The sequence below is a fragment of the Siphateles boraxobius genome, unplaced genomic scaffold, assembly GCF_051911475.1.
Source record: "Siphateles boraxobius isolate OS27281-9 unplaced genomic scaffold, OSU_SipBor_1 18, whole genome shotgun sequence".
Classification (NCBI taxonomy): Eukaryota; Metazoa; Chordata; class Actinopteri; order Cypriniformes; family Leuciscidae; genus Siphateles; species Siphateles boraxobius.
In genome coordinates, this window is record NW_027508788.1 from 1,768,134 (window position 1) to 1,822,500 (window position 54,367).

The following is a 54,367-nucleotide window of genomic DNA, read 5'->3' on the forward strand; positions in this document are numbered from 1 at the left end:
GAATCTGAATGATCTGGAGAGATTCTGTATGGAGGAACGGTCTCTGATCTCTTGTCAGGTGTTCTCCAAACTCATCCGGCATTATAGGAGAAGACTCAGAGCTGTTATCTAGGAAAAAGGATTCTAACCAGCACTGTGTATATATATATATATATATATACACATATACACAAACAATAATAAACAAATAATAATTAATATTATCATCAATAATAATAATAATTTTCGACTATAATTTAAGGCATCATAACGCCATAAAATTAAAAACAAAATAAAACTCAGACTTAAATAAAAAAAAATACACTACATGTAAAACACCACATCTTAAAACAAATTAATAAAAATTCAATTAACTTTTCTTTCTTGGACTTCTGGTGGATGAACTTGCCAAGGAAACTTTTTGGTATTTTTTTTATTATTTTAAAACAAAAACATTCTACAAAACAACTTTGCAACAGCAAACATTTGACATTCATAAACGAGCAAACAATTGTCTAAGGGGAAAAAAGGAGATACAAAACTTCTACTCGTAGAGAGATATTGTGGAAAATAAAGCGTAGAATGAGCGAGCACTGAGGCATGCATCTGTGTTAGAGGCGTCAAGGCACAAACAATGTGGCTTTAATATAAAACTAAAAACATGTATAAAAACCTCAGAAAACACAGAAAAAAAGATGGCACCGAACTTCTCGAACTCCTGCACCTACATCTGAAGAGACACTCAATGTTAAATTCAATGCAAAAAGGAAAAAGATGTCAGAAAAAAAAACTGTTAAGATGTGAAAAAAGGTCCCTTGAAATTGATGCAGGTTTTTTCTCTTGCTATTCAACTCTAAGTCAATAGGTGGCAGTGCCTGCACTGTACGACAGCTCTACAATTTCAGAATTAAACGGGGAATCTCAATGGGATGGGGAGCCATTTTGTCCTGTCCTGATTGGATTTCAGCTTTCCATACTAAGTCAAACAAATTTGGTGATGCTGATCTGAGACCTGTGTTCTGAAAATATATCCATCCTATTTCATACACGATACATCAACATAGCTATACAGCCGAGTCAGACGTCACAGTTCATTTACTGCTGTGTAAATGAATCTAGAAGCCCTGTTTATTTAGATAACATCTATTCCGGGTTTTTTTTTTGCAATTTTTTCCTTCAGTTTGGTTTTTAGGCAGAACTTCATTACGCTGCACTTTTAGGGCTTCCATAAATATATATCTATTAGTTTTGTTTAATAGAATTCTTGACAACTATGTACATACTAGATAAAACACTATAGTAGTTTCTGGATGAGCATCAATTTCCTTCATCTTTTAGCTATTTTAAAAAACACGTACCTGTGCATTACCGCATATATATATATATATATATATATATATATATATATATATATATATATATATATATATATATATATAAACAAGAACAGCGAGCAAAAGTTTGAAATGCCTCCTTATCCTTGACATTAATGCAACCTGCGGAAGCAGTTACAAGCGCCCTAGAGATACTGACCATGGTACTCTTTCAAGCTTTTTCTTTATCTTTTATCATACACATCAACAAAATATGTCCACAATGAAGGGCACTTTTTCTGATTCAAACAACGATGATGAGTCTATAGTAAGCGACATGCTCAGGGTAAACGTAGAAATGTCTTAACTATAGAAAAAACTACGGGGATATGGAACAAAATCCGCTTGTGAAAGGACCGGAAAGGATTTGTCACGGCACAAAAATGTTTCAGGAACACTTACTGTAGGTGAATATTGGTAACAGGTATAAATAATACGTAATTACACAATACAAATAAATACATCACTTATTTAAATATAACAACGGAACAGGCAAGAAAGGTCGAGAAGGTGAATAACATCTCAGCCTTGCACCCAACAGATGGACAAAGGTCATTGGAGGAGGGGGGCAGAAATCACCTTTCACAGACTTGTATAATTCGAGGGCAGCCTAGCATACAAGATATTCTGTAGCAACCAAAGTAAAATGAATGTTCTAAACTTCAAATGTAACCCTAAACTGCTGACATAACGGTACATCTGAAATACAAAACACATAGCTCATCTTAAGGCATATTTGTTCATTTGTTGAGTTGAGTTCATCGACAAGTTTTGTAGCCAAGAACAGAAGTGATTCAGAAATACGACAACATGTAGTGTGAAGCTTGTGAATAATCTTCTACATACACTTGTTTTAGTTTGAACATTTGGCATCACCAAAGGTTTAATGACATCTATACGCAGGCTTTGGACCAACCTGTAGTTTGAAAGCCTGAGGCCAATGCATCAAGTAACACTAGAATGCACGGTTGAGGGAACAGCACCCTCTACTGCTAGCCAGTGTAAATCCTTAAAAAAGGGTCCAGTGTTGGCTTCTAAACCCACCGTGGGCGCTACTGAGAGGCGATTCACCAATGTCTCCGTAACGGGACATCGAGTTCATGTAATGAGACCAACAGACCCATTGGAGCGAATTCAAAAGGAATCTACACCTCTCAATTATTTTGTTCTTTTACTCGACAACTGTCTTGTAGTCTTGAAAAGGCATCATTCATATTTGTAGTAGCCACGTTCAACAGCCTTGGAGGCAATGTATTCTGCCGAATACCGCTGGTCCAGGTCCAGGAGAGCCTGTAGTAACGTGTTAATGTTTGCCCGCAGGCCCTCTTTCTGCATCCACACCCGCAGTAGTTCGTAGACTTTGTCCATGGTATGCTGTGTTTCGGCCACCTTGATGGCGTTGTCGCTCACGCCGATGCTCCGGAAGAACTTGTTGTGGTACCGCACGTCCAGGGTGTCAAACAGGTCGAAACTCTTGCTCAGAGACTCGTCCTCACCTATTAAATCAAAGCATCGAGACTTCAGAACTTGTCTAATGGCTAATTTCTGGAATATGAACCAATTATAAATGATAAATAGTGTATGTTGTGTACTTATAATTGTGGTAAGGAATAATTAAATACTTAACCTTACAAAATATTTCTTCGAAGAAGAAGAAGAAGAAGAAGAAGAAGAAGAAGAAGAAGAAGAAGAAGAAGAAGAAGAAGAAGAAGAAGAAGAAGAAGAAGAAGAAGAAGAAGAAGAAGAAGAAGAAGAAGAAGAAGAAGAAGAAGAAGAAGAAGAAGAAGAAGAAGAAGAAGAAGAAGAAGAAGAAGAAGAAGAAGAAGAAGAAGAAGAAGAAGAAGAAGAAGAAGAAGAAGAAGAAGAAGAAGAAGAAGAAGAAGAAGAAGAAGAAGAAGAAGAAGAAGAAGAAGAAGAAGAAGAAGAAGAAGAAGAAGAAGAAGAAGAAGAAGAAGAAGAAGAAGAAGAAGAAGAAGAAGAAGAAGAAGAAGAAGAAGAAGAAGAAGAAGAAGAAGAAGAAGAAGAAGAAGAAGAAGAAGAAGAAGAAGAAGAAGAAGAAGAAGAAGAAGAAGAAGAAGAAGAAGAAGAAGAAGAAGAAGAAGAAAATTCAGCCTTTTTGAGCATAAAGGACTTTTTTTTTTTTAAATCATACAGCCCCAAAACTTTTGAATGAAAGTTAATCTTATTTGGAAATGTATCACTTATTGTGCATCTTATTTTTCTTTCAGTTCCATTAATGGTTCTTGAACATTTGCATTCTTCAGAATAATATATATATATATATATATATATATATATATATATATATATATATATATATATATATATATTTTTTTTTTTTTTTTTTTTTTAAATAAATCGGCAAAACATATTCCTATTGTGCCGTCTTAACTCACAAACAAATCAAGAGAACTCAGTCACTAAATCATTCATGTATGAATTATCATCTGACCCACTCATGGAACCAATGAAGTCACATATACTCAATATAAACCAATAAAAATTCTCAAATCAACAGTATTCTCCATATACTGTAACTGAGGGAGAATATCTTACCAAGTACAGGAACAAGTTTTCTGGGAGGACCATCATCCTATAAAAAAATAAAATAAAAAAAAGGTTTGGCAATGTTGTGAATTTAGTTAACAGGACTGACCATTCAGCAGTCCTTGCAAACAAGGATCTTTTCACACATTTGAAGGCACCATCTTGTCGTTTCATGGTATTTAGCTGTGTAAAATCTGTGTGATTGATCTGAAAAGATCCCATTGTATCTAACCTTCGCCCATGACTCTATATGTATCTCCGTCTGCCTCGGGGCTGGGGGACTCGATCGAGGCAATTCCTCCATGTAGACTGCAGGAGGTAAAGCAGACAGACTGGTTTGGGAAGAGCTGGTTGTGTTCGGCAAGCTGTCGCCCAATCCCCGGTCTTCATCCTCCACAGGTATGCTCTTGCTTCCCGTTTCCTGTGTTTCTTGCGTTAACAAGGGGCGGGACTCTGGGCGTTGCTCCTCCTCCCTCTCTAATCCAGCATTACGACTGTTCTCTTGTTCCTCTTCTGATCTTGGGCACTCGTCCTGAGTGAAGGCAACAACAACTGATTAAAACTGTGGGTTTAAGTAACCCATTAAAAATAAATTAAATTATTTAAAAAAAAAAGGTTGTAAATGATTAAGATGAAGATGCATTTTAATGTTTCTGTAAAATATATTTATTTATAAAATAATTTGTTTTAATTTGTTTTACATTTAAAGCATCAGAATAATATTAACCAAAACTAATTCATTTAATTATTTGAAATAATGCATAAAAAGTCAAAAGATACTTACAATAGGAATCTTAACTTCTTTCAAATCACCAGCAGCGTCTAAAATAAAGTTGACAGCAAATATGTCCATAAAAAGTACATTTGATTTTCCACTTTGCAGATCTATTCATAATACTATGAATGTTGTAAAATGTATTATTTAAATATCTTATGAATAAGAAATTTCAAACTATTTTTTCTTGGTATTCGGTGGCATATGATCAGATTCTCCCTCCTAAAATGGAATTGGCCATCATTGGCTATTCGGACACGGTTTCCTCTTTGCCTTATTATTTGCAGCTGACATTAATGCTGGGCATGGTTGTGGCCAGCAGAATTATATTAAAGGATATTAAAACCTTAGATCTTAAACCTTAAAAATACAGTTTAATGAAGCAAAGTCTCATCAATTTCCCAAGATTTGGGAAACATTAACATGATAGCAGGGCTTAAAGATTTAACACATCTGTTATACTATGACTTTTGGGCTGATTTCTATCCCCCTCTTTACATGATTTATCTTCCTCCGCTGTACTTTATCTAGGCACTTATGTCATAAGTAATGTCATTCTAATGTCGTCTGGCCCTTTTTCTGGGGCCGATATTGACAACAATATTGAAACTTCTCATACAGATATAAAACTCTCACTGCTATGCATGTACTCTCTCTAAAATGTATTGCATAACTTATTGCTAATTACCTTATCAAATCCCTTATCAACCTGATAAATGATGATAAACATGAAACTGCTCTTTTAATTCTTTCAAATAAATAATAGAACATTTCACAAATTAGTCTTGAACTTTAATCAATTATTGTTTTATGTTTAATTGTTCTATAGTCTACAGTATTTAAAGCAATTACATCATAGTAACTGTAATTACAGAACAATTAAGAGTAATCCCTTCCCTTTACCATTTTCAATGGAAAAGTTATTAAATTACAGTAACAACACTATTCACACTTTTATTAATCACTTAGTAATGCATTACACCCAACACTGGTTATTCAATACAAGGACTAAAAAAGGTTTTCAAACATACCACTTTGATGACGTTGACGTTTCTTCCATAAAAATATTCCAAGCAGGATCAATATGATCAGTAGAACCACAATTGGTATGACAACCGCTAAAAAATAAGATTAAATAAAAATGTTACTTCTGTTCATGACCATGATGCAGTGTAACTAATATCAAGGTTGAATCACTTATTTTCTCAAGGTAATTTTGGAACTTGTCTGTACGCATGTGCTGATCTTACCTATAGGATTAGTGTTATTTGATGCAGATGGCTTGTCTGTTGGACCTTCTGTCGGATAAGAGGTGCGCTTCCTGCATTTTGTATTGGATGTCGCAGTGCAACGGCTCACTTCTTCCTCATCCGCTTTGCACCTGCAAAACCACAGTCAAAAATTATGCCTTTTAGAAAAGGTGTGAAGCCAAAGGCTTAAAATAAGAGTCGTAAAATGACTGTCATTATGAATAGCACAGTGGAAGCCTCAGGGGATAAAGGTGGAGAGCGTGAATCAGTGGGAAAGGGATCTGACTCATTGGATGTGGTGATCTAAAGCAGGGGCTGAAGGGTTAAAAGAATAGAGGGTGAGAGTGTCTGATCTGTCTGCTTTCATCAGGGTGTTGTGCACCAGAACAGAGGACAAATGGGAAGAGCACATTCCAAAGAAGGAGAGGAACTCACCTGGTGCATTTCTTGCACACTTCACACGGCTCGTCTGGCAGGCAGAAGAAACCAGGTTTGCATTCACACTTGGTGTTGCTTGTGCTGGTGCAATCTGCAACCATGATCTGATCTGTAAAGGATTGGAGAGAAACAAATAGGTAAGGGAGGGAAGGGTGAAGAAATCAGAAACGAGTGGGAGAGAAACAATAGACTTAAAATTCTTGAAGGGGGACCAGAATTGGATCCATGGTATATCTGGATTAAATCTGTATTTTAGATCAAAAGTGAATAATCAATGATACAAGTCATTTTTGCTTTGGCAAACAGTTCAAATGCATGGAACAAATATGCCTATGAATGGTGACCTGAATTAATGTTGGATCAACCCAAATTCAATTCAGATTGAAGAGAATGATTCAGTGTCTTCAGTATCTGTTACAACTTGTATCTGAAATAGAAAAGTCTTAACACACGTCTGAAGGGGGAACCGAATGATTGGATCTATCCAGATTCAATCCACATATGAAGAGAATTATCTGGAGCTAGATTCTTACATATAATTGTACTGAACTAGCACCTGTTGAAATGCACCTTCGAAATGCACCTTCGAAGAGTAAAATCAATTATTTAATTACATGTCGAATAAATCCAGATCCTGATCCATATTCGATCCAAATTTAGATCAAATGTATACATGCTAAAACTAATCTCTGCTTCAGAAGACAGTTGAAATGCACCTCTAAAAGACAATTAAAAATTTGCATAAATACAGATTTCGATACAGATTTCGATAAAAAACAACATCAACTAATCTGATCCTCAGAGAACAACAAAAAATGTCTCTGTGAAGGGTGAAATTAATCATTGGCTCAATGTTGGATCAATACAGATCCAGTTTCAGGTTCAATACACTTTCAATTTTTTACAATTAATTAGGGCTGCACAATTAATCGAATTTCTAATTGCGATTACGATTACGGATGCCACGATTACGTAATCGTTCAAGGCCGCGATTACAAAAGAAAATCCACTCTGCGTGTGTGTGTTTAGAGCATAATTATGTTATGAGAGGCGAATCACGACTACTCGAAACCCACGAAATCACGAAAACCCAGCACAATATGAAATACCAGGCAGCGACGTAAGTATACGCTGAAATAAAAAGTCTTTCACCTCAGAAAAACGGACTTTACTGTCCTGTCAGCCATTATACTGTGCTCGTAGCGCGCACTCTTCAATTGCACGCGCAAATGCCGCGGCGTGCGCTGTGTATGGCTTCACTGTATAAAGTGCAAAAGAAACTACGAGCATGCAACATCGTTACAATGTAAATTAGTAAGTCACGAAATAAAAGTAAAATACCCATAAATCACGTGTTAGCTGAGAAGGATTTACATGCAGGTATGATTTTCATTCTATTCACCAGGAGCTGTTTCATTAACAGTTCTTGTTAGTATTGTGTATTCACCATGGTAACTGTCGTTTCCATAACCCAAAAATGGCACTTTATTTTCACTTTGTGTTATTTTTTTATATTATTAAATGACTGTGGTGGCTCATATCAACATTGTATTAACAAAAACTAGTTTGGGACTGCTATCTAATTGCTTTACCATAGTCCTAATGTTTTTCTAGTCTTTACTATGAGTCATACAATTTATGTGTTTAAGTAAAGGGGTACAGTACTTGTGTGTGTTAACAATTTTTGTGTAAACATGTATTATATTATGCCTATATATATTCGATGTAAATTGTAATAATCGTAATTAATAATCGCAATTACAATTTCAAGGGAATAATCGGCAATTATGATTTGTCATAATCGTGCAGCTCTACAACTAATATATGCATGGAAAGTCTTAATGAACACACCCTTGTGACTCAGCAGGCAGCAGGACTAACCTGGGAGTGATTAATTGAGCAAAATAGATTCCGAACAAGACAGCACATGATACAGGCACACCCTGCATCATCCTAAAACACACGCATACACACAATCCCGGACAACAGACACAAAGGGGTGCATGCACTAGAGGATAGTTCAGTCATTCACACACACACAAATGTCTAGTGAAAGAACACAGGAGTGGGGCCACACCCAGGACGTGTAACATTAGGAGATCAGATTCCCAGGAGTGAGGTGTCCAGCACAGGAAACACTAGACTCAACTCTATTCATGGGGCCTGCTTATGTCCCCGTCCTCATGCAAATCCTATGGGAGGCTTATTGTCTAAACAGGCGAGCGAGATTTTGTTTATATGAATATGTAGTGTTTACAACAGAGTTTGAATCTGAACAAGCAGTAGGGTCTTGTGGGAAAGAGTGTTTAGGTAAATCAAATGGTTTAATAAACGGTGAACGTGGCTGTCCAATCAAAATAAACAGCGGTTTAATGGATGGCTTTGACTTCAGAGGAACCAGAGACAGACTAAATAGCTTTGCAGAAGAGTGGGCTGTCACAGCGTAGCGTTCTGCGATGGATTCAACGTGCTTTAGATGTTCCGTCTCGCTTGCAATCACAGTATGCCGCATATTTTTCCATCTTGTACAAAGGCGAGTCGAAATTTCCAAAAGCAAAGAATTCTGACGCCAGTTTCGTTATATCATTTAGTTAGCTTTTGTAATATCTGTATTCCGACTGCAGTTCCAGAAGTTAATTGTTTGTCCAGTAGTCACCGGCGATCGGTTGTGTAAGTGCCTTCCCAGCATGCTGAGGACCATGTGTGTTCCATTATTCACTCGAGATGTATAAATGTTACATTCCTGAGAGCTCTGCTTCTCTGGAGAGTCAGTGCAGACTACATATGGCTGTCTACTGGAAAACTGAACAATCAATTACAATAGCAGAAGGTTGAGATTTCTGCATCTCAAAGTGCCAGTCACAGACCGGACTCAAACACTTTCTTTAAAAAAACCCTAAGAGGAAGATCTGAGCTGGTCTTTTACAAAATGGCTGGTTTGGAGAGGAAAGTGTAGATTGGAGAACGTTACCTCTGTGGCACTGGCTACACTGCAGACACTGCTCCATGCCAGTGGGATGCTCGGCATACGTGCCCTTCTCACACGGGGAGCAAATGCCCTTCTCCTGGTCTCTGCTACACTTCTCTTTCACATAAGTGCCTGTGTTACAGAAAACATTGTATGACAGACATTAAATATCAACATATATCATTTCGAGGTAAAAGTAGAATGGGAACCAGTGCGTATTCAGAACCGAATCCATTTAAAATGGTTTTATTATTAAAGCCAGATAATGCAACATTTAGGCAAAGATGTTTTGTGCAATTTTGAGCCCTGTGTAAACTACATGCCACCTTTTTGTCATATTAAAATGTAATTTAAAATAATGCATAACTTAAAATGACATAAGTCCCATTTATTTCAAAAATGTTTTTCTTGTATATGCTGAAACCAATCATCTAGTATTAAAATATTGATCCACATTTCTCATGAAAAAAGTACCTGACAATAAGTAACTTTTTTAATAGTATTTTGGTATTAATATTTTTTATTTGTTGTTTTACATGATTTTAACCATGGTAAATGAGAACCCATTCTGTGATTATCATACTACACAAAAAATGAACATTAATAAATCATTACAAAAATGAACCACATGTTCTAACTGTTATTCCCAATACTATATTTTGCGTTTAATTCCCTTTACAGCAGGTTTGGTGATCAAGCTTCTCTTGTTTAAGTGTGCTTCATGACGTGTCATTCTGGATATTTAAACACTAACTCCAGGCCTACAAACACCTCATTTTAGCACTAACCTTACAATGGTTTCTCACAGTGCTGTCTCGCGAGAGTATCACAAATGTGAATCCTGAGTTTTAAGCTCTAAAATAACAATGCTGTTTCTGTTCAAATCTTCATCAGAGAATAACACTCTTAATAGCATCACTGACGGATGTTTGTCAGCACCTCATCGACAAAGCCTAGAAAGCCATTTTAAACAGTTTGAAAAAAGCCTATGCTGTAAATTACTTTAAAAACGTTGCTTTGAGCGAGTTGACTCTGTGTTTACAATACTTGCCTTTACAAGGGAAGTTCTCACGGTTCAATAGGATCTTGTCTGCTACTTACCAGCTTCACAGTTCTTGCAGCAGAAGCTGTTGTGCGGGTACTCCTGGTTCTCCCTGCAGCTCATCTGTCTGGCTGTGCGGTTCTGCAGGTCTCCGGCAAACCCGAGCTCTGCTGCCCCATGACCCAAAAAAGTCAAAGCAAAGATAACAGGGACCTGGAGGAAAAAAAAAGAGATTTTTCAATATGCATTCATGATGACTTACAATTCATTTACCCGGTGGGTACTTTGGTTTTACTTCCAAAGATTTTGGTTTTACTTCCTTAAATCAATTATGAAATTATGCTGAAATAAATTAATAGTGATTAGGCTAATATCTTTTTCATACTGAATGATTTATGGAAACACACTGATGCTTTCAATTCCTAAAAAATAAATGCATAATTAAAAATAAATAAATAAACTATAGACAAATCAATTATAAATGAATAACAAGTAAATAAGTTAAAATTAAATTAAATTCGCACTTGTAAAAACTTCAGACAACAGATGTCTTTACTCATTTTCTCCTTAACATTATATAACAAATAAATTACTTTTTAAAATATCCAATCTGAATTTCATTTATAAATCAATTGCTGTTGCCGTTGGTGTTGATGAATTGGTATTTAAGCCTTCCTGATGAGGCTGTTCGGGCACACAAGACAAAAAAGCCTGGGAAGGACTGCAGATAAGAGGTTTCTTCTGGAGAAATACCAGTTTTGTCTTTTCACACGACTGGAGTGTCATGCTCTCTCTCACACATTTAGAATTCTTTCTCAGCTCCAGAGGCAAACAGAGAGGTATTCTGACTGAGTTCTCATAGCTGACCTTGTGTGAGCAATCTAGCATTTAATTCAAACCATCTGATGTGAACATCTGCAGAGCAAAGCAAATTAACAGAGCAGGAGAGAGTCTTTTCCTGGACCAGAACAAAACAACCAACCCTGACAAAACACACATGCACAGAACACTAAATGTGCTGTGGGATACAAAAAAATGCCAGGAAATGTCTAAAAAACTCTCAACTGTTGAGTCGTTAGCAAGTTCTGATAAGATCACAGACAGCAATGAAAAGCAATGCTAAATGCATATCATAAAATGCAACTCTTATCATGCATATTTAGGAGAGCAAAATAAACAGGCATGTCAACTTATTCAATAAATTTTGGACATCAAAGACACTCAAATAAAGTTAAGAGTAACTCATCTATTACTTGGAAATGACTCTTATGATTAATTTGTTTAGTAAACCTTAAAAAAAAAATCAAACATAAGAGCTACTGCTTTGAATCAATCTGATGATTGAATCAAATTCTCTGACTTCATCAATAGTTGTTTTTCAATCACTTTTGGTTCAACATGCTACTACATTTATTTATTTATTTTTTTGAACTAACCCTAACCCACAACAAGCTTACTGTTCATAATATGACAATGTAAAGTTAGATGCACATTTACAACAGAAATGAATAAATATTTTTTAGAACATGCTCCCCTGTACCAAAACTAAATGGTAATATTAAACTCTTAAAGGTACAGTAGCAAAAACAGCCACAGAAAAAAATCTGTGGAAAATGGTAATTTAAGTCTAAATTATGAATAGTTTGGTGCAAGAAACCTTGAATAACGATACGAATGGAGTTTAGAGGAGGCTTTTTTAACATTATGGCGGCACTATAAACAAATGTTCCCAGTGCTAGTATTTGACCAGTCAGTTTGGTATCTCTGTCTTTTTGTCTCAGAGGATAATGGGAAATGTAGGCCGTTAGATGGAGCCGATGGTGTCGAGTTGCTGGTGAGGTGTATGGCGGTGGTGTTGTGTGTCTGGGAGAATGTGGGTCATTTGAAGTGGTGGCTCTAAAGTGTGTTGTTTAGCCGTAAATGAGGCTCTCTCATTGTGACATGCTGAAAAGAGGGAGAAGAAAGAAGGGGTGCCTCAGGGACCGAGTAAAGTGCTCGTCTGAAGTAGAAGACCCCAGCTCCACATGCACAGTCCATACAGAGCTGCTGTTGACTCCTTCACACACATCTCTGTCTGCTCACAACGACCCCAAATATCTCTGCTTTTCTCTCATTTAACAGAGAGAGAAAATGCAAAGCAACCACCCTATCAAACTCCTTTTTCCACTTAAACACACACACACAGAGTACAAACCTTGCCTTTACTCTTCTCTATCTCCCACACACATTGGTTTTCATTGAACATGTCTGTTAGACACTCATTCACCATATGGATGTGCTCTTACACACACCTCTTTTATCTCGAACACTTAAAGGGTTAGTTCACCCAAAAATGAAAATTATGTCATTAATGACTCACACTCATGTCGCTCCAAGCCCGTAAGACCTCCGTTCATCTTCGGAACATAGTTTAAGATATTTTAGATTTAGTCCGAGAGCATTCTGTCCCTCCATTGAAAATGTATGAACGGTATACTGTCCTTGTCCAGAAAGGAAATAAAGACATGATCAAAGTAGTCCATGTGACTTCAGGGGGTTAGTTAGAATGTTTTGAAGCATCGGAAATACATTTTGGTCCAAAAATAACAAAAACTAGGACTTTATTCAGCATTGTATTCTCTTCCGGTTCTGTTGGGGATCCGCGTTCAAGAATCCGCAGTGACGCTGATGACGTAAGACGCTGCTGACGTGTATTTGGTGCGTCCGTGTATTCGGGTTCAAATAAATATGGCTGGGCAAAAAAATGCAAGTCTTCCTCTGTGTGGAAATCCTTAGACATGTTTGTGAAGATTGTTTTGTTTCCACCGTGCGTCTCCCTCAGACTGTAAACGAAGCTCGGGTGCACCAGATACACGCCAGCAGCGTCTTACGTCAGCGGACTCATGAACGCGGATCCACAACAGAACCGGAAGAGAATACAATGCTGAATAAAGTCCTAGTTTTTGTTATTTTTGGAACAAAATGTATTTTCGATGCTTCAAAACATTCTAACTAACCCACTGATGTCAAATGGACTACTTTGATGATGTCTTTATTTCCTTTCTGGACAAGGACAGTATACCGTTAATACATTTTCAATGGAGGGACAGAAAGCTCTCGGACTAAATCTAAAATATCTTAAACTGTGTTCCGAAGATGAACGGAGGTCTTACGGGCTTGGAGCGACATGAGGGTGAGTCATTAATGACATCATTTTCATTTTTGGGTGAACTAACCCTTTAACTGAAACCTCACAGCTCCATCTAGAGCGTAGGGTTGAGGTTTTCTCAGTGGTCCAATATATAACATTACATGTCATGTAAAAGTGCTCATTTATATCCAAGTAAATAAACCTGTGAAATAAAAACTTGATGAACAATCAAATGGGGTGTAATCTTGTAAGACAATGGTTTTGCTACAGGATGCTGATTGGACATTTACACAAAAAGTAAACAAATTAAAACAATTACCAATATAATGAGCACTGTTGTCCCTTAGGGAAGGCCAGTTTCGAATTCTGAATGACTGTTGATTTATGGGCGATCACATGTTATTATGACTTGTGAATATGTGACTTCATATCATCATCTGAATGATGTGGGTGGTGTTGTATACACTGACTGAATACTGTAAAGCCTATGAAAAATTCTAAATGAAATGAAACAGAACAGTAGATTATGCAACTATAATAGTAGCATGCTGCATCGCTGTCTCAAATGTTGATGCTGCACGTTTAAGTAACATTAAAACATTATATTTGTATTTTCTTAAAATTTCTCAAAGCCGTTTTGACAAAAAACATTCATTTAAGTCAAACTGAATAATGAGTAAAAGGAGGTTTTAAAAATGCAGCATTATGACATCATAATGAAAATGGAATACACTACTGTGCAAAAATTGGAGAGAAGTCTCTAACGCTCACCAAGGACGCAATTATTTGATGAAAAATACAGTGAAAACCATTATATTGCGATTGAAATAGCCTATTATTGCAATTTAAAGTAACTGTTTTCTATGTTAATAGGCCTAGGCCTATATTATTGTCCGGTTTCACAGACAAGGTTTAAGCCTATTCCCAGACTAAAATACATGTTTGAGCTGTCTTAACTGAAAGCAACTTGCACTGACATATTTTAAAATATGTCTGTGCCATTCTTTTGTCTCAAAATGCATTACCAGTAAAAGTGTTTTTCTAAGGCAAGTTTATAAAAGCTACTTAACTGTTCTAATCTAACTAAGGCGTAATCCTGGCTTAATCGAAGACCTTTCTGTGAAACCAGGCCTATAACATGTAATTTATTCCTGAAAAGCTTAATTTCCAAGAAGTCTTCAGTGTAACGTGATCCTTCAGAAATCATTCTAATATGCGAATTTGGTGCTCAAGAAATATTTCTTATTATTATCAGTTTTGACAACAGTTGTGCTGCTTAATATTTTTGTGGAAACCGAAATACTTTTTTTTTTTCAGGATTATTTGATGAATGGACAGTTCAAGAGCTTATTTGTAATTTCTTTCCAAAAACTCTGATAGTGTATCAAGTAGAATGCATTGCATTGTGGGGCACAGAATCCCATGCAGTGTGTGCTTTGATTACATACTCCATATTTTTGCAAATCTTCTGTGTTGTATGCCTGCAAAAAACTGCAATTACAAAAATAGTACAAGTAATATGCTATTCTGTAGCCTTTGATTCCATGTGCCCTTTAATGTTTAGTCAACAAGTTTAGTAACTACAAGGCTGGCAACAATCTGCAACAGCAAAACTTCAGATGTTGACAGTGTAATATTATGTACTAATAGTTGTAGAATAGCAACAGGGTTGCCAAAACAGAAGAGCAATCAGAGAAGACATACCACAGAGGTTCACAGCACACTCACTAATGCTACTTGTAAACTAGTATCAAATAGAGTCGAACAGCTGCGTTAAGATGCCGCAGAGGACCGGGGGTATTAGACAATATGGCAATAGGGGCAATAGTGTCCGACGCAACCACAAAAATTAGGTTCTCGTCAACTACTGCATTGTCAAACCGCAGATTGAAATGCTAACCCATCTTTAATAGTCGAAATATCACCCCACAGTAAATCAACTCAAAAACAGATTGAAGACCCTATTCACAGATGCAATGTTTGGAACTCAGAGGAGTGTACAATGGTCCTCTTGTTGGAAGACGGACTGAGTCTATCAGCCTTGAGGGGAACCGAAATGCCATCGAGTGTCCACACAGACAGTAAAACCTCAAGACAATGAAATGAGTGCGGGTGAACCGAACGCATGTGTGACAGTTTCTCGAGCGAGAGTGTGTGTGTAAAAGGGGGGGGGTCTGAGACTAACTTTGGCTCCAGAGGAGCTCTATGGATGTCAGCCATGCCTTGTTGTTCTAAGGGAGTTTCCTGGATTGAGCAGCGCTGTTGAGCCACACTCTCTCCGCGCTCACGTCAGACTTTCCACAGACGTTCACATGCACACACACGCACAATCGCACCATTTAGACGCAGCCATCGGGAGGTGGGGTCAGAGAGCGATGGCTATGGAGTGCTGGAGGAATTTGAAGAGAAAGGGAGAAGGAGGACAGATACAATAGACGGAGTGTGAGAGGTCCAGAAATGGCGCAAAAACGTAGGGCAGGCGCATGGGAGTTTGGGAAGGCACGGCGGAGAGGAACGGAGAGTGAAAGAAGAGGGATTCCTTACTCTGAATGGATACACTGAAACCATTCAGACGAGTGGAACATTAAAAGTCCCACTAATGAGTTACAGTACTCGCTCTCTCACACCCAAACACACACATACACCGCAAAGACTGAATTTTTCCAGACGGGATGGAAGTATGTAGTAAAGCACACATATCAGTTTCTGCAGCCTGAAAAATTAGTAGCTGCATTAATGTCCAACACCTGTTCTGGCCCCCTTGGCACATGCAAACCCATCTGGGTCAAAGTTCACTGATCTGCCAATGACATGAACCCACCAATGACAGCAGAGCCTGTCTGACAGACATCTATGCCAGCGCTCGTTAAAAAGCAGTCAAACTTTTTCCTGCCTGCGTTTGTGTGTGCGAATGCCATGGAAACTCCATGTCTCCATGGCGACACGTCTGATCCTGGGACAGGTGCGCTTTTTTTTTCTTTGGAGAGGCACAAATATGGGCGGATTGGGGGGGAAGTTACATCATTTCCTGTGTCTGCACATTCCAGATCTGGTGAATCACTGGATTCCAGAGTGGCACTAGAACATTAAGTTTTCAGTTATATTCCTGACAGCTCATAGAGAAACTATTAACAAACAAAGAACATCCGTTTTAGACGTCATGATATGACTTTTTTTTTTTTTGATACGTCTGCAATTACAGCCACACCTTTTGAAGCTTTTAGCAAACAAAAAAGTTACTAACTGATTACTTATACCTCAGAACAATCTTATTTTCAAACACGAATCGACAATTGGATTTTTTTTCTGCTGACCTGTGATTATTTTTACTGGCCCCAACACCAACTACAAATGTAAATGTTTATGAATTTTAATATAAATGTTATAATATAATTTATAATTTAATATTAATATAAAACAGGTAAATGTTTTTTACATTTTTAATATAAAACATATATATTTTATACTTTATTTTATTTACAATTTTAAACTTCTAAGTTTAATATACCTCCTCCCTCCCACCCCCTTTTTGTAAACTTTTTAACTTTGGGTTTTCAGGAAACTCCAAGACAGAAATTAGAAAATGATGGTGTGCATGGCAAAACATAACTAATGCATACATGATAAAAATAAAAATAAAAGATATAGATATATGCATACATAAAGTCATGTTTATTTCACTGGCTTTTGTGATGCAAACATCCAGAGTACATTATCAAGACAATAACAATTTAGTAGAATAATTACTTGAAAAGACAGATCTTGTGCTAATAATTGTAACTCTAACATTGTTTAGAAAACTAATCTCATCTGAAAAATGCTTTTGTGGAACGGTGGTCTGGCTTTTATTATCTAGGGCTGCTAAAAGTGAACTATTGTCTCCATTATCAGTGCTTCAAGACTATCCCGATAAACCGCTGGTGAACTGTGACAAAAGCGTAGTGGAGGGACGCGGGTCAGCCGGTAGGCATGACCGGTTAGAACTAAGATAAGACCAGAACAAACTCGACGCAAACCGGCTTCCTGCTTTCCCAGGCAATTCATTTATACTGGAGGAAACAGCAGTGAAATCTGGTTCAGACTTCAAGGTCTGCGCTCTGCTAAAATCAAACTTGTGCATTGCAGTTATCTCACAGAACATCCTCAACAAAAATGACAAGGAAACACTCACACGCACACACATTCACAGCATCCAGACAGCCTGCGGTAGGGTTTGGCTAGTAATGGTGGTCAGGACGTAGACCAGCGTGGTAACCTTAACGTCCTGGATGAGAGTCCTCCAAACCCACAATCACGTTGCACTGGCAGCTCACCAGCGTGGCGTGTTTGGACCAGAGGGGACGCCCTTTTCCTTCTGTCGGAGTGAAAAATTGTTGATTATGGATGGAATGACTTGTGAAAATGATGTGAAAACAACTTGTAGTTTGACAAAAAAAGCAATATACCAAGAAAGATGCCAGCATTTTCAAGTAGGGGCGTAACAATAGTCGGTGCAGTTTGATACACGATACGATATTTTCACATTACATTACATTAAACAAAGCCAAAATAGAGTTAAAGGGATGGTTCACCCAAAAATACAACTTTGGGTAAACTCTCCCTTTAAAATTGTGTTTTTTTAAATGATTATTTCAAATGCAAATGATAAACAGCAACAGAATGGGCTTGAATTTGGTGACACCAGCCAGTAGCATAACATAGACACCAAGTTAAGACCCATCTACCTTTTTATGTAACTGACTCTAAAATGTTATGACCAGTCTTGAAGAAAAAAAAAAAATGACCAGCCCAACTCGTAAGACTAGTCTAAGAAGTTTACACAACTAGCCACTGAATATAAATATTCATGATTCTGAATAAATACAGAAATATGCTTGCACTCTGTCCTGACTACATAAGCCAACATTTAAAAAATAATAATATAGTATATATAGGCTATTATTAAATAAATTATTTTATTTTTCATTCACTAATAATAATTAATAATCATGGAAGCTAAAATGTAAAGTAGTTTGGGTGAACTAAATCCAAAAAATATCTCTATCCACAACCAATTGTTGCATTGTTGTGTTGCGATATATTGTTATACTATGCATGCTTACACCACTATTTTCAAGTGATTGAGCTGGAATAAGAGACAAACCAGAAGTCCTAACCATAATTAAAAGAAAAACAAAGAGAGGGTTGACCCTAAAACATGGTGGCTACCCAAAAGCTATTCTAAATGTCATTTATGATTATTGAATGAACGGCAGAGAAAGAATGAATGAGTTTTGTTTAACTGGCTGACCACCAAAGTAAACGTAACCGAGACTGGTGGTCACACGAGAGCTCATGAATGAACTGGTTAATGCCAGTGGCAGCATACAACAAACAACCACAGCACACAACAGTTCAAAGAAACCTTTAGCCTGAATGAAAGCGCTAAGTGTGCTGGCTTCCTTTGCTACACTAAAACAATCGAGTTTACAATGCTTGCTGCCAGCTCTAAACTATTAGGCGAGAACATGAAATCTACATTGTTTAAATGTGCCCGTTTCCATATGTCGACGGGCAGCTGTACGTCTATCTCTTTCATGCGGGCACACACACACACTCTCTTGGCTAGTTGACAATGGGGTCTCACAGGTTTTATTGTTTAGAATTACAGTACGATAAGGCAGTCAGTCATTCACGTTTGCCGCGTGTGTGTACGTGTTCAATTACAGCTACATCCGCACTACATGCTGTACAGTACGTTTCATTATGTATGATGATTGGAACTGGCAGATTGAAAGGAGTATTTCCCCGTATACAGATGATTTCTATCAGAGCTATCAGTTAAGGGAAGACACACCGTTCTTCATTATTTCCAGAGGACTGGAACAGGAACCTTATGGAATCATGTGCCTTACATTACCCACACTGATTTCAGTGTTTTACGCATTATACTGACAGGATGCACATGATAAACATGCTGTACAAGGATACAGACTCAACGAAAATGATTGATAGGGAAAACAATATTAATATATATTTTTATGAAAGGGGGGGGGGGGGGGGCTTATGAAAGTAACTCAGAGGATTCATTGCCTCAGGTTTCCACCTTTGTAATAGATTTACGGGAATGAGATCACAAACATATAGCTCTGCAACATATGCAAAAGTGCTTTCAAAACAAGGCATACTCCAGTGAGATCACTGCTGCCCTTTTGATGCAACACAGCAGTCACACACATACTGAAACTAGTGAACTCTACCTAAACCACAGATTATGTGCAGGCACACACACACACACACACACACACACTAGTATCTTTGGTATGAGCGTGTGAAAATCTGTAAATGGCTCCTCTCGGGGAACACAGGAAACAGTCAGACAATGTGGAGGCTTCATTTGGAGTTCAGCTCCATGCTGAGCGACAGAAAAACACGCACACCGTCTTTGATAGGAGCAAACTCTACGCAGTTTTGGTGACAACAAGCTGCACAAAGATTTACCAACCATCTGATCCTTTAAATAACACAATATATACATCTAAAACCTTTAACGTCAAATTTCGCCAGTTATATCACAATCCCAAACCACACATCGATCGTTTTCGACCTGCAGATTCTGAAACCTGCAGCCCAACGAGTGCTATTCTCAGTCCCATGGAGATGGGGGGGGGGGGTCAACCGAGCCCTCCGCCCGAGATTTCAGGCGGGCGGCCTGCTGTCCTCAGTGTGCGTGGGAGGATATTAATAGCACGAGAAAGCCACGACAGCACAGCCTTCCACATTTCAGATTTCCTGTGACTTTTCTGTCTTCTGTTAAAAAAAAGAGTGCAGTGAATAGTGACCAGACAGGACTGTCCTAATCTCTTTCCTTTAGAAAAAGGAAGAGAGGGTGAGAGACAGACAGACAAAGACGATGTGAATATGAAAAAAAAAAAAAAAAGAAGAAGTAAATTTACAGTACATTTCCTGTGTAAAACCACATCTGCGGTTCTGCACAATATAGGCCTACACGAGGTGTAACATGTTGTGTGATAAGGAGATAAGTTTTGGGGAATTTTAAGCCCCTGTCCACACGGAGACGCATTTAGCTGTATACGTACACATTTTTTATCGGATCAGTGTTTCGTCCAGACGGATCCGGCGTTTTGGGAGACTGAAACCGCTATTTTTTTAAACCGGGTCCCATGGTGGATAAACTGAAAACGACACCCTTGTGTTTTCGTGTGTACAGCTAATCCGTATATTTTGTGAAACGATGATGTCATCACCCCACGTGTCGACTAGTCAGACACGCTAAATCAGTAACAACAACTGCGACTACTTGCTTGAGTTCATGCTTCAGAAGCTACGTATGGAGCCTCTTATTTCTTTATTTATTATTTAGGCCTACTTTAATGTAGGCTATTTTTATTTTAATTCTTTATTTTAGGCTACTTCTTTATTTATTTATATTTCTTTCTTATGCTATGATGCTTGCATTTTGTCTGATTAAGACATTTCGTATTTTGTAGGGATGGGCATTTCAAGCAAAAATAATATTCGACGATCACTGGGAATTATTTTATTATTATTCAAAAAAACGCACCTCTGCCCCCTCATGCTCACCAGTAACACGGCGTTCGCTCCGACATTAAATTTATCTGTACTGTAGGCCTACATGTTGTAGCCATTAAAGAAAAGTTAGTTTCATATTTATGTTTAAATATTATGTTTTTTTTTTCCCCATTTCATATACATGAATATCAGTCACATGACCTCTTACATAATCCGCTCTTTTTCCAGTTGACTGCCACCATCTTGAGTACCTGCCGGGCACTGTCTACAATACTGACGGCATTAGCTAGGAAGCAGATTTTCTCTGTTTGTTTCACTTTATACATAACCAACTTTGTTTATGTAAACCCTGTGTGTATTTGACAGTATTCGCGCAATAAGACTCGAAAAATAACTTTGTTCAGTAACCTGTCGCTGTTATTAGACAGGCTTAGTGCGCGTGCGCTTCGGGTGTACGCGCTCAGAAAAGCGCTCGTTAGAACCGCGCATCAACACGTGAATGAATTGTTAGCACATGTAAATAATGAACTTATGTGAACTGCATTGTCCCGTTCCTTTGCGTTAACATTTCATGTGAATATACGTTGCGTTGTAGCCTATGCTGAGACGGAGGCGCCAGAACTGCAACTGATAGAATGCACGATACTACGACATTTCTTCAAAAGCAGATGGTGGATATATTTTAATCCACGATCATAAATCGTGATATCGCACAGCCCTAAGCTAGTGTAAGCTCATTATCATTTACATCCACTCACCACAGACAACATGAACACTGCACAGAGAGTTTGCATACACAAACCACTGTTATAACATAAAAGCAAGCAGCTGCGTGCATGGTTGGGCATGATATGATTGAAGGATTTTGACTGAATGCGCGCAAAGTGCGCTCCCTTAATAATTCGTAAAAAGCTGACATCAGTTAATCGCGATCTCACATCTCTGTTAATTTCAATTAAGCTAACTGCACAATGAATCTTTCATAATATATACACTTTGTTTGTTACAATTAGAGGATTTGTCAGCATACAGAGCTTTGAACAAAAAGTCAGTTTTGAGCATAGAGGTTTTGAGCAGTGAGGGGAGTCTATCTTAAATGCTTCTGATTGGCCTTTGCGTTGAAGAAATCAACACGTATGTCTGTTTTTGGCTACATTGCTCAACGCTGCAAACATGTTTTAAAAGGAAACTCTGGCCTGTAAATCGTTTCTATTTTGTTTTAGTTCTTGTTGCTTTTCTGCAAAAATGTATTCGTTTTTATATGTTTTATTCATAGATATTTCTAGTTTGCGGGAGTCCCGCGAATCGTTTTATTCTCCCTGCAACGCGCACACACACAGAGAGTGCATTGCCGCTCGCACTCGCCATCAAATCTAGTCCCGCTCCGCACTCTTTTGCATTGGGAGTGCACATCTCTAGATCAAGGGCCCGGCCCGAGGATAGTGATAGGAAATATCGGCCCGCAAGTTCGGGCTCGGCCAGAGAATAAGCTCTACTTCCTTTGCGACTGACGTATCGATCTTGCCGAATCAGGTTCTCAAGATGGCGGAAGACGAGTTTTAGAATTGAGTGACGTCAGTGAGGAGACGTTGGTGACATCATCTGATATTCATGTATATGTTGATTATATGAAAACTGAACAGCGTGAGTAGCCTAATCATAAGATGCACAATATCGAGACACATCATTTTGACCACTTCATTAAGTTTTGTTTTGTATAAAGCCTTTCTTTAAAGTGAATTTTGTTTTGTATAAATTGTATCTTAATTTTAATCAATGTTTCATCAACCAATTTCCTGGATTTAATAAATAAGAAGCAAATATAGCAGACAATAGCCTATAATCAGGACATGGAGCCGCCGACACAATATAACTTGCATCGTACGTGAACTGGAGCTTGTCTCATAAATGAACAGAAACTCAGATATATATCTAAGCTTGAAATGTCTACTTTTAAACAAAACAATTCAAAACGAAAAGAAACAGACAACTCTAATAATCCGTATGAAGTGCGCATTTCTCTTTATAGGCACCTTCACAATACTGCGAAGGTGTCGAGTCAGCATCGTCACAGAAAATAATAGTTTATTAATAAATAATTAAAATGTCTCCTTGCTATATTTGACACATTCATAATGATTAGGCTATTTCCCGGTTCTTTGTGGCAAGCTTTATACTTTAAATAACTAATTGAATATCGTGACTCATCCCTATTTTGTACCAGACCATTTATTGTTTTTCATATTGTTCAATAAAGTTCTTGGTAAAAAAAGAAAAGAAGCATCTGTGCCTAATATTACATACTGTATATTATTGTATACAGCGCAAAAGGTTTATGCGCAAGTCTTCTTCACTGTTTTTAGTGCATCTATGTCAGAAATACAGCGCCTATACTGGTCTGGCATGTATACTACATCGGTTTGAGTCGGTTTCAGTGGTTTCGTGTGTACGCAGATATTTCTTGAGACGGCGCCCAGTTTACGGAATTTTATTTTAGAACGAGGAAAAAAAAAGATTGGATAAGGAAAGCTCTGGCTTCGTGTGGACGTGGCCTAAGTCTACAAGAAAAAAAATAAAAATAAGTTATTTCAACTTAAAATGGCTGATTAACAGTTTAAATCACTTATTTTCTTCCCAAACAAACTTTCATGTCTTTGAACACCCTGGATACCATGCTTCGTGTCTTGCATTACTGGTTTTGGCGCACATGCAGAACATCTTAACTTATTTAATAAAGGTGTATTCAATTTACCTAAACTGGGACGCATTTTCTTTTTTGACAAGTAGCAGAACTTAATTGGGACAAACAAGATAAAATGCAACAGACTGAGCTAGAAACGTTTAAACTTAACAGCAGCCAGAGTAAGATAATCTCTAGCACCCCTTGCCAAATTTAATTACCATTAAATATTTCCATTTATTTCCAGCCTTTTCCATGGAAACATCAGGAGGTAAATAGCTTGACTATGTGCCACAGATCAAAGTCCTGTCCAATGAAAAGCTTTAAAGCCTGGATGACTCAGTGTCTCTTCTCCGACAGCCCCATTGATTACCAAAAACAGGTCGAACCAGTTTTAAAAAAGCCTTATTATGGTTACAATCACCTTTACTCTTCTCAACTGGTTAATCTTTACTGTATTGTTATCAAAAGAAAATATGCGTCATTATAGTCAGCATTAACACAAACAACCCTGCAAAAACAACCTGTTTGAGCTCATGGGAGACAAGATTATCAGAGCCAAGTGGTACATGAATTGTGTAAGATGGCATTTTAAGCCTGAAAAACATATTCCCATGACATTAGGCCAGTGCCACGCTGAGTTGCCCCACTCATTAGCCAGCCTCAGTTCAGTGAGCTCACATCAGACGGAGGCTTTGTGCCGAATGCCTTTCCCATCACTCACACAAGCAGGAGGTTCGCTGTTTTTTTATGCTGAATGCATTCTTTGACCTATTCGAGGTGAACATTAATTCAGGCATCGGCAAATGTCAAACTAAAGTAATTCTAGAGCTTTAAAGGTGTTCAACTACACATGATTAGAATAAACAGTTTTTGATTTATTAAAGACAAAAATAAGGTAAAATATATTTAAAATAAAAAAATTCAAGTCAAAAAAATAAAATAAACTACTAAAAAATTTTTTAAAAGAACTGAGCCTAAAACTGTCAAAAATGATTTATTAGTTGAGTCTGTGCATGGTTCAGGCAAGAATCACTGCAGAAGTTTATTATCTAATTCTCTAACCAGAATATTTGAGAAATTTCAGTGCTACATTGCAAGGTCTACTTACATTTAATAAGTCATTATGCTTTTTCTATTTATAGAAACAAACCAAAAAAAAAAAAAAAAAAATGCTCTTTGCCCCATGACATCAAAACCAAGATAAGGTTTTACAGGAATACTCACGACACCAACATTGCAAAATCCACAAGGAAAACATCTGCAAGGCGTGACCAAGCTACTGACACTATTCATCAGCTTAAATGAGACATAACGTCCTCATCTAATTTCATACATTCAAGCACACACCCTAATATACTGCAAGCGTGTTTGACACAGTGGCAGGTTACCCAATCTGTAATACACCTGTGAATTCATGCGAGAAGACATAAGAATAAAAGGGAGAGCGAAAGGGTTTGTTTTCAAGGAGGAGAATCGGCAATGACTGTTCAATTTTAAATCAAACCAATAGGTAATAATTGTTTGAAGACACTGGATAAGGGGGTACATGCGAACACACACACACACACACACACACACACAATATTAGCATTTTAACTGGAGTCAATGGGGGTTGAATAGAAGGGTAGCTGAATAGCAGGCGCATTGTAATATATGTAACACATATCTCGTTCAGTCACTGAATCTGGGTGCAGTGACCTGTAAGGTGTGGCTACCTTAGACATAAATGAATCTCTGACAGATGCTTCGCCTTTCCTGGGAAGAGCTAAATGGCAAAAGAAAAAAAAAACCTGACCACAAACCCACATGCTATCAAGATGCTTTCATTTCGACAGCAGATAATGTTTCAACTTGTCTCCCACTTCTTGAACTTTTTAAAGCCACACACACGACATATCAATATGATGTCACAAAGAAGACTAAGCTGAAAATGCTGCTCTCATGAGCTTATGATTCACGAAAAACATAGGAATTCCCTAATTTAATGTATTTTATTAAAGGCATACATTACCCCCAAAAATGAAAATTCTCTCTTAACATAAATGTGCATGAACATGTAAATCAATATATGTTAGGCCATGTAACCATTTAGGTCACTTTTTAATTTTAAAAGGTCCTATGCTGTGACAAATATTTCACTTTATTTGGTTAAAATATTTACTTTAAATAGAGAGCCTAAGTCCCTCCCCTTCCGGTGGACCACCATGGGACCTCATTTCGGAAAAATGTTGTATGGTAGTCAATGGCGAGAGACAACAAATATTTTGATCTTGTTTGAATTGTGCCCTGAATTACACATATGATGTTTGTCAATTTAAAAGACACGTTTTAAAGTCAAGAAAGTCACAGTTTGATGTAAAACTGTTGAGGTATAAGACTGTGAAAATACGTAATTACAAAGACTACAAACCCAAAAGGCGCGCATGTGACGTCATACCTTTTCTCTCAATGAATGAAGCTAACTTTACTGAAGCTAACGTCTGTCATTTTTTCTATAGTCTAAGGTTATAATTGTAACGTTACGCCGGCATGCCTGTGTGTTTTGTACCAGACTGCACACATACAAGCTTGGTGACGTACATAGTGCGAGACGAGAGATGTAGTTCATTGAGCGATTTTCACATACAACAATGTTACTCTTCTGTTTTATGACAAACTGCGAATTTCTTGACCTTCATAATTATCTTTTAAATTGACGTACATCATATGTGTAATTCAGGGCACAGTTCAGGCAGAATAAAAAGATAAGTTGTCTCTCGCCATTGACTACCATACACATTTTTTCCAAAATAAGGTCCCATGAGCCGGAATCGGAGGGGAGGGACTTAGGCTCTCTATAGTAAAAAAGTAGTTTTAAATAATTAGGTGTTTTTAAGTGCAAATGCTACTTAATACATATAAGCCAAATAAGTACATTTAATTTAAAAACATTTCGTGTCAACTATTCATCAACATACCGACATCCTTAAAAAATAGCTGAAAAGCTTGAGAATAGGATAAATGTGATTATCATCTCAGTATAAACACTTCTGGACCTTGTTTATTGAGGGAAATCTACAGCATATACTAAGAAACAGATATGGCACGATTTCTAGCACACAATCTCCCACACATCCACATCCCTCTGATTAATCTGATAATGAGCGTTGCATTTAATTGCATCACGCAATCTTCTCTCTTCCTGTCTCCTCATTAATGTGGATTCCATAAACATTTGACGGAGCGAAGTGGCTTTAAAAAGGCTCCTAATGAGCAGCGGGATGTGGACTGTGCTCTGGAGTCTTTCTTGTGGATCCCATATGTCCTGTTTGGATTTCAGAGCCGCTCGGAGAGATACCGTGCACACTTCCTGTCCATGCCCACACCCTAGAGAGCACACCCCGATAACATCGAAGGAGTTTGAGAGGGTAAATAAAAAAAAAGTCAAGAGGAAGAGAGAAATCTGTGACCAATGTGAAAAAGAATCTGTGAGTGTGATCCCAAGAAATCTCCAGAACAAAAGGAAGAGTATGAAAAGACTCACGGAGAAGGGACCCCTGCTCCCGATTGTATGCTAAATGTTTGTGATTGTGGGTGGAAAGAGTATACAAAGGTCTGATTCCTGTCACTGGCATCTGTGTTGACAGGAAGTTTACAGTAGGAGCTGTACGCCTCCGTACACCCCCCTCCCCATCCGCTCTCACTGGCCCAGGAATGTGTGAGCTATGCAGACTGGCAAGGATGAGCTATCTTCATCTAGTAACCAGCCAACCAGAGCAGACTCATAACTTAGCATAGTTTAAAGCATACATAAACAACCCTGTTGCAAACAACCTCTGCCCTGTCATTTCAATAAACAAATCCGGGCTTCAAAGTAGGGTGACTTCACCTGGGGCTCATGGGAAAGGGAGGCTGTTAAGGCAACAATTGCTGTAAGATAACTAGTTAAGATGATCATCACTCCCTTCGCTTTGATGATTTAATTATCTAATTAACTACTAGCTGAATGCCTACTTATTACATAATACATTAATCTACACAAAAATACACCCAAGTTCAATTCAACACTCATCATGTGTTATTTTAATATACTGTGAATTATCTTGAGGGTCGCTGTTCTAAGGAACGGTGTAGTTTTAAGTTAAAGATACACAGTATGAGTGTGGCTCTGGACTCAAGAGAAAGTTTTAAAGGTGAGTCAAGGCATTCAGTAAAGTGAAGCGTTTTTATAGTGCCACTTTTGGCAGAGCAGAGCTGGAAAAACCAACAGAAGGGCAGTGAATGGCTCTTTCAATGTGGAATAAACTTAACACTGGCATTACTCTTAGGAAGCTCTCACAAGACAAGGTTTATAAGAGAAGAGAAGACTGGACTGCTTTTAAAGCTAGACCGAAGAACAGTCTAGCTGAATATTTTTTTGCTTCACATTTCTTAACCACTATTTGGTGGGTCTTTAAACAAACAGCACCCAAAAACAGTATTCACAAAAAAGTAAATTATTTAATAACAAAAGCCATTGATTCTAAAGTGATGAAAGTGCATCTTAATAGGCTAAACGTAACCCAAAAATGTAGTTGAACATAAATATAACACAAATATTTATATATAAATAAATAAAAATACTACTACTGTATAACTTTTACTACTACATTTTTTTTATTATATTACTAATTACAACAATCATAAAAATGTATGTATTGTTTTAGCCTAATTATAATTTAGTTATTGTGTCAAAAAGTAGAAAATGAAAAAATAACTAAAATGAGTTTGCATATTGGTTAGTGGACACTCAAACACAACATAATAGCCTATAATAAAAAGGAAATACACTAGTGTTTAATCTCTGTACTGCAGTACATCATACAAAATAAAATCACTCCCATTATGGCCATGACTCAAAACATACCTAAATGTTGGTACATTGGTACCCATACCTGGGTACATTGAATGCCCAAAAATGTTGCCTAGGTAGGCAGCTCACTAGGTTGAGACAATGATTTTCAAAACTAAACATTACTTGTACTCAACAAGTGTGTATCAAATGTGTTCAGATATTCTAACATTTGAATCCAGAATAAAACATACCACATACACAATACAATATACATGGCCAGCTCAGTAGGACAACGTTACCCAACTTTCATATTTGTGATCAAACATGCATTTCACATCAAAATAAAACAGTCAAAAAAGACCCAACTTAAATGTTAAAGAAAACTAAGAACCAGTTTAGAATAAAATGCACTTGATATGAACCGAAAAGTCTGATACCGCATTATCACCGACACTAAGTTACATTCAAAGCGTTATGACCCGATAACACCAGGAATTTACATTCACATCCATGTTTACGACAAGAATAGAATAATAGCGAGCCAACAATAAAATAATCCAATACACTGCGAATTACACATTGCTTAACAAATCTATAACAAACGAAACCCGTCAGATTTCTTACCATGGCTATCATAGTGGATTTGTCCATCCGATGAGGATGGCGTGTTTCTCCGAGTTTTCCAACTAACGTTACTTGTTGATCCCTTTCACACTCCGAATACTATACTTTCAGACCAACTATTAAAAAACAAGTGACAACGCAAATCAAAATACATCCAAAGTTTGACGTCCTGTCAGAACCGAATCATTTTCGGCTCTCGCTGCTTGCTTTCAGCTCTCTCATGAGAACGCGGTTGGTGTAATGTGACGCTTTCTCTCTGATCTATGAAAAAGTTAGAGAGTTCAGCGTGACGTCACGTTACATCCGTCTCATCGACCAATCAGAGAGATGGAGTCTCGACTAATGAAAGAGCCGTGATTTACTGTACTGTTGGGACGTTTCTACAATTTGGTGGCCTTTGAGTCGCTAATAGCCATCAAGTTATGGCTTTTTCATTTAATTATACATTTCAATTGATAATTTATGTGAATAACAACTAAGATAACAACTTTTTTAAAAGGACAACTTTTTACACTGAATTAAAGACAAATTTCTAACGACTTTATAAAACCTTACTCTGACAATTATACAAATCGGGTAAATTTAATCAACGTAATGGTATTTAGTTTTCCCTCCTCTCACAAAAATAAAGTAAAAAGCCCCACGTTTGCTGCTGTACAGGCAAACATTAATTAAGGGTGGATTGCCACCCCCTGTACCTGAACACACCTAAATAGTCATTATAAATGATCAATTTCTCTTCAAAAAGAATTTAAGAGGGTGATACAAGGGGAATTCTGCTTTCAGCACAGAAGGCACAAGGTAATCCTTCATGCCAAGCCTCTGATGCAATGCATATAAGTATTGTGAAATCAGGCCCCTCGTGACCGAATGATCTGATTCGCTTCATTTGTGCCTCTGAAGGTGTGCATACAAAAAATGATAAATAGCCTTCATTACAATGGTCACAAAACGCAGGGTCTTAAATGGATTACTATCGGAATGCTCAATGTTGTCATAGTAGAACAAAAGTGATGTGGTCTCCTTCTTATTGACAGACTCAATGTGTGCGGTTTGTGAGCTTACTACCAAATACATACTGTATGATACTTTTAGGCTCAGAAAAGTATTTTATAAATTATTAGTTGTTATCTCATAGGCTAAATTGAATCACCCTTTACACTCATAAACAATAACTTCCCATCAAGTTTGTTAAGCAAATAACCTGTCTGATGTGTTTTAAAAGCACTGCTGTCAACATCTTATAATTAAAGCCATGAGCTAAACTTCAATAAATATGCATAATCACATTCTGTAGATTTGCAAGGCAAATCAGGTTTGGCATTTGAGTACTACTTGGCAGAAGAGGGAAACTGATTGTGTTCTTCTGTTTTGGATTCACACATCATTTACAGTACATGCTCAGGTTTGTCATAGACATTCACACCACAGTATACAGAATTATGTTCCGTGCAGTTTATATGTTCAGCTTTAAAGGACACTTTTTCATGCCGTATATAGGTTAGATTTTTATATGTTCATAGTTCATGACTTTTGAACTCTATGGCTTTTGTAAGGGCCTAGATTTCTTGCCAGATTTTTAATAAAATCTAAAATTAGACAGAGAAAAACAGATCCATACACATTACTTGTTTATTTATTTAAATACAAAAGCAAGTTTTTTAAGACATATGGATATGTTCACACATGCTGCCTTACCTCAGTAGTCTTTATAAACATCAGTACAAAAGGTGGCAGAAGACACAATGAAAACCTGGTATGCATGCTATGCTGAGAGCTTAGTCTAAAGAAGTTCAGAAAATATATTAGAGAGAGAGATAGTGAGAGAGAGAGAGAGAGAGAGAGAGAGAGAGAGAGAGAGAGAGAGAGAGAGAGAGAGAGAGAGAGAGATACCCCGTTCACACGGATCCGCTAAACGACAAAAAATGTGATTTGATTTGATTTATTTTTATTTGAAAGGGCCGGGGACAGTGTACATTAATCAACATTAAAACAATGTAAATGTACCCGAGTTAGCTAATAAATGCTAATTTTCATAGGTAGTCCCCCAGCCTAATGTAAAAAAGGCAACCTTAGAAATAATCAAAAGTATAAAATCACAAAATACACATTATGGTTAAGAAATACAATTCATATAAAATAATTATATAATGTTTAAATGCACACAGAAAACATTAGTGCCCACAAGTTTGGCTCTCTACAAGCCATTTTTTTGCATTCCTTTTGAATGAAAAGAATGACAAAGACTCTCTGATGATTTCCGGCACTGTGTTCCATTGCTGAGCTGCTCTTACGGAGAAGACCAAAAGCTGTTTTTCTCCGGGGGATGATGCAGTCTTCCCTTACTGCCCCTCTGGTTACCCTAACCTCACTAGATCTAATGTAGTCACATAGTGGAGAAGGTGCTAAACAGGGTGGGAATTTAGCACCCGCCACCAGCCAATGGCTGGTACTTTTTCAAAGTGGCGGGTGCCTTTGCCTTGTATACCAGCCACAGTGGCGGGTAGATTGTAAAACATATTTTTATTGGTTACTACTTAAAACATTCCTTGTAACAGATTAGACATCTTTTGTCAAAGAATGCTGTTGCTAAGTAAAAATAATGCACTTTTGTCGAGTAACTAATTTGATTGGTTTTCAGCGCTGTGCTTTACGGACACAGCGCACGGACACGGCGCTGAACGGACCGTGACACATATAGCTGAGGTACAGACGAAAGGAAAATTAAAAAAATATACCCGGTGTTAAGAGGCCCGCCGCGGAGTCAGCTGTATATGAATGTACAACCTGTTGAGGGCGAAGTAAATATAAAGTGAAGGTACTTTTCGAACAAGTGGCGCATTGATGACGAAGGGAAAACGAGGGTTCGCTTAGTTCGCTTACTGTCGAACCTATGCGTCGTCCGAAAATGCAAACAATTCAGTTAAACTTTTCATCTCCAATCCTATCTGTATTTGTGAGAAGTGGTGCTGTCCTGAGTTGAAAGATAGCCTACTTTACGGCTTTATTATCGAGTTAACCCTCTGGGGTCGACAAATGCGTGGGCGCGTTTTGCTGGATTTTTTTCAAATAGCAGCAAAATAAATTTAAATACTCCATCGTTTATGGTCATACAGACTTAACTAATATTAAAAAATAAACTGTAAAATAACCATGCATAAAATTCTCTCAAAAATACAAACATGTACATACATGTTGCTTACATATTATGGTAGCCCTGTTTGTGCTAATAGTGCTTTTTTTTTTTTTTTAAAGGGCGTGCGCCCGTGAGCATCCACGGAGGAAAACAGAAATTGGCTCCTGAGTGCAGCATAACTCATATTGTTAAATGGATAAAACGAATTACATATTTGTAATGGACGTCAATGTTATCAAAGTCACAGTTCTCATTCATAAATTTGAATTCCAGAAAAAGTGGCTGGAAAAAATACAAGTGGCTGGTAAAATTGGGCATCCACCAGCCACTGTGGCTGGTGGGCAAAAAAGTTAATTTCCCACCCTGGTGCTAAACCATGTCTGATTTTATAAATTAAACAGATGTTTTTGAATTTAATGAGATTGTCCCAGGTAAGTAACTGATATTTCCTCCGAATACTACAGTGATGGTAGTGGTATGTTTTTTTATTGAGTATTTTTAATATTTGTTTGTATAATATTTCTAATGGTTTTATTTTATAAAAAATGCTGCATTATTCATGCCAGGCCAGTAGTTGGCGATATTTCTTTGTAAAGAAACACTACACGCGACTGAACATGTAATACGCATGTGTATGACATCACGGTTTTCACAAATGCGCGATTTTGTATCGGTACGATAACGGTATCGTTTAAAAAAAATCTTGCACTTTGAAACCCATTTTCAAAAGCTTGTTTTCAGGCCCCCAAGTGTACATTTTCATGTAAATGAACGACCAAAACGCACAAAAAGTTTTCCGTTTTTAGTTGAAAATGGTGTCGTGTAAACGGCCCCTAAGAGTCCATGGAAAACTAAACTCAAAATTTTCATCTAGCTAGTAATGAGCTTTATTAGATTAAAACATCCACCCTGTTATGGTACACTCTGTTACGTGTGCATTGTAAATGTAACAGGGTGGACAACTGCCATAGAATGTGAATTTTTAATTTTAAATGTTTGGTCAGGATTATTAGGTTATACTAGCCTGAGCTTGACCAGAGTGTTTTTTTATGATAGACAGACATTTTCTCCCTCCGACAAGACTAAAAAAATTGAACTTCAAAACTATTTTCAACAAACCTGCTCAATCCACACAATCCACCAAACTGTAGGCATGACCCGGAAACCATTGGTTTTTCCGAATTTAAAATCCATGTTATACATAATAATAAATAAATTTATAGTGGCAGGCACCATAGCAATTTCTTTATATCCGACAAATAAATTCTTGCACAGAAAAAAAAAGCATATACAAGCGCTGTGGCGAGCCTGTGATGACAAGTTGGGAATGCCTTGTTGTTTTGACTTGAAATCTATTGGAAAACACTGCAGATGCATTATTGTTCACATTGTGGGAAGGGCTCCCTCAACATAACGCTATGAGTAATGCCTGTGGCCGGCCACAGAGAATGCCACTCTCACACACTCCAATGGGTTAAAGTCAACTTTGCATGGCAGTGTTGCTACAGGCATCTGACTGTTACTTTTCACACTAGCTTAATTAACCAAGTCTGCACTATTCTTCTCAAAATCTCTCTTTCACTCCCTCATGCATAAACAAACAAAGCAAAAACTCAATATTCTGTTTTTGGAGCTCAAAGTGTACATGTAAGGGTCAGACAGCGAACTCATTCCTGATGGTGGATATACCGCTGAACAGGCCTAATTATCACATATTTTTGCCATCACTAAATTAAGAGGAGATTCTTTCCATGCCTCCTCCTCTCTATTTAATTATTTTTTAAGGGGAAGGGTTTTGGGTGAGTCCAAGGACACTGTTTGGAATGCTGGAAGATGTTGCACAAACATTCGAATGGCTGAAGGGTTGTATTTTTTTTCTTTTTTTTTTGGTGAAGAGGGAGCAGAAGTATGCAGTCAGAGGAACGAGCAGATTATGTTTGACAAAATACAGGATGGTGGCGGTTGACACCAGGATACTCTCGTCTGGGATGCAGGATGTGTCCCATAATTCAGAGCAATGATCTGTGTGGCCTCATGCTTGGGTAAATGTGAAGCAGAATCATGTTTTTGTGTTCTATAAATCATATCAGTGTATACATTTTTGAGACCAAGTGAACAGGATGTTCAGCACATGGCACTGACAAATGGTTGGAAACAGTTTTGATTTAGTACAGGTACCATCATGATTGTAAGCATGACTCTTTGAGAAGATGTTTGTCTATTTATGTCACAACACATATGGACACACACATGCTGTTTATTGTTTTGTGGAACACACAAAAAGGTTTTTTTTTTTTTTAAAGAATTTTCACATTCTTTAGATTTTGTTTATGCTTATATGTCACTATGTTTATAGTGACCACTTCTGAAAAAAATAACATTAACAGCAATGTGAGCTGGATGATAATGAAATAACTGAATATTTATTTGATGTGCATTCATTGTTATACTTGCATATACCTACAACCTACCTGGGCAAAAAATGGGCCTGGCCAAAAATGACCAAATATTTAGTAGTCTTTTAATGGTCTTCACCATTTTAATCACAAATCATTGGTCAGGAAATTAGCAAGAATTGCACAAATACTGTAGATAAAGTAACTTAACATAGAATACCCTTCCCCAACTTGCAGACAGCTTTTTACAGGAAGAAGAGTTTGTTATTCCACTCAATGTTAATGGCTTCTAACAGTTCATCATGAGTAGTTGAAAAATGTCTCGGAATTTAAAGGGATAGTTCACCCAAAAATAAATAAATAAATAAATAAATATGGATAATCACATAGATTTGCAAGGCAAATCAGGTTTGGGATTTGAGTACTACTTGGCAGAACAGAGAAACTGCTATTCCAAACCTATGATACCAGCAGCTAAAAAGGCTTCTTGCACATTGACACTTCCCCCATGCTTCATTGTGGTAAAGATGCATTTATTATTATATTTCTCACCAGATTTTTGAAGACACAGCTCTGGAGCTTCACCATGCAACTCGTGTTTCATTGTGATTCATCCCTCCACACACAACTTCCCATATTCTGCCAAAAACATTCTGTCTTTGATGTTTTTCTGAAACAGCAATGGCTTTTTAAATATTGCAATAATTTGTGGTTAAGACAATTAAAAGCTTAATGTTTAGCCATTTTGGGCTCTTTTTTTTCCTGGAAGTGTACATTTAATCTATTTGGCATGATCAGTTTCATGCCACTTCACAGAGTGGATCTTCAAGGATCCTTAACTTTAAACAGGGATTTTAGCAAAACAACTTGAAAGTCTTGCAACATTGTTAGGACGTAATGAAGATTCCTAGAGACAGACTTGAGATAAGAATAGTAACAGAAACTACTTATTACAAAAAAACTGTTCATTATGTTTTAGAATGAGAACACACAAATTTCTTCAAAAGTGTGTCTACAGAACAATAAAGAAAATGGCACTATTTGTGGTCCCAAAGTTTGCAACTCTTGAGGTATTGAATCTGATTCCATGGGCTTTCTCTATCTCCATGTTTCTGTCTATGTGTCACTGTTCCATAACAAAATAATAATATGTTTTTTAAAATAAATAAAGAAGAATAATAAAACTGCAACTACATTAATATATCAATTTAAATTTAATATTTAATAAATTATCAATTTAATAATTCAAACGAAAAATAACAAATTGACAAATGAATAGATATATTAATATAACTGTTGGATTAAAGTTGTTAAACACAAACAAATTTAAAGTAATAAATTGACAAAAATTTACAAATTAATAGAAATGTAAAACTTTTTATTTAAGTCATGTTTTCACATGTCCCTTACCAAACTAAAATATATTGCAGTATATTGGAAAATATCATGTGATATATTAGGCAATATATTTCCATATATGGGATTTAATATTTATATTTTCCAATATATTGCAATATATGCATAGACCATACAGTATATGTATATATATTGATACATATAAAACAAATATATTGCAATCAAGACCAAAAAAGTCACTATATTTTTACATATAATAGTTTGTCTTTATATGCTTTAGTATACTGCAATATATGTGATATATATATATATATATATATATATATATATATATATATATACACTGTAGTTTTATGGAATTTTACTGTTTTATTTTGCAGATTTTTCATTTATATGTATATAATATTACATATAAATTAATAGATTAGCATTTATCCCTTACTGAACAAAAATATATGGGAATGTACTGCAAAATATAATGCGATATATAACATAATACATTTTCAATTAATGGAAACAAGTGCTTATATTTTCAATACACTGAAATATATGCATTGATCATGTATGGCTATGTATTAATACATATAAAATATTTATTAATGAAAACAAAAATAGTATTACATGTAATATTCACAGTTTTATCCTTAATTATGTACATTATTGCACATACATGTTCCCATATACATGTTAATGTATATTCACATTCATGAAATGAGTTACAACATATGTCTAGTTCCCAGCATGCTTTGCTTCTGACTGGTAAAGGAGAGCAAATGTTAAAATTAAGTGTTATTTAATGTGTTTTGTTCAATATTAATATAGTGGGAGATCTGTTAGTGTTTCATGATCTATTATTTTGGAATTCAAAATGTTTTCTGGTATGTCTGAGTTTTTGGCGTTACCATTGTGCTGAAGAGTAGAGCCTGTGGTTATCTTGACATTTGGCTTAAGACCATTAAGAGTAGACTATATTTACTATTTTTTAATAATAATGATTTTGAGCACGATATTAAGTTGTTTAAAGGTTTGTACATATATTGCAGGTTGCATATTTATTAAGTATTCATATATTTTAGATGTTACATGTACAGGTCCTTCTAAAAAAAATAGCATATTGTGATAAAGTTCATTATTTTCCATAATGTAATGATGAAAATTAAACTTTCATATATTTTAGATTCATTGCACACCAACTGAAATATTTCAGGTCTTTTATTGTTTTAATACTGATGATTTTGGTATACAGCTCATGAAAACCCAAAATTCCTATCTCAAAAAATTAGCATATTTCATCCGACCAATAAAATAAGTGTTCCCTTTCGAGGGAACTCAACACTGCGTCGAGAATCGACACTTTGGGGACGCTCCCTTAGCGTGCGCCTCTGAAGTAAGAATGAAACTAATCCAATCCTGATTGGTGTTGCGTCGTGATGTAACATGTGACGGCATAACCGGATGCATAAAAGTGACGCTGACACACACACACATCAGCTTTAGCTCTTCAGCAAGCGCTCTCTGTGAAACTGTCTGTCTTATTTGGTGTTGTTTGTCTGTGCAAAGCTCTGTATTATGGCGAGTGAACAATACACTAAGTGTGTGCACCCCTGCCCAAGATAATATATATGCCACGGGTGGGGACACGCATCTGCTGTGTGTGTGTGTATTGTTTAGGGGCGCAGCACGCACTGTCAGCTCTCGAGAGGGCTGCCTGTGCACACTGTGAAGCACTTCCTATTAGAGTACTGCGCTCCCGCTTGGCTATATTATTTCCTGATGATGGCCAGGCTCACGATCCCCGCGGTTCGGGTCCCGCGTCCATTGAGGCGGCGCGACGGCTTAGATCGTGGAGATCGCTGAAGGATCTCGCGGATGAGAACGAGACTGCTGAGGCACCTTTTCTCTCATCATCCGCAGATTCTATGACACTCGTTCACGACGCAGAAGCCCGCGATGCGGCTTCTTCTGCCCGTGACGAGTGCCCAGTGCTCCAGCTATCTGTTTATAAGGAAGTAGATGTGCTCAGCATCGGGAACGAGCAATATGAGTCACACTCGCCGGCCTATGTTTCTGCTTATGTAGAGCTCGTGGAGGTTGTGATGCGTGCGGTGGCCAGACTAAATAAATATATAAATAAATATATTTATATATATAAAATATATGAGCTGGCCACAAAATAAGCAGGATGATCCCCGTCAAAATGAACTAGACGAGAGATTCCTGCAGCACCGTTCACAACCTCAGAGCCGGGGCTTACTGTTTTTCCCAGATCTTTATAAAAATATAAATATATATGTGTAGATCCTGGGAAAAACCCCATTCTTTAGGTATCTCACCACATTCATTATATGTTTATTCGAATGTGGTGGGTGCGAGAGAGTCGGGTTATGGCAAGTTGCCGCAGATGGAGGAAGATTTAGCGTGCTATCTTTCTCCTGATCCGGCATCTTCACTTTAAGCCCCGGCGCTGCCCAACAAACCGTGCAGGGACACCTCTGCACTGGTTGGCTGGGCTTATATGGTGCAGGAAATCGATGTTGCTCTTCCGCCGTTAAAAACGTTTCGGGACACATCGGTTTCCAGCGAACGCAGGCTGCGCTGTCCGCCCCACATTTTTGCGGCCAGGCAGCATTCGCGTTCGCCAATCGAGAATCTTTTTCGGTCCAGCCCTTCCGGAAACCCGCTTCAGGGGGTCGAGAACGAATCCCGATTAATACCTGAAGCCAGGCTCGAGAGCCTGGTTCCTTTGGTAAAATATTTAGAAAAGAAAAGGTCAGGCTGGTGCGTGCCTGCACTCTAGGACGATTTTGCAGGCGTACCTGGCCGATCTTCTTAAAGATCTAAGTGAGGCAAATATTTCCTGTTGGCCGCTCCGCTATCTCCTTCTGGCCTGTTTTCCAATGCTGTCACTACAGTCGTTGACAGGTTTCAGGAAGCAAAAAAAAAAAAAAAGAGAGAGAGAGCGTTGCCTCTAGAGGCCCTCCTGCGGGAGTTTGGCAAACAGAGGAAGCACTCTCAACCGAAGTCCTCCAGCCACAAGGGTGACCTGAGGGCGGTCCTTCAGGCGAAGAGGTCCTAATTGTAGGACCTCTGAGGGCTGCCCCCCCCCCGCGCTGTGGAACAATCGAGGTTGTTCTAGCAGCAGATGCCCTCAGGGTAGAAGATGTTGTCACGCCGTCTTTGACGCTTCGGGCCACATCGATTTCCAGCGAACGCACTCCGTGGCGTTCGCCCCAAAAGCTTGCAACAGGGCACCGACTATGGTCACAAAATCTGTATCGACTTTTATCCTGCCGGTCCTCCGCTTCAGGAAGTCGAGAATAGTGCTCGGAAAACACCCGAGGCCAGTCTCGAGGGGCTGGTTCCCTTAGTAGATTTTGTAGAAGAATGGCAACGCCTTCCGAATATATCTCTATGGGTACAGATTGCAGTTCGGTGCCCAACCTCCCTAGTTTGCTGGGGTGGTACCGACTGCAGTGATTCCAGAACAGGCTCGGGTTATGGAACAAGAGGTACAGACTCTACTGGAATTAAGGGGCCATAGAATGTGTTCCCCTACCAGACAGGGAGTCCGGGATTTACAGCCGGTACTTTATAGTTCCAAAGAAGGATGGCGGACTGAGGCCAATTTTAGATCTAGGGCTTTTGAATCGTTCTTTGAGGTGATTCAGGTTCAAAATGCTTACTATTCACATTATCGTGAGCCATATCAGATCCGAGGACTGGTTTGTCACGATGGATCTAAAAGACTCTTATTTCATGTCTCCATCATTCCATGTCACAGGAGGTTCCTGAGGTTGCTTTCGGGGGCGAAGCATACCAATATCGGGTTCTTCCGTTCTGCCTAGCACTCTCTCCCCGCACGTTCACAAAGTGTATGGATGCGGCTCTGGCTCCACTGAGGCTTCAGGGCATCCGTATACTGAATTACATCGGCGACTGGCTCATATTGGCCCAGTCTCGAGAAATGGCAGTTCGGCATTGAGATGTCGTCCTTGGCCACATTCAGAACCGGGGGTTGAGGCTCAACACTAAGAAAAATGTGTTGGACCCAGCTCAGAAGACTACTCTTCTGGGCGTGGTATAGAATTCGGTTACGATGCGGGCACGTATGTCTCCCGCTCGTATCGAATCCATCCTGGCCATGGTGTCCGGGATAAAGCTAGGCCAGGCCATCACCGTAAAGCAATTTCAAAGACTGCTGGGCCTCATAACAGCGGCATCCAAAATAATTCCTTTGGGCCTGTTTCACATGAGGCCCCTTCAGTGGTGGCTCAAAGCCAAGGGTTTTTTCCCCAAGGGGAATCCGTTCCATATAATAAAGGTTACGCACAGATGCCTTCGTTCCCTATTAATATGGAAGAAACCTTGGTTCTTGTCCCAAGGGCTAGTGGTAGGGGCGTCATGTCGCCGGGAAACTGTTTCGACAGACGCTTCCCTCGCTGGCTGGGGCGCGGTCTCGGACGGCCGCTTTGCCAGGGGTCTGTGGCAGGACCATCATCATTCTTGGCATATAAATTGCCTAGAGATGTTGGCTGTGTTCAGGGCTCTGAGGAGCTTCCTCACAGACATCAAAGGTTACCACGTCTCAGTGGTAGCTTATCTAAACCGACAAAGGACACTCAGATCGCGCCCTCTATCCAGATTGGCGCATCAGATCATTTTATGGCCCCAAGGGAAAATATTATCTATAAGAGCAATATATGTCCCGGGGGATCTGAATCAGGGAGCGGACATCCTGTCGAGGCAGGGGCTGAGGCCCGGGGAATGGAGACTCCATCCAGAGGTGGTGGAGTTCATATGGCAGAGGTTTGGACCAGTGGAAGTGGATCTGTTTGCGTCTCGAGGGACGTCCATCCCACTGTCCACTTTGGTTCTCCCTCACTCATCCAGCCCCGCTGGGGTTGGATGCCATGGTACAGGCCTGGCCGAGGCTTCGCCTGTACGCTTTTCCCCCCGATCGCTCTGCTCCCGGGGGTCCTGGAGAGGGTCCGTCAGGAGGGCATCAGTCTTCTTCTGATAGCCCTGTTTTGGCCAGCCTGAGTATGGTTTTCAGACTTAATTTCACCCCTGATAGCTCCGGCATGGCAGATTCCTCTGAGGAGGGGTCTGTTGTCTCAGGCGGAGGGCACTATATTCCATCCTCATCCAGAGCTGTGGAAATTGTGGGTCTGGCCTCTGAGGGGGCTCAGTACCTAGATGCTGGTCTATCATCTGGGGTGGTCGAAACCATACTTATCTCTAGGGCTCCGTCTACTAGGAGATTATATGGCCTCAAGTGAAATATTTTTCTACTTGGTGTAGAGCAGCGTTTCCCAAACGGGGTGCCGCGGCACCCTGTGGTGCCTTCTGGCGAGAGCAGGGGTGCCGTGTAAAAACTCCATTAAACATTTTTAAATTCAAAAATTTGTAAAAAAAAAAATAATAAATGTATCATCAATCTCGCATCGTCGGAAGCGTCTAATAACAACAAATAATGCACCCAAATTTATAATAAAAAATGCAAATCATAAGTTTTCTGCGTTCGTTGAATTGCGGGGGTTCCGCATGATTTCATTCTCGTGCTTCATTCCCAGCGTCCACACATAAAGCTGCCTCTTTTTCATGGCTTGTTGCGCTTACGGTCAAATACACACGAAACATTGTCACAACGTCCGTCTTGCCGCATATTCACAAACACATCGGTTATGTTCGTGCTGCTGTCAACAGTAACGCGTGCGATTAATGTTTTTCAGTTTTACGCGTTAAAAATTTTTTAAACACAATTAACGCAGCATCCGTTTTTTTATGTCATCCTTTGGCTAGCCTTACATTATATAATCACGTTCTTATTCATGCAAATGCTTTTAAATCATGCAACCGCGAAAAGACAAAAGAGAACGCACTGTCTGTGAATGTCCTGCTGACACAGGACGACGCGCATCGCGTGCCAGAATCGACTTCTCTTTCGTGCTTGAACGAATAATAACACAAAGTTATGCCAAAATGGCTGTTTTGTTGAGTATCCTCATGAGAGCAGTCTTAAATTAGTTAAAATCTTAAATTAGAGTTGTGAGAAGATGGGACGCATGTGAGATAAACAAGTGCAGCAGTGACAACGGAATCAAAGAACAGGTAACAGAGCAAATTACTCACTGCTCTTGACTAAAGAACGCTTGTAGCTTTAATAAGGATTCATCTATATTTAATTTATTATTTATGCAGTGAAGACTGTAAAGTGTTTGATAACTTTATTAAATTTCTGTGTATTTCCTGACATCAGTAGCAGTATTGGTTCAGTGATACTGGGCTTCATTCATAAAAAAGATGCCATTAAACAATTATTTAAAATATACTGTCTTTATGTTGTTTATACATTAATTTGGAGATTAACTGTGAAATTATTACATTATAAAATATATTAAAAACAAGCTATCTTGTGCAATTATAACAAAATTATCCCAATATAAAAACACAAATAGGCCTACACTGAGTGAGAAAACATTTAGGTGAGATTTGCAATGGTAATTGAGCAATGTTTTGCTGAATTATGAATAAAAGCCTTAATTAAATATGTCATCATGTAAAGTGATCTCTGCAGAAGAAAATAATGATTTCCTAGACTTTAAATGGATGGACAAAAAAATTGATAATATTAAAAAATATCTATATGACAGTAGGCCTATATACGGCAGTTATTCCCTGTGGTATTGAAAATCAATACATTTCAAGGTATAGTATCAAAGTAGTATCGTGACAACACTAGTGTAGGGTGCCACAAATTTTTCTAAATTTCCAAAGGGTGCCTCGACTGAAAAAAGTTTGGGAAACACTGGTGTAGAGAACTTGAGTTAGACCCAGTTAACTGCCCAATGGCTTCAGTTCTGGAGTTTCTTCAAGATTGTTTCTCTGCGAATCTCTCCCCTTCCACACGTAGGGTGTACGTGGCTGCCATTGCGGCGTTCCATGCACCACTAAATGTTGGGCCTTTAGGGAGGCACCAACTGGTCATACTATTTCTCCATGGTATTGGAGGATGAGACCGACAGTCAGGTCCAGGGTTCCTTCCTGGGACCTGGCGGTGGTTCTCGAAGGGCTATCCCTGGCTCCCTTCGAATACCTCCAGTCGGCTTCGCCTAGGACCTCACGTTCAAGATAGCCTTTCTCTTAGCTATTTATTTAAAGAGACTGGGAGATTTCCAAGCCCTGGCATTATCGCCAGTTTGCTTGGGGTGTGCCCTCGGCGGAGTTAAGGCCATCCTGCATCCGAGACCCAGCTATGTGCCTTAAGTGCAATTTATCATGGCTAGGTCCATGGTCCTGCAAGTATTTCATCCTCCACCTCATGTGTCGGCAGAAAAGGAGAGGTTCCTTGCTCTGCCAGTCAGAGTTCCGAGTATTACCTTGAGAGGTCCTCTTCTTGGAGGAGGTCGGACCTACTGTAGTGTGTTTTGGATCACCTATTAGGGGCTCCCGGCTATACAAACCATAAGTAGGCCTACAAGGTGCGGAATTTCCCTTCACCTTTGGCCGTTAGGGCTCATTCTACTAGAGGCATGGCGTCCTCTAGGGCCCTCCTTTCGGGAGTTCCCATCAAGGAGATCTGTGAGGCAGCCGGTTGGGCTACCCCACACACTTTTGTTAGGTTCTATAGTCTGCACCTCCCTAGTACGCTTGGCGGACACGTGCTCTCGTCCTAGCTGAGTGCCTGAATCAGTTTCACTCCGGGGCAGGCCTGTTTTCGGTGCGTGGCTTAGTGGGCATTCATTCCCCAAAGTGTCGATTCTCGACGCAGTGTTGAGTTCCCTCGAAAGGGAACGTCTCAGGTTATGACTATAACCCTTGTTCCCTGAGAAGGGAACGAGACACTGCGTCGTCCACGCCCCACGCCCCTCGAGGCCTTAGAGCGTCTTGCTTCATCGCGGAGCTGATGTGGGTGTTTCAGCGTCACTTTTATGCATCCGGTTATGTCGTCACATGTTACATAACGACGCAACACCAATCAGGATTGGATTAGTTTCAGTCTTACTTCAGAGGCGCACGCTAAGGGAGCGTCCCCAAAGTGTCGATTCTCGACGCAGTGTCTCGTTCCCTTCTCAGGGAACAAGGGTTATAGTCATAACCCGAGACTTTTTTAATACAAAAAAAGTCAACCTTCAAATTATTATGTTCAGTTATGCACTCAATAGTTGGTCGGGAATCCTTTTGCAGAAATGACTGCTTCAGTGCGGCGTGGCATGGAGGCAATCAGCCTGTGGCACTGCTGAGGTGTTATGGAGGCCCAGGATGCTTCGATAGCGGCCTTAAGCTCATCCAGAGTGTTGGGTCTTGCGTCTCTCAACTTTCTCTTCACAATATCCCACAGATTCTTTATGGGGTTCAGGTCAGGAGAGTTGGCAGGCCAATTGAGCACAGTAATTCCATGGTCAGTAAACCATTTACTAGTGGTTTTGGCACTGTGAGCAGGTGCCAGGTCGTGCTGAAAAATTAAATCTTCATCTCCATAAAGCTTTTCAGCAGATGGAAGCATGAAGTGCTCCAAAATCTCCTGATAGCTAGCTGCATTGACCCTGCCCTTGATAAAACACAGTGGACCAACACCAGCAGCTGACATGGCACCCCAGACCATTACTGACTGTGGGTACTTGACACTGGACTTCAGGCATTTGGGCATTTCCTTCTCCCCAGTCTTCCTCCAGACTCTGGCACCTTGATTTCCGAATGACATGCAAAATTTGCTTTCATCCGAAAAAAGTACTTTGGACCGCTGAGCAACAGTCCAGTGCTGCTTCTCTGTAGCCCAGGTCAGGCGCTTCTGCCGCTGTTTCAGGTTCAAAAGTGGCTTGACCTGGGGAATGCGGCACCTGTAGCCCATTTCCTGCACACGCCTGTGCACGGTGGCTCTGGATGTTTCTACTCCAGACTCAGTCCACTGCTTCCGCAGGTCCCCCAAGGTCTGGAATCGGTCCTTCTACACAATCTTCCTCAGGGTCCGGTCACCTCTTCTCGTTGTGCAGTGTTTTTTGCCACACTTTTTCCTTCCCACAGACTTCCCACTGAGGTGCCTTGATACAGCACTCTGGGAACAGCCTATTTGTTCAGAAATTTCTTTCTGTGTCTTACCCTCTTGCTTGAGGGTGTCAATGATGGCCTTCTGGACAGCAGTCAGGTCGGCAGTCTTACCCATGATTGCGGTTTTGAGTAATGAAACAGGCTGGGAGTTTTTAAAAGCCTCAGGAATCTTTTGCAGGTGTTTAGAGTTAATTAGTTGATTCAGATGATTAGGTTAATAGCTCGTTTAGAGACCCTTTACATGATATGCTAATTTTTTGAGATAGGAATTTTGGGTTTTCATGAGCTGTATGCCAAAATCATCAGTATTAAAACAATAAAAGACCTGAAATATTTCAGTTGGTGTGCAATGAATCTAAAATATATGAAAGTTTAATTTTTATCATTACATTATGGAAAATAATGAACTTTATCACAATATGCAAATTTTTTGAGAAGGACCTGTATATATCTCCATATATGTACATACATTATATGTGCATATTCACATATATGTACACATATATTGTGCATACATTTTACAATATATATTTCCATATAATTTTACATATATTTAAAATATATTCTACCATATATTAAACATACATGTGACACTATCTTTACATATATTATCAATACATTTTCCCATATAAATCGGAATACATTATGGTGGATATTTATAAATATAAAATTGCATATATTTTCCGATATATAAACACATATATTATATATTCATGTTCAATATATTGCAATATATGGAAAGCGGCAATCATTTGTATATTTTGCAATATATTACATGAATATATAATATATTGTATAATATATTTATCATTAATATATTATTCCATGTACTTCCAATATATAATATATTGGAAAATAATATATTACAATATATTTCAAGTAATATATTGGTAAATAAATTTTCCTTTCGTAAGGGGTAGTCAAATATATAACTATAAAATAATAATAGATTTTTAAATTGACAAATAAATAATCATCACGTTAATGTAAAACCTGACAGTATGAAGGCCGCGGTCATTGTTTGCCTCTTCCTCGTTCAAAGAAAATTATGAGTGTTTGTCTTTTCACATTCCGTTCCGTCCTGTGTTGGCTGCTTTCACATGTGTGTGGGTTCATGGGATATTCTCAAAAGCCGGAAATGACTTCATATTAAACTTGCCTGACAATAACAAACCTGACTAATGAACAACCCACGAACACCTGGGCACACCTTTACTTTTACTAGAGCGGATACACCCACACAGTCAAACCACATAGTCAAAGTTTATTGCATAATCATGTATGTGTCCAGACATCCACAACCAAAGGCAACAATATGAGAAACAACAGATCCATAATACACCACCGTGAGTGGAAATGAAAAGGCATGAAAGCACAAAACTCACTTATTTCCTATATTTTGCCAGCTACCAACCACAACACATAGCCTACTATTATTAGATCTCTAATTTGTATGATCCTGTTCATTTTAATCAGATGACGCCATATGACCTGTTGATAAACTACACGGCTGCGTTTTCTCTCAGAACAGATGGGTAATGACACAAGGAGGGGGAAACGGGGGCTCTGTACTGGGGTTGAAGCCTAAGAGGAAAAAGGAGTGAAAATAAAGGGAAGGAAAACTTCCTGAGCGTCACAGGCTGCTCCAGTGACGCCTTCTCATTGTTTCTCAAGTGTTTAAAACAGAAAGAGACACAGACTTGAACTTGCTGCTGTGAAAGCTGCTGATATGTTTATAGTTGAGTGTCTGTGACCTCGCTGTTGGATAAAATGAGTTCCTGTTGCAAAATTTACCCATGTGACAGATGTAACGTGACCATGTTTGTCTACAAGTGTGACATTTGGTATAGAAACATGGTCATGTGCTCAATGTATTCATCATGTCAAATATCTCTGAAACACCTCTCCATTTTGGCACAGAATGTTCCAGCAAGTCTTCACGTCCACACATCCCCTCATTTACCCCCTTCTTACAATCATCAACACCGACAATTCACTGAGAAACAAGCCGGACACGGCCACAGGCCTAAAAATAAACCTCAACGGCTCCCTAAGGATTTCATTGAGTCATCTGCATTATACAAGCTCTCAGTGTCCGTTTATGTGCTCTTAAAAGTAAATGAACTTTCCAACTTTCCAGAAACAAGTAAAAAGTCTGAATTTGATTCTGTTATTCGCAGAATAGTTCACTTGAGTCTTTCACCGTGAAAATTATCTCGGCAGACAGAATGTCCATTTTTCCGGAGCTCTGTGGTTGCAGAAGTGGAATTTGCAACCCCTGAAACGCTTCAAAATAGGTCATGCTAACTCCACAGCACTGGAAAACAATCGCAAAACACAAACAAAGAATTCAAGGGCTTTCCCGGGGATAGATAAACCATCTGAATGTGATTCCTCGACACTCCTTTTGGGTCTAGTACCACAATTCTAAGCAAAGAAGACCTGAGAAGGTAAGTATTATCTAAGAGTAAATCCGGTAATTTAGTATGGCTGCCGGTGATAAGGGCGTGTATTTTTCCTGTGTCACGTTGTCTATTCAGATCACTGGAGGATAATGCTCTCCTGACCCCAGCACTGCTCCCCGTATCACTTTCTCCCTGTCTCTTTCTTTTATGATCCGTGTCTTTGTGTTTTGTCTTTACAAATACAAATGCACTTCCACTCTCTCTCTAGAGTCTACAGCAAAAGAGCAGAGTATATCAATCGCTCGCTGTCTACAATTCCTACTTTGTCTGTATACAGAGCCAAGGAATATGAAAAGAATCCATTATTCAGTTTGGTTCGATGGTCCACTTTAGACACTCTACTATAAGTCACTTTGCAACTACATGTCATGTAACTATACTACATTTAACTCTCATTAGAGTATTAGTAGACAGAATGTCTGTTGGGGGACCATAAAAATAAAGAGTTTTAACATGGAGTTGCAAACTTACTTATACAGTATAGAACGTGACTAAAGTTGACCATCAAAATATAGTGTTAACTTTAGTTTGAATATTCTGCTTGCCTTCAAGTATTCTGGATGTCGTCCTTAATTTAGTTTTTCCTATAGTTCAAACCGTTTAAGGTTTTCTTTTTCCAAATATTTAATTCTTGCAGTCATTATCTAAATACTATGGACCCAGAAAGGATTTGGATTTCTGCATTAATTTTATTGCCATAGCTAATAGCTAACACAGATCTGCAAACAAATAATACTTAGATTAGTGTTTCAAAAATCTAAAGTCAAATAAATAACCTTTTCAATATATATATGTACAAGTGACATATAAAGAAAACAGTAAATATCAAGTTAAATATGTGAACAGGGTATTTTGTGCATGAGATTATGCAATGTTTTAATTGTGTATTTGGGATACATACTGTAAAATACTAGTTAATAGATTAGTTGTAGATAGACAAAGGAGCCATTTTTTGTCATTTCAACATGAGAATCAATGGTGATTTAGCCTAAGATGTAATGAAAATTACGAGAAAACTCTTTTGTGATGCATCCTACAGTATAAGATTTTGTTAATGGGCAATTTAATTATTATTAAAATAATCAAAATTTAGTAAACTAAATAAAGTTTGAAAATGGGTTTTGTTCTTAAAAGAAATCTTTGTTCTTTTGTTCCACATTTGAAGAAAATTGCTTGTGCTGAAAAGCTATTTATTATGTTGTTAATGCAATGATATTCATAGATTACCAGGTTTAGCTTAAGCATCAAATTTAATACAGTCGCTAGTGTTGAGAATAGCTATTGTTTCAGAAAAGACTGAGTAATATTTCTTCAGATATGTGAAGAATCTTTAGCAGTTCCAGATGTCGAATATCAGCCTGTGATTTAGCTTTCAGCAGGACTCCAGTCTAAAGGATGGCTTGTCAGAGTTTTAATTTAGTAGACATGATTAAATGTTTTCTAAAGCCTCAGAAAAGCTACATAATGGACTGATGTTACCTCAGAAAGTATGCTCACTATTCACAGAATAGGATGTGATTTCTACATGATATGATGTAGAAATAATTTGAGTCAGAACAAACAATTGCAAGTAACACATTGAATTAAACATGAAATTTTGAAGTAGAAAAACTGAAATAGTATTTCAGCTCCAATAATCTTTCAATAATCACATCGTAGAGCACACACACACACACACACACACACACACACACACACACACACACACACACACACACACACACACACACACACACACACACACACATTCTAAAAGTCAGTAAATTATTTGAAGTTAACTTTTTTACCATAAAGACTACTGGCCCATAATGCACTGTACAAGACTGAAGCAGGTGGTGTGTTTAAAGTGTGTTTGTGTATGCAATAGACACATTTTTCTGAATCAGTGAACAGACTCATAAACACTGCTGAAGCCCTCCTCATTGGCCTTGACCCCTGTGCGCCTCCCTTCCTCTGTTCTCTCTCCCTTTTGTGTTTGTGTGCTATTGAATGTCTGCCCTCCCCGAGGGCTCAAGACCGAGACCAGGTCTTTAATGAGACATGGGTCACTATGCCCAGTCGACCTGAAGAGAGACACACACACACACACACACACACACACACACACACACACACACACACACACACACACCACACACCACACACACACACACACACACACACACACACACACACACACACACACACACACACACACACACACACACACACACACCACACACACACACACACACACACACACGACACTAGGATAGTTTATGTGGGTGGGTGAAAATGATAGGAAAGGAGAAGCGTGGAAGATGAGAGGTGACTGAGAGATACACTAACAAAAAACTGAAGCAGGTATAGTATCAGATATGGTATGGTATCATAGGCCTTTGCACAATGTATCAGAGTTACTTCGGAAGCATCCATAATATTAATTAATTAATGCATGCATTAATGTTTAAAAGTTTGGGGGCCGCATTTTTATTTATTATTAAGTTAATATATTTATTTTGCAAGGACACAATTGATCAACAGTCTATAGTAAAGATATTTATAAGATTACAAAGGATTTTAAATTAAAGTGGGTTTTTTTCTATTCATCAAATAATCATTGATAAATGCAAGCACAGTTTCCACCAAAATATTATGCAGCACAACATTGATAATAATAAGAAATGTTTCTTGAGCACCAGTATACTAATACAATTATTTCTGAAGGACACTGAAAACTGAAGTAATAATGCTAAAAATGCAGCCACGCCATCACAGGAATAATTTTAATTTACATTTTAAAATATATTAAAAATAAAGGGTGGTTACAATTAATAATATTTCACAATATTACTAGGCCTATTATTTTTTCTTATACTGTATTTTGACCAAATAGACTAAATAGAAAGACAAATCTTTGAATGGTAGTGCAAGTTTAGAAAAACAACAAAGTTGCAAAGGTAAAAGAACAAAAACATGGTATTGACATGCCATGGTACTAATTGATGATCATAGCCTATTCCTTTATAATGGTATTTACATGGTAACTCAAAGCTTTGACAAATACAATGATGGAGAATAGTCCATTTTCTTGAACCATATAATTTATATGGCACTCCAAGGTACTTTAAAGTATACCATAGTATTACCTTAATGTATGCCTAAAAACATGCTACTGTATAGAGGGTTTGCACCCACGTCACGATTTGTTCAGTTACCCGGATGCACGGCCATATTGGAGATACTCGGATGTAAACAACAGCACTGTTAATGTACTACTGAACACATTGTTACACTAATTTATTATGTCTAAATTACGGAAAAAACACATGGAAGCTGCAAAATCATATAGAGAAGGACTTTTGATGAACTAAAGTTAAGATGAGGTAAAGATCCGAGCGAGCATCTCTAGCCCTTACCGCTATTCTTCCTCCTATTTCTTGTCCCGACATAGGCTACGTTAAGATTGTCAGTCCAAAAAAAAAACATGAAATCCGTTTCAAGCTACATCCATATGTGGCTTGAAATCCTATTCAAATCACATATCAAGAAATCTGCTTCCGTCTGAATGCTCTGATCGGATTTTGCATGGTGTGTGACTTTTTTTCATGCTGCATAAAATGTAAACTAGGGCTGAAACGATTCCTCGAGTTACTCGATTACAAAAATTCCTCGAGGCAAAAACTCTGCCTCGAAGCCTCGTTAAATTCCTATGTAAAATGTAATTCACTATACGCGGATCTATACTATAACGCGTGATACATTTTGAATTTATTTGGCACGATGGCGGAGAGTAAAGATGTCCATAAACGGCAGATAATGTCTAAAGTTTGGGATCATTACATTCTTAAAAAGGAAGAGAACAAGGTGCAATGTGTCTACTGCGAAGTAGACCTGGCATACCACAACAGTACGACTTCAATGATTCAGAATCTGAACCGAAAACATCCACTCCATGCTCTCACCAAGCGTCACTGAAACATAATCTAATGGTCTGTTCACACCGAACACGAATAGAGTGTCAAATACGCGTCTATCGCGTCTAGTTAGACGCTTAAACATTCGCTCGAGTTAAAATTTTTCAACGTGCGCGGAATACGTTCGCGTCATTAGCATCTTTGCACTGACTTTGTATGTAATCTACTCGCGCAAATAATTAAAGTTACGTTCGGTGTGTGAACCCCTTCACTTACACACACACACACACACACATGCACCCTCGTCTCTCTCACGCGCCAGTCAGATCAATTGCGGCAATGCATCACATATGCTTAAATTTCATGTAGCCACGCAACAATAATTTCAGCATGCATTCACTGTATACACCGCGACGTGATGGAGGAAGAAATATTGTATTGCAGTCTTTACGAGACCTTGTTTGTATGTCACGTCTTCCAAATAGTTACAGACAACAAAAAATGAAATTCCCCAGCCTGCTTCTCCAAATCCACTCGTACTTTTGGGGAAGACATTTTAATTGGCTACCAAAGTAATTGAGCATAGAACATTGTTGGCACTTATACTAAATGGGTAAAAATTGCAATAAATAGGCCTAGTTTTGGAGCCAAATGTTGGAGTTGGAATAAGTTTTTTTTGTTTGTTTTTTGAGAAATAAAAGCCAAATGCTTGATCATTTTACAGCCACATCATTTTCGTTATGCATTATTTGTTTTAGTTGTTTAAAAACACAAAAAATTATCCGATTACTCGATTAATCGATCGATTAAGTGCTAGATTAATCGATTACAAAAAGAATCGATAGCTGCAGCCCTAATGTAAACGTCAGACGTTGTTATAGAGAACATGCTGAAAGTCGCTGCCGAAAAAAGGCTGTGTTGTTGCAAAGTGCTGGACAAGCAGAAAATTATTATTTTTGAAACCGTCGCAGATAAGAGCGCAGAAAAAAAAGCTGTGCATACCAGCCTCCTACAGTTCTGCAGCTCAAGACACAGTAACTTTTGGTCCAGCGCGGCAGGCTACAAATTTCCATGTTGTAAAATTTAAATAAGACAACATCTCTATTGCAAATGCAAACCCCTCCATCAACGTAACGTCATTGCCATATTGCCAAAGAGCTGCATGAACACACAAATCGGATCTGAACCATTACGATACACATTGTGGACATCATTATAGATTAGATTCCAATCGGATACAAAGATAATCGGATTTGGACTGATAGTGTGAATGTAGCCATAGTTAACTACTTTACGTCAACATTTTAGCCATAGTCAACGCTTCATTTACACATGTGGCTGATGCTGTGCCTCTCTCAACCACAAAAGCCTTAATTTTTCAGCAGCAATAATCAGCCAAATATGCAAGTCCGTTCAGTTTAGTGGCATTATTTACATTCAGTGCCTCAAAAATGGCCGACTTCCAGATTGATGAAGTGTAGTGAAAACCCTCTATTGTTGGTTAGTTAGACAGAAGCGGTGGGTTGGTTTATGCTGAGTAACAGGAAAAGATAAAACAGAATGATGTCAAGAATTGGGGTGGAGGGCCTCAAACAAGGGGAGTAAACAGCAGGAGAGAGGATGTTTGTGTTTGTTTGTGTGTGTGTGTGTGTGTGTGTGTGTGTGTGTGTGTGTGTGTGTGTGTGTGTGTGTGTGTGTGTGTGTGTGTGTGTGTGTGTGTGTGTGTGTGTGTGTGTGTGTGACATCACCGGTTTGGCTGTTGATTTGGGCATGAATACATGTAGGCTATGGGTGGAGACTCACTTTCAACTCTCAAACATACAGTAGAAATGTGGTTTGATCAGTCACCTGGCACTGATGACACATCGATTAAAGATTTACCACTCTTTCTCTAACACGAAGAAAGACAGACACTTACAGGGATAGTTCACCCAGAAAGGAGAATTATATATATAGCCCAAATCATAAAGGCCTAGCCTAGGCCTACATGGTCCATCATTTTGAAGGACAGGGTGGTAAATTTCCATCATAAAATTATTACTATCCGTCATTTTAAATTTTTTAATGATAATAAGCAATTTAATAGGTTTTAATTGTTTTTGTTCACATTTTAATTTTATTTCCAAACTACAGGACAATATATAGGCTAAATTATGCATTTATTTATGCAGAGAAAGTTGAACAGAGACCGAGAGTCACTTTTCAGGTACGCTTTGCAAATCGCTTTTTACTTTTGATATGAAACAAAGTCTCAGGTTTCAAATTCTGTCCATTTTATCGGAAAATTCCAACAATAAATAACTTTTTGACGCTCTTTAATGTGGCGCGAGAGATTACTGTAACGGCTGAGTTAAAGTGAAGCGGATCTCGAGTGAATTGAACGCGATCACTTACAGAAAGAAAGAAACATCAGAAAATATGTTAAAATATACAGTCCGACTTACCGAGATCCGTATCGTGTCTGTAACGTAATCACTCAATCGGTGTTTCATTTCATCTGCAGATAGACGCCAATAAAACAGCTTGTAAACAATGTCACGGTATGCCCTACCTCAGAAAAGCCATGCGTTGACCATTAACTTCATAGTCAGCAAGAGCGCACTCGCCACCAAGACGACAGGGTGAGAATTACAGTTAGAATACAAATGATATTTATACCACTATATCACAAGTGTAGTTAATCTGTCAAAATGACTGACGGTTTCATATTTTTCCTTCACTGCTTTTTGCTTAAAGCGACCTCTGCTATAGGTCTATAGGCCTAATGGTACACAGCCTTTTAAAAGTTGTGGATTGGTAAGATTTTTAATGTTTCTTTAAAAAGTCTCTTCTGCTCACCCAGGCTGCATTTATTTGATTAAAAATACAAAAAATTGTCATAATATTTAACAATATTACTGTTTTTTTGTTGTTGT

General features: G+C 38.3%; 1 protein-coding gene across 1 annotated transcript; it reads right to left on the reverse strand.

Moving 5' to 3' along the window:
- Positions 1-1,522: 1,522 nt before the first annotated feature.
- tnfrsfa (tumor necrosis factor receptor superfamily, member a) lies at positions 1,523-29,399 on the reverse strand. The gene is made up of 10 exons (XM_077232821.1): positions 29,156-29,399; positions 10,432-10,585; positions 9,334-9,462; positions 6,360-6,471; positions 5,925-6,055; positions 5,706-5,792; positions 4,684-4,721; positions 4,132-4,431; positions 3,909-3,945; positions 1,523-2,848 (listed from the first exon to the last, which is right to left on the reverse strand). Exons 1-10 carry the CDS (start codon positions 29,180-29,182, stop codon positions 2,559-2,561), a joined length of 1,305 nt encoding a protein of 434 aa, XP_077088936.1. The 5' UTR covers positions 29,183-29,399; the 3' UTR covers positions 1,523-2,558.
- Positions 29,400-54,367: the final 24,968 nt, after the last annotated feature.

Excerpts from the sequence above, each read along its gene's own strand:
- tnfrsfa (XM_077232821.1), bottom strand. The coding sequence starts at position 29,182 with ATGGACAAATCCACTATGATAGCCATG. Across the intron at positions 6,472-9,333 it reads GTGTAGCCAGTGCCACAGAG|ATCAGATCATGGTTGCAGAT; the intron begins GTAACGTTCTCC and ends AATCCTTTACAG. Across the intron at positions 4,432-4,683 it reads AAGAAGTTAAGATTCCTATT|GACGAGTGCCCAAGATCAGA; the intron begins GTAAGTATCTTT and ends GCCTTCACTCAG.